At 48.7% G+C, this 71808-nt stretch overlaps 1 protein-coding gene across 2 annotated transcripts; it reads right to left on the bottom strand.

The window, feature by feature from the left end:
• Window positions 1–28633: 28633 nt before the first annotated feature.
• On the bottom strand, window positions 28634–60121 carry LOC307061105 (uncharacterized protein C1orf198 homolog; the record flags this gene model as incomplete). Of its 2 annotated transcripts, XM_079716090.1 has the most annotated exons (4): window positions 28634–29065; window positions 31796–32335; window positions 47397–47447; window positions 59789–60121. In XM_079716090.1, the coding sequence occupies 4 exons, from the start codon at window positions 60119–60121 to the stop codon at window positions 29009–29011; spliced, it is 981 nt and encodes a 326-aa protein (XP_079572216.1). In that variant the 3' UTR covers window positions 28634–29008. The 2 variants fall into 2 exon arrangements, with proteins under 2 accessions (XP_079572216.1, XP_079572217.1); XM_079716091.1 differs by lacking the exon at window positions 47397–47447 and having other exon boundaries at window positions 59789–59848.
• Window positions 60122–71808: the final 11687 nt, after the last annotated feature.

The raw sequence follows: 71808 nt of genomic DNA, 5'->3' as shown, positions 1-71808 counted from the left end.
ACATCCCGACCAGGACCACATGTGAATGGCTGCAGGAAGGAAGAAATGAACACATCCTGGCTGGAACCAAGACTTTAACCCCTCCCCTTTTAGTATAAAAAAAGCCTGAATTCTAACTTGGGGAAGACGGTTCTTTGGGACATGAGTCCCCCATCTTCTCGGTCTGCTGGCTTTCTGAATAAAGTCCCTAGTCCTTGTCCCAACAACTCGTCTCTCTATTTATTGACCTGTCATGCTTCAAGCAGTACGACCTTGGACACGGTAACAGTTGTAACAAATGTACCACCCTAACGCAAAACGTTGATAATAGAGAAAGGGGGCAGGAGGGGTATATGGGAGTTCTTGTACCTTCTGCTCAATTTTCCTGTAAGCCTGAAGTTGCTCTAAAAATTAAAGTCTATCTAAAAACTCAAAAGGTGAAAGAACACCTTAATCAGGCAGTTCAAGAGAATACTTGCTGCAGGGGGTGGAGAGAGTAGGGGAGTTGGGAGAAGGTGAAAAATATCTTTCTTGGGGAGATTTAGGGCCAATTTCTGAGGAACTGAGTCAAGGGGATTTGGTTAATTAATCATTTCTCTCATTTAAAAAATTTATTTATTTGGCTGCATCAGGTCTTAGTTGTGGCACGCGGGATTTTCACTGAGGCATGCGGCATCTTTGTTGTGGCGCTCGGGTTCCTCTCTAGTTGCGGTGTGTGGGTTTTCTCTCTCTAGTTGTGGCATGAGGGCTCCAGAGTGCGTGGTCTCTGTAGTTTGTGGCACGTGGACTCTCGCTTTGAGGCACCCGAGCTCAGTAGTTGTGGCACGCGGGCTTAGTTGCCCCATGGCACGTGGGATCTTACTTCCCTGACCAGGGATCGAACCCACGAACCCTGCATGGGAAGGCAGATTCTTTACCACTGGACCACCAGGGAATCCCCTCTCATGTTTATAAAAGTTTACTTGCCACTTATTTCCTATTGCTTTTAAAATTGAAATCAATTTCCTTAAAAATTGCCACCGCTCTTTTCTTATCATGGCATCTTGGTCAGGATTCTCCAAAAAGCTCTTGCTTTGTTTGTGAAGGCAAGCAGGCTCATCACTGGGTAGTTCCTGAGACTAGGGGGCCATCGGTCCACAGACTTCCTTTGCCCGAACTGGCTAGCTATTTGCACTTTAGCAAGAGCTTCACTTGATTTGCAAACCTTTAGGAATCAAGACCCAGGCGGAGTAGATTTGTTCCAGACACCACTGAGGTTGAATTTTTAGACTCCTTCCAAAATTTGTCACTGTTCTTCCCTGAATCCAGAATACTGAAATCCTCTCAGGATGTCTTAAGCCCTTGTCTCCGATTTTGGACCATGGTTCTGAAGGCTTTGAAAAACAACATTTTAAAAATGCTAACAGCAGAGCCACAGAGTCCAATTTCCATGTTGACAACCGTCTCTGCTTGACCAAACCCTAATCAGGCTCTTCGGAATCTTCTTCCCAACTAGGCCTCGGCTTTTGGACTCTGGTTCATCTCTGCAATGTCCAGTGTTAGCAAGAACCCACCAGAATGCCCCACCCTCAATAGCTGATCGGGTTCCTCTCCCCTTCAACAGCACAGGTGATGTCTGATGGTCCTGCTTCAGCAAGACTCCTCTTAGGTGGGCTTAGCCAGAATCCTCCCTTACCCCTGATGCTTCTTCCCAGTAATTTTCTATACACTCACCTCCCTGCCCTGTTCCTTGGCTATAAATTCCCACTTTCCCTGTTGTATTTCGGGTTGAGTCCAGTCCGGTCTCCCCTCCTCCTCAATGCAAAACACTATTGCAGTGATCCCTGCACCTACTGCGATGGACCTGAAGGAAGTCTGCCTTACCGTCTTTACCAAGTGGCACGAATCATTTTTCTTTAACACCATCTCCCACCTCAGCCCTTCCCCCCAACAACTCCATCTGGAAGGGGAGGCACAGCCTCATCTGATGCACAGCTTCCCCTCTCAGCCCCTGCTCCTAAGTCACAGGACATTTCCTCTCCACACTGAAAATCTTCCTAGAACAACCCAAAGCACAGGCACACATCACCCTGTGCGTTTGTATTGCCACAGTGCTGAAAGAAATATAGAAATGTATTGAGGCACATCTATGCACTGGAACAATACATAGAATCACTGTGTCTGAAATCACTTAGAAGGAAGCTGCAAGACGTTATGTGTTTATTGGGACTTCCCTGGTGGCGCAGTGGTTAAGAATCCACCTGCCAATGCAGGGGACACAGGTTCAAGCCCTGGTCCAGGAAGATCCCACGTGCTGCGGAGCAACTCAGCCCGTACACCACAACTACTGAGCCTGCGCTCTAGAGCTGCGAGCCACAACTACGGAAGCCCACGCGCCTAGAGTCCGTGCTGTGCAACAAGAGAAGCCACCGCAATGAGAAGCCCGTGCACAGCAACGAAGACCCAATGCAGCCAAAAATAAAATAAAATAAATTCATTTAAAAAAAGACATTATGTGTTTATTAAATAATGGAAAATGAAATGTGTACGTTAAAAATAAGCCTTTTGCCAAGATAAATGAGTTCATTTTCTTGGAAATAACTGGGCCAGGAGTGGAAGAGGGCCCGCCCTCCTTCACACATCTGAGAATGTTAAAAGGCAAGAGGCCAAGGCTTCTTAGGTACATTCACCAAGGGTGTGGGGTTAGTCCTACTTTTCGTTCTCAGGGAGGAAGAAAGAGCAGCACAGAGAATTTTGTTTCTCGGTCGCTCTCTCTCCCCCTTACATCTTGACCATCCGGGCACTGCCCACGCTTCTGCTGCTGCTGTGGCACAGACACAGAAAAACTGACCGGTGCTTCATTTCCTTGGATTCCCACAAACCCAAGAATGGCAATGTTGTCTTTGGAAGAGGGGGGGGAAGGTATGGAGACAGGCTTACTAGTACCTCCATGACCTTTTGGAGCAGAGTGCAGGCCAGTATGAAGCTTGATGGAAGAGAGAATAAGTCATCACAGGAAGGAGGAACCAGGTGGCTGATGTGAGACGGGCCTGCTAATGAAAACAGTAAATTAGGATGAGAAGCCTGCTTCCGTTTCATATTTGAGCTAATTATGGAATATCAATTGGAAAGGATCCTGACAGGAAATGGCAAGGTGGGAAGGTGAGATTTTAGAGCTGGTGATTGAACTTGGAAGGTACCACTCAGCTAAGCCATTGAAAAGTCAAGCTTCTCCAAAACATGAGTGTAGAAAGAGAAAACTGAAGGGACAAGGACCTTAAAGGAACCTGATGTTAGGACACAGAAGGAAGGAAGAGCTTTTCTAAGAAATGAGGAGATGGTCAGAGAGAAATGAGAAGTATCACGTGGCCCAGGGGTCTGTTGGTTGGAGGAGAGAAGGGAGTAAATCAGAAGCCTGTGTTTTTCCCACCACAACTTCCAGAACAAAAATGCAGCCCCACCATCCAAGCCCTCCCTCTTCTTGGGGTCCAAAGTGTCCTGGAAGTGCAGAAAACCTCTGGGTCTTCAGAACAGGAGAAGAGGAAGCTGGCCACTAGTTGAGGCTCAGAGGGAAGCAGACGAAGAAGCACATGCTCCCCTCCTGGGCCGAGAGTGTCACTGCTGAAAGGTGTTAGGTCAGGGCTCAACCTGGGTCTCTGAGGCTAAGGGCCAGGCTCTGTCCACGGTCCTGTGCTGCCAGGGGAGGACGTTTTGCAGAAGACTTTTGCATTTGTTACGAAAATCTGAGAGAGGGTTTGAGATGCTGATGAGTGGTTTGCATGTGGGAAAAGGTGACCGGGCATGGATGGTCAGGGCGTGGGGAAGAGAGGTTGTTCTAGACTGCACCATCAGTGACTGGACAGAAAGAGCCAGAGTGGGCAGCAGGGACAAGGGAAGGCATGTGAATCAAGATGAGAGAGAGCACTTCCTTGGTGGACCAGTGGTTAAGAATCCACCTTCCAATGCAGTGGATGCCGGTTTGATCCCTGGTCGGGGAGCTAAGATCCCACATGCCGCGGAGCAACTAAGCTCACACGCCACAACTACTGAGCCCACATGCTCTAAAGCCTGTGCCACAACTAAGACCAGACGCAGCCCCCCAAGAATTAATTAATTAACTTAAAAAAAAGATAAGGGAGGACGTGTGTTTAAAAGCAGAGCATAATGAGCTCTTTGAGACTGAGCTGGAGACAGGAGAACAGCTTCAATTCAATCAACCACCAACAAGGACCTTCTGTGGGCCAGCGCTGCACTAAGCATTGGAGAAACAAGGGCGAGTAAGATATAGTTCCCGCCCCTCCTGGAGCTGGAACCCGGGGCAGGTGGGGAAGGGCAGCTATAGCTGTGACGCAGATGAATGCTCTCCCGGCTGGGGTGGATGGGCCCCACTCCTCTCCCTCCTGACTCAGGTCCTGGACCCTGTCACTTTGGAGTGCCTCTTCTTGACTCTGGGATGAGCTATGGGACAGGCTTGGTGTTGGCCAAGGGGACACAAAGGGTGGCTTGAGAGTCCACACATTTTGGGCTTGTCTGTCACCAGAATGTTCGGGCTGGCCCAGGAGAGACAGGTGGCCCAGTCACCCTGATGTCCTGATGCCATCTGAGCAAGAAGCGTGGGTTGGCCTTGTGGGGATGAGGAGAGGCTGGTCCTCCGGAGGGATAAGCTTAAGAGAGTAAGTGGAGGACGGCCGTTGAACAGACAGCTCCGTCTCCCAAGGGGCCAGAACAAAGCAGCTCTTGTTCACAGAGTGACTACCGTGGGCCAGTCCCTTCCCACTGCTGACCGTTTAATCCTCACAGGAGCCCAGAGAGCGGCCCCTGTCCTCACCCCCGCTTTGCAGAAGAGGGAAGCCTGTCACACAAAGAGGGACACCTGTCACACAAAGAGGGACACCTTGCCCACACCATCCAGCTCGTGACAGAGAAAGAGGAGGACAGGGCCGAGGCCAGGCAGGGCCCTCATGTCCAGAAACGCAGTGGAAGGTCAGCGGAGGGAAGGCCGCGGGGGGCTTAGGAAGAGCCATGATGTGACCCGGCTGCGGTGGGAAGGAAGGGAGGGTGGGCATCCCTAAGAGGAGGAAAGAGGAGGGACAAGGCTGCTCCAGGTGTGCTCAGCAGCCCAGAAGTAGGAGTGAGGCTCTATGAGGAGATGCAGGGCCTGGGCTTTCGCAGGACCTCTTGCAGCCAAGGAATTTAAAGTGAAGGAGGGGCTTCCCTGGCGGTCCAGTGGTTAAGACTCTGCCCTTCCAAAGCGGGGGGCGAGGGTGGTCACGGGTTCCATCTGATAATGGAACGGAATATTTATAAATGGAATATTTTCTGCCATATCAATAAACAAAGGGTGTCACAGTCATCAACTATTGCAACCCTCCAAAGCGAGCCAGTGGGCCGGAGGAAACTCGGGGCTGAAAAGAATACCTGCCACCTAGCAGCCATCAGACTGCAGCCACTCCCTGCGGGGAGCCCTGAGGAAACTCAGGATGTGAAAATACAGGATACTGGCCCCAGAGAGCCGAGGTACATATCAAAGGAAAGATTTCAGTGAGCCCAGACTCTAGCATCTGCCCATACACAGAAAAGCGCTAAATTCCTTAGCTTGAGATATCTGGTTTTCTTTAATCAACAATAATCTTTTGACGTTCAGACTACCTGCCCTTTTGTTGCAAAACTCCTATATATCCTGCCTCCCCTCTCACCTCCTCCGAGCAGTTTCTCAGAGCCATCTGAAAGCTGCCTCCCAGGCTGCAGTCCTCATTTTGCCCCAAATAAAACTTAACTCGCCACTCTCACGTTGTGCATTTTTTTCAAGTCAACAGATCCCTGGTCCGGCAACTAAGATCCCACAGGCTGCGCAGTATGGCCGAAAAGTATATTAAATAAACAAACAAACAAACCAACAAACCAATTCTCAATTAAAAACAAATAAATACATAAGTAAATACATAAAACTAACGTGGGGCTTCCCTGGTGGCGCAGTGGTTGAGAGTCCGCCTACCGATGCAGGGGACACGGGTTCGTGCCCCGGTCTGGGAGGATCCCACATGCCGCGGAGCGGCTGGGCCCGTGAGCCATGGCCGCTGAGCCTGCGTGTCCGGAGCCTGTGCTCCGCAACGGGAGAGGCCACAACAGTGAGAGGCCCGCGTACCGCAAAATAAATAAATAAAATAAAATAAAATAAAATAAAGTGAAGGAAAAGATATCTATGGGAGTGGGGGGCAGGGAGAGAAACCTGGCAGAGGGCCAAGGACCTGGCAACCAGAGCTGAGCAGGTGTGGGCAAAGGGACGAGAGGATGTGGCTGGAGGCATCTGCACCAGAGGAGTTATACCCTCGCCCGCCATCCGCACTGTCAGGTCACAGGAGAAACGGTCCTGCAAACATGAAGCCCTCGACCAACATCAGGGCTGATCGTTCCCCCTGGGTCAGGGGACCCAGGCATCAGGACACCAGCATTGTCTCTTCAAGATCTTGACACAATCTTTCGAAAGGGAGTTGAGAACACCCACCCAGGGTCTGAGATGCCCACGTGGCGGGGAGAATCAATTTTCCACATCCTGCCCTGTGTGGCTCAGCCAGGCCAGGCCGTGCTGAGGGAGAGGTGCATCACTGAGGCAAGATGGCTCATGGCATGAGGCTCAGGAGGCTGACTTCACCAGAAGAGGCCTCCTGGCCCCTCTTGTCCAGGGAAACCCTGCCTTCCTTCCTCTGGGAGAGCCGGTGCCATCTGGCCGGGGAGGGGGCCCGGCACCCGGAGAGGATTAACCACGAGGCCCTCCGGTAGAAAATGGAACTCCCCACCTCTCCTGCCAAAAGGCTACTCAAACTGGCAGGCCTGTATTCAAAGGGTCTAGGAGCTGGATGGGATAAAGCGAAATGTGCATGAAAAACGAGCTGCCCAGTAGCGTGAATCCCAAGGAGAAACAGCAGGTCCAGGGGAGCACCAGCCGCAGCCAGGGGCTGAGGGCCGGTTTGGCTAGATTTCCAGAAACAGCCTGTGAGAAGCCGGCCAAGGAAAACCTTTTCTCCCCAAAGCCTGGGGAGCTCACACATCAAAGCATTTTCCCCTGGAGATTCAAGTATTACTGACCCAGTGTTGAGGCCTGGCCGGGGTCTTACCCTCAAAAGCGCTGGAGGTGTGGGACCGGGGGGTCCGAGAAGTAAAAGGGTAGCTCAGAGATGGTTGTGCACCTCATCCAGTTAGTGAGGCTGAATTCCCCGGACCCCAAACTGCCTCTGTTTATGAATTTCTACCCTGTTCTAAAGAAAATCAGTTTTGTAGAGAAAACTGACGGCACTATTTTGATGCATCTGGAAACTGGGGCAGCTGTGGGGGCTGTGAAGTACCACAGAAGGCATCTTCTTCCTCCAGCGATGGCCCTGGGGCCCAGGCGACAGCCACCCTCTGATGTGGTACAAAAGCCACACTAGATCACATCCAGCAAATAGGATGATGGAGATGGGGCTGGGCCAGCAGTCTGTCCCAGGAGACGCCCCGGAGAACCTGTGGATGAGGAACGAAAGGAAATGGTTCTAATAGGAACATCTGCATCTAATTGCTCGGGAAGAACACAGTACTTTGGAGAGCGCATTTTCTTCCTCAGTGCAGGGCAAAATATAAATGCGATCCAACAGCCTGTTCCACCCCAGCTTTCTCTCAGAGTCACAGCCCCTGGGTCAGATTCAGGCAATGTCTCTATCACTGTTGGAAACCTGTTGACAGGACTGAGAGGTCTATAATTTAGAAATCGAGAAGGTCTGAGATGGAAAGGACCCCAGAGATCACTCTGAAGAGTGGTGTTTTTTTTCTGGGTCGGAGACCTTTGAGAATCTGAAAAATGAGTTCCTGGCCCTTTCCTCTGGGAGGTGCACACACACTCAGAGGTGCGCACATCATTCTAGAGAGTTCTCCCACCCTCCGATGCCTCTCTATGTGCAGTAGGTTAGAGTCCCTGACCCCTGTTTCCCTGAAGTCGTAGATGGAGGGGGGAGGCCCGGCTGGTCATTTCCAGAGCAGGACTGCAGCCTGGGCAGTCTTTTCTTGCCCACACCACCGCCATCCGCCCAGCAGGTCTTCCTCGGAGACTGGAAGCTTCCCTGGCTCTTCCCAGGTGAGCTCAGCCTCATGCACCTCATCAGCCGGCCGACGGCTATGGGGAAGGAAGGACACCCCCTCAGACCCAGTGCTGGCCTGTATTAAACATCTAGCTGTGTTTTCGCTTTGTGTTTGCTGCACAAGATAAATATTGATACAGTGAAAGTGTGAGCAATAATCGAAGCTAGAGAAAATAGATGTCACAACATTTCAGGGTGAGTAAAAGCTTCAGGGAGCTGATTTCAGGTGGCTTTCACTAATAATGGTGGTGTTACATCATAATGGTGGAGTCCAATCTCGCTCTGCTTGCCACACTACAGGCCAGTAAATTGGGAGACGAGGCGTTGAGGCAGGGAATGCGACTTTGTTCGCAAAGCCAGTAGACTGATAGGATGGCGGACTAGTGTCTCCGATAAACCATCTTATCGGGGTCTGGATGCCAGTTTGTTTTATAGCACAGAGACAGGGAGGAGATAAAGAAGTAAAGTACAAAGGCCATAAATTTTGCTAATATCCCCTGGAATGGCCAGCCTCGGGGTGGGGGTGTGTTAATTTCTTCTTTTTTGCAGCCATGCACAGGTGGACAGGGTCCAGATATTTCCTTGAACAAAGGCACTTTGGTTTAACATTTAGGCAGAGGGGCAGGGTTCCCCGAAGCAGGTCACTATGTATAGACAGTATCCTTTTAGTGAACAAAAGCAGCAGAAAGCAAAGGTTAAAGTAAAAGAAACAGATCCAACATGGAGTCAGATTTTGTTCTTCCCTGTAAAATATTTGCTGTGGACAGGCCCTGCTGACTGTGCTTTACATTTTTACTTATTTCGTCCTCACAGAACTATTATTTTACCTGTAGTGCAGATGAGGAACCTGGAGAACAGAAAAGTTCAGTAACACGTCCTATGTGGTCTCCTCACAAGAAGGCACTTCGAAACAGTAACTCTCTGCTGTAGGTCATGGGAGCAAATCTGACTGTGGCCCTGGCAGGGGAGATAACGGAGGACACGAGAGGATTTTGGTGAGAGGTCTGGTTCTAGAAAGCGGGTCATTCCTGGAACAGCAGGGTCTCCTAAACAGCATTGCAGGGACTAGTGTCCCATGGGGCTTGGGGTGCTGGCAGTGAGGTTGAGAAGTAGCAGAGCCCTTCTACTCCCCCAACCCTGCCTCAGCACTGGCTAGGGTGAGGATACAGGCTGCTACAAGGTGAGCGATTCTAGAAGAAATGGCTGTTCAGCCTGCCACCCACAGTGTTCCAGAGCTGTGCCGTCTCCCTCAGTGCATGAGCACAGAAGCAGCCCCCACGTAGGAGGGGGGCCAGGGCCTGGGGAAGTAGAGCTGGTGTGAAGCCTGGAAGGCAGACAGAGTCCACGGAGGCCAATGCTGGGCACCCGCCAGGCCCACAGCTCAGGCTGCCGGGCTCCTCACCACTGTCCCTGTCACCCCCACCACCCCAGCCCTGGGCCCTGCTGGGCACAGAGCCTGGGGCAGGACTGGACAGGCCGGGGCTGGAGGGTGGGAGCTGGCACGTCTCGGGCACTTCGGTGCAGCCCAGAGCAGGCACCTGCCACCCCTCAGTGGAGGCACCTTTTGGAAGGTGGGAAGATGGCACTGCAGGGCCACCAGTCCCACCTCTGGAAGCCTGCCCGGCCAGCTGGCAGCAGGAGAAAGCAGAGGAAAGGCTCATTGGAGCTGCCTGCAAATGGGAACAAAGTCACAAAATGGCATCATGCCCTCTGAGGGGCTAGGCGTCACCTTGGAGGTGGTGGCCAGGAGAGGGGACAGGAAGACAGCTAGCTGTTTGGAAGGCATTTTAGTCACCAAGAGGGGAGCCTCCGCCTCCTCCTCTCCTTCCTTCACCGCCTTGCTGAGCCGTCCTGTGACTGCCGCTAGGCTGCTGCTGCCCTGGGAATGTTCACTACCCGCCAGGCATTACGTTAACCGTGCTTCTCGCCAACCCTCTCAGCAACCCCATGAGGTCCGTACAACCTCTTGAAAAAAGTCATGTAACCCCCCAGGGCATGCATCTGGGAAGGAATCTCAGTCTGCGTGACTCCAAAGTCCATTCTTAGCCCCTCTACCCGCCAGTGCATTCTGACCTGGGGCTCCCCAAACTGAGACCCGAGGTGGGGTCCAGCAGGGCCCCCCAGTAAGTGAAGGTCAGAGACACCAGTGGGGTCAATCTTGTGCTCCAGAAGAAAGGAAAGCTGAATGTGGAGTGGGTAAATCCTGTACCCAAGTTCGCTGGGGCTCAGGTCTCGGATTCAGGGCCCCCAAGCTGGTGAGTCCCCATGTATCTCCTCCACCCAACCCTGAGCCCTCAGGGATGCTTTTAGAAGCTGTATTTTAGAGGATGTGGCTGCTGCCTGGGTTGCTCCACCCTGCCGTCCAACAACAATCAAACCCACAGAATGCCCTGACAAGGCACAGGGGAGGGATTCTCCAGGCCCGACACTGGCACTCCCATCAGACGTGGGGCAAGGCTGGGGGCAGCACCAGGCCTGAAGGGGTCTCACCCAAAGAAAGGACCAGTGGCTCTCCAGCACAGACAATGTGTCCAGCCTCATTCATGGACCACGAGTGTCATGGCCACTCATCTGTGCGGCCGCCCTTGGCCAGCTGCTCCACTTCTCCTGCCACGTTCAGCCTCCTTACCTCACCTTCCTTGCTCTCCACGTCCCTGGACACTGCTTTTGCTCTGCCGTTGTCTGGTTGGGTGCCACTGAACAGAGCACTCAATCTCTCTTTTCCTCAATTTTTTCAACTGGAAAATGGGAAGAATGGTCACCCTCTTCCTGGAGGAGCAGGGGTGGGGTGAAGCAGTCATTAGAAAGAGTGGTCTGGTAAAGATTCAAAACCCACTCATGTGCAAGAAAAGCTGCTGCACAGAGAAGCTCCTTGACCCAGGACCCATTTTGTACAATTCTTTGAGGTCAGTTTTGTTTATTTTCCTGACTCCCCATCCCAAAATGTCAGGGTAAGCCAACAGGCAGACCTGCCCTTTGCAGGGTTCCTCTCCACTCAAATTAATCTGACAATGCATTGGTCCAGCAGGTTGGGAGGAAGTGTGTAGCCTTGAGGCTCATGGTGGACTCCCTGCAGGAGAGAGGAAAGGGAGCTTGCCCAGCAGGGACAGGTGTCACCTCCCGAGTGGAAAAGCCTTCTCATTCCCTTATGTGGTTGACGACACCTATGCTACACTGTCTGGTCTTGTACACTGTCTGGTCTGAGCTTTCCGAGAACCATGCGGGCCTGCCAGAGATCCCATTTTACAGAGAAGGAAACAGACTTGATTGAAGTCACAGGCATCATAAGCAGGATGAGACCTCAGCCTTCCGTCTACATGACTCATGAGAATCCAGTGCATACCTCAGTCCTACACAGAGCTGTTACACAAATCAAATGGAAGAGTGCATGGGAAGGCCCTCTGGAGGGGACGAAGTGCTGCACTATGCTGCCTACTAGGAATATAATGTGGGCCGCCATATCATTTTTTCTAAATTTTGTAACTGGAAGTTTGTACCTTTCGACCATACCCACCCATTTCTGCCCCTCCCCCAACCCTTGCTTCTGGCAACCACCAATCTGTTCTCTGTATCTATGAGTTCTGTTTTGTTTTTAGATTTCACATATAAGTGAAATCATACAGTGCTTGTCTTTCTCTTGTCTGACTTATTTCAGTAAGCACAATGCGCCCAAGGTTCATCCATGTTGTCACAAAAGGTAGATTTCCTTCATTTTATGACTTAGTTGTGTTCCATTGTATATATATCCATTCATCTGTTGATGGACACTTGTATTGCTTCCATATCTTGTCTATTGTAAATAATACTGCAATGAATGTAGGGGTGCATATGTCTTTTCAAGTTAGTGTTTTCATTTTCTTCAGATAAATAACCAGAAGTGAAATTGCTGGTCATATGGTACTTCTATTTTTTTTTTTTTTTACATCTTTATTGGAGTATAATTGCTTAACAATGGTGTGTTAGTTTCTGCTTTATAACAAAGTGAATCAGTTATACATATACATATGTTCCCATATCCCCTCCCTCTTGCGTCTCCCTCCCACCCTCCCTATCCCACCCCTCCAGGCGGTCACAAAGCATAAGGTTTTCTTTTTGATGTGGACCATTTTTTAAATCTTTTATTGAATTTGTTACAATATTTCTTCTGTTTTATGTTTTGGTTTTTTGGCCACAAGGCATGTGGGATCTTAGCTCCCCGACCGGGGATCAAACTCACACCCCCTGCATTGGAAGGCGAAGTTTTAACCACTGGACAGCCAGGGAAGTCCTTGGTAGTTCTATTCTTAATTTTTGGAGGAAACTTCATACTGTTTTCCATAGTGGCTACACCAATTTACACTCCCACCAACAGTGTAGAAGTGTTCCCTTTCCTCCACATCCTCACCAACACTTGTTATTTCTTATCTTTTTGATGAGAGCTAATCTGAGGTGTGAGGTGATATCTCCTGGTGGTTTTGATTTACATTTCCCTGATGATGAGTGACGCTGAGCACTTTTTCACGTGCCTGTTGGTTATTTGTAACTCTTAGGAAAATTTTAAATCTTCTGGTAACTACATCTAAAAATGTACAAAGAAAGGGATTTTTAATATATTTTATTTAACCCTGTATATCTAAAATATTATTTCAATCAATATAGCAAGATTATCAATGAAATATTTTACCTTCCTCTTTCATACTAAGTCTTTGAAATCCAGTGTTGTATCTTGCATTTCCAGCCCACACGTGCGTGGGCTCTAGTTGAGGCACACAAGCTCAGTAGTTTTGGCACGTGGGCTTAGTTGCCCCGTAGCATGTGGGTTCTTAGTTCCCCGACCAGAGATCGAACTCCCATCCCCTTCATTGTAAGGTGGACCACTGGACCACCAGGGAAGTTCCCTTAAAATATTATTCTAAAATGTCTCATATAGATAGATATAGTTTATGAGGGACATAATTTAAATGCATCTACAGCCTAACACTATGCTACGAAGGAGTGTGGATTCATCTAACATTTACTGAGTGACTATTTTGTGCCAGAAATTTCAAAAATGTTATACTATGCTGATGCTAATTTGGAGAGAAGGGTAATGAAGCTCAGAGAGGGGGAGTACCAGACAAAGTCTGAAAGCCAGGAAAAGAGACGGCCAGGCAAGCTACTCCTGCTGCTGTACTTTTTTTTTTTTTTTTTGGATGGGCTGGGTCTTAGTTGCGGCATGCGGGATCTTTAGTGGCGGCATGCATGTGGGATCTAGTTCCCTGACCAGAGATCGAACCCAGTGTCCCTGCAATGGGAGAGCGGAGTTTTACGCACTGGGCCACCAGGGAAGTCCCCTGCTGTACTTTTTATTTTTTCCAATAAATTTATTTATTTGGCTGCATTGGGTCTTCGTTGCTGTGAGCGGGCTTTCTCTAGTTGCGGTGAGCAGGGGCTACTCTTCATTGCGGTGCTCGGGCTTCTCACTGTGGTGCCTTCTCTTGTTGGGGAGTATGGGCTCTAGGCGCTAAGGCTTCAGTAATTGTGGCACATGGGCTCAGTAGTTGTGACTCGCGGGCTCTAGAGCGTGGGCTCTGTAGTTGTGACACATGGGCTTAGTTGCTCCACAGCCTGTGGGATCTTCCCGGACCAGGGCTCAAACCTGTGTCCCCTGCGTTGGCAGGCAGATTCTTAACCACTGCACCACCAGGAATTCCCCTGCTGTATGTTTTGAAGGTGACTTTTCCTCCTATGCTGGGCTGCTTGTCCCTGAGAGGAGATGCTGTTTCCCCTCCCAGAGATGGCACAGCTCCCCTCTCCCAGCGACAGGCAATGCCACAGCATATCTCCGTTATGGGCACTCGGAGATTCACCCCAAATGGGAATGGCAGCGCAAGACACCAAGGGCCACTGGAGGACAAGGGAACAACAGCTTTTATTACAAAAAAAAAAATCAAGAACATTATTCATGTAAAGCTGGGTGTTAAACTGACCAAACTAATTTTTCACTCTACGCCAAATAAGCATATGAAAAGAAGGACCAGTGTGTAGCTCAGGAAAATGGGCTCTTTGTAGCTTTTGTGCTCTAAGGAAAGAAAGGACACAAAGGTTTTGGGAATCACAGCTCAGTGAATTTGATGTTATATAAGAGGAAGCAAAAAGATGTTTCAGAGTAAATAGATTTCCCTTTCAGGAAACCACTGCTTTTTTGAGTTTGAAGGATAGTATGACCTCTGCAAAATAATCATGCATGTGCTTGGAGCTCAGGTGAGTGGGGGCTTGAATCCCAGTTTGGTCACTTACTAGCTGAGTCACCTCGGAGAAGTTACTTAGCACCTCAGTTTCATGGTCTGTAAAATGGCATTAATAATATTAACTTCATTTGTAGTATGGTAAGGATTAACTGACATAAAAATAAAACACCCAGTATACCAGTTGGCTGGCATATGTTAAGTGTTTAATAAATGATAACTTTTATTATATTAATTCAAACGTACCAGAGAGCTCTTGCTGTCTCGACCACAAATGAGGAGACCACCCCACTGCCACAGGGAAAATGACATATTGCCCCCTACAGCTGTTCCATCTGAGAGGAGGGCAGGTAAAAAGTAGCACAGAAGGTGAAATCCTGCTTCTTTCGTGGTGCCTTCCCCACCTGCTTGCCCCACACCCCTGCTCTCTGATCCGTTACTCTCCCTAAAGTCCTGGCAGTTGGTAAATTGCAGTGACTCTTTCAACTGTAGCTCACTCTAACTCCCCAGCGACACTTCTGGGAGCAGCAGTGACTCACGTCTTTATACTTCTTCGTGTCTCCCCCATGTCCCAGCTCTGGGGCAGTGCACACCCTCTGGACTTACTGTCTTGGCATGGAGGATGGACGCTGGGCATCATGGGAGGGCTATCTTTAGTTCCCACCCCCAGAGCTCTCGCCAGCCTCCAGTAACCCTGGCAGGAGGCTTTATCGTCATCCCAGGGTTCCTCGTTCCCCTACAGCCCAGGGGGCCACCATCAGTCATCTCAGTGATGGAGAGAGAATGAAGGCAAGTGCTCTACAGATGGCCAAGGATCTCCAAAGGTAGGGCAGCTGTGTGCCTATCTATCATCACTAAGTGAAGAACACAGTACAAATAGTCATTGGGTGCTACTCCACAAGGCATTATCTGCTGGATAAAGTTTCTTTGGGTTTGATTTTTTAAAATTTATTTTAATTTTTTAATTGAAATATAGTTGTACAATAGTATATAAGTTACAGGTGTACAATATAGTGATTCATAATTTTGAAAGGTTATATTCCATTTATAGTTATTATAAAATATTGGCTATATTCCCCGTGTTGTGCAATATAACCTTGTAGTTTATTTTATACATAAGAGTTTGTGTCTCTTAATCCCTGACCCCTATACTGCCCCTCCAAATCCCTCTTCCCACTGGTAACCACTAGTTTGTTCTCTAGATCTGTGAGTTGTTGCTTTTTTTGTTTTATTCACTATATGTATTATGTTATATTCACTTTTGCTGCTGACACTTTGGTATTAGCTCAATGAGACCTGTGCATTAGACTTCTAACCTACAAAGTGTAAGATAATGAATTTAAAGCACCAAGTTTGTAGTAATTTTTTATAGTATCAATGGAAAACCTATACATATCCTCAGCCAATTCACAAGCCTCACCCCATGCAGATGCCCACTCCAGGGGTGAGGATTGGGAATGCGATGAGAGATGGGCATGGTCCCTGAATGGGGTACTAATGAGGAACTGTGCATGTTCTTTATCAACAATAAACTGTGGTTTTCATTGTCATACATTTTGATGCAGCTATGTCCAAATAGCCACTTCAAAATAAGAGTCCCGCCATCAAATTGGCTATACAAGAAAGCTGGTTAAAATCAGCTCCTTCAGAATATCTGGCTTAATAAACCAGCCTATTCAACATTCAATTTAACTGAAATATAAGGAGGAAGGGTCTTGATAGGCCACCTCATCCGTCACCATGCCTTCAAGTGGATCCAAACCAGACCAGTTTGGTGCCTGGGGCCCACTTCTGCCTGACACTACCCCTTGAACTACCCAGACTTTTCTTTCAGTTTACAAGTTCCATTCAGCTGGGACCAGCTTTTGAGAAGTTACAAAAAATTCAGCTGTCATTATGGGCTCTAGAATCAGCTTCCTTTTTCATGTTCGCTTTTGGTCTCTTGGGGAAAATACTGGGGGCAGAGTCTGCATAAGGGCAAGCCCCGTGGAAGTCTCTAGGGAAGCATGATGGCAAGTGGATGTAAAGAAAATCACCCCCTGTGAGCTAAGTAAAATAACCCATCCCAACGAGCACTGCAGTTCAAGGTGAGTGAGGGGATTGGAAAACATTCAGGGAAGTGTTAAACTGCAAAGTACCTGTAATTGTTTCCTAAATGGCCTCCCGCTAAACATCTCCAGCCCTACAGCAGCCATTCTCCATACAGTTGCTGGAGTGATCTGTCCTCACCATCCTGCTGAAGGAACAGACCAACTGAGGAGCTGCAAGGACCAGAGTAATAGCCCCTGAGGTTATGAAACAGGGCATGTCTTTCTGTCCCCTGGCCATGTGGATTCAGGGGTGACTGTAGACAGCTGGCCAAAGCTGGATCGTTTTCTTTCTCTCTCCTCTCCTCTCTTCTCTCTCTCTCCCTAGAATTTGCTAACTGGAGCAGAGACACACCAGCTGGAAGGTGCTTGGAGCCCAGTCAGCTTTTGCCACCTCCTAGAGAATGACCACGTAGACCACTACAGCCTTAACCACAGGCTAAGACTTTTCTGACCCAACCTCCTCTGCTTCCCTCTTTCCTCTGCAGAGGTTGGAGCTGCACTACAGACCAATGGCTCTCCCAGCCTCCTCCACCAACTCCCCGTCATTTTTCCTCACAACTGTTTCCCCCAATACATCCCTTGCACGTCTCAGACGCCATGATCTTGGCATCTGCTTTTCCGAGGACGGAAACACACGCCTCTAGAATGCCCCACATTCTAGATTAGTCAGTTTGCTTTTTTGTGGACCCATCAGTCTTGTTTCTCTACCATCTCGTTTTTCCTGTTAATGGAGGATAACTGTAGAGGCTTGCCTGCATTCAGATTTAATCTTGTTTTCTTTCTAGCAACTACTTCCTAGGTGGTGCTGTGTACCTCCTCTCATATCCTAGAGGAGTCCTCATGGCAGAGGCCCACAGGGATCGCTGGCTCCACACTGTGCCCAGGCCAAATTGTTCAGCTCTCCCTATGATACAGTGGTGGGTTCTCCCAGAATCCTTCTAATACATCCAATTACTATTTTCTTCTAGATATTTTAAACTTTTAATTTTTGTTTCTGTTTATGATCCATTTGAAGTTAATTTTTGTATATGGTGTGAGGTAAGGGTCAAAATCATTTTTTTTCCCCAAATGGATATTCTTCCAGAACCATTTGTTGAAAAGTCTATTCTTTCCTCATTGAATTATTTTGGCATATTTGTCAAAAAAATTCAACTCTCTATGTCTGCGGCTGTTTGGGGATTTTCCATTCCATAATTGTCCTTATGTCAATACCACACTACCTTGATTACTCTGGCTTTATAATAAGTCTTCAAATCAGGCTAAGTCCTTCAAATTTGTTCTTCTTCTCAAAACTGTTTTGCCTATTTTAGGTCATTTGAATTTCCATATACATTTTAGAATCAACTTGTTGATGTCTACAAAAAAAAAAACTGTTAAGATTTTATTTGGTTGGCATTGAATCTATAGATCAATTTGGAAAGAATTAATATCTTAACAATACTGAGTCTTCCAAAGCATGAACATCATGTATTTAGCTGTTTTTAAATTTCAGCAATGTTTTATAGTTTTTAGAATATACATAGTACACATATTGTGTTATAATGTCATGGTTTTTGATAATCTTGTAAATGCCATTAAATTTTTTAATTTTCCATATTATTGTTAATATATAGAAATACAATTGATTTTTTTATATTAACCTTCTGCTCTGTAACACTTCTAAATTTGCATATTATTTCTATGGATTCTTTAGGCATCCACATGTATATCATATGCATAAAATCATGTCAACTGCAAATAAAGAGAGTTTTTTTTTTTAATTTTATGACATTAATTTCTATCTCTTGCTTTATTAAGCTGTCTAGGACTGCCAACTCAATGCTGAGTAGAAGTGGTGAGGGAGGAGATCCTTGCTTATCCCTAATCTGAAAGGAAAAGGATTCAGTCTTTTGCCATTAAATATGACATTAGATGTAGAGTTTTCAAAGATGCCCCTTATCAGTTTGAGGAAGTCCCTGCCTATTTCAAGCCTGCTGAGAATTTTTATCATGATTGGGTGCTGGATTTTGCCTAATACTTTTCCTGCATCTATTGAGACTATCAACTAGCTTTTCTCCTTAATTCTGTTAATATGGTAAATTACATTAACTGAATTTCAAATGCTAAACAAATTTTGTGTATCAGTCAGTGTTCTCCAGAGAAACAGAACCAATAGGAAACATATATATACGTGAATGACTTCTTTGAAGGACTTGGCTCACATGATTGTGGGGCCTGGCAAGTCCAAAATCTGAAGGGCAGACTCAGGCAGGACTTGAACTTCTTCTCTATGAAACCTCAGTTTTTGCTCTTAAGGCCTTTCAAGTGATTGGATGAGGCCCACAAATATTATCAAGGGAATCTCCTATAAAGTCAACTGATTGTAGATGTTAACCACATCTATAAAATACCTCACAGCATACTTAGTGTTTGATTATATCACTGGGTAGTATCTATAGCCTAGTCAAATTGACTACCATACCTTGAATTCCTGGCATAAACCCCACTTGGTCATGATACATTATTATTTTAAAATACTACCGGATTTGTTTTCCCAATATTTTGTTAGATATTTTTGCATCTGTGTTCATGACATGAATATTGATCTACAGGTTTTTCCTTTTTTTTCTTTATTGTTTTGTAATATCTTTGTCTGATTTTGGTGCCAGGGTAATGTTGACCTCATAACATGAGATGGGTAGAATTCTTCCTTTCTCTATTTTAAAAAGTTTATGGAAGATTGGTATTATTACATATTTTAGTAGAATTCACCAGTGAAATCATCTGAACCTAGAGATTTTGGGGAGTAAGGTTTCAAATAAAGATAAATTTCTTTGTAGGGAAATTCAGGGTTTCTATTTCCTTTGAATCACTTTTAATAGGTTGTAACTTTCAGTGAAGTGGTCCATTCCATCTAACTTATACTATTTGGAATAAAATTGTTTATAATAATCTTTTATTATCATTTTAACATCTGAAGTATCTGTAGTTATGTCCCTATTTCATTCCTGATATTAGTAATTTGTCTCTTTGTGTGTGTGCATGTAAATGATATATCTTTGTTTTTCATTAGCCTAGCTAGCAATTTATCAATTTTATTGATCTTTTCAAAGTTCTAACTTAAAAAAAATCATCTATTTTACTATTTTTGGCCCATTTTCTGTTTAATTGATTTCCACTCTTTATTATTTCCTTCCTTCTGCTTAAATTGTTCTTCTAGTTTCTTATGGTGGAAGTTTAGATAATTGGTTTTTCAGACCAATTTTCTTCTTTTCTAATATAAGCATTTAAAGCTGTAAATTTTGCTCTAAACACTGCTTTAGTTGCCTATCACTAATTTTGATATGTTGTAATTTCAGTTCAAAATATTTTCTAATTTTTTTTTTTTTTTTTCTTTTTTGCGGTATGCTGGCCTCTCACTGTTGTGGCCTCTCTCGTTGCGGAGCACAGTCTCCAGACGCGCAGGCTCAGCGGCCATGGCTCACGGGCACAGCCGCTCCACGGCATATGGGATCCTCCCGGACCGGGGCACGAACCCGTGTCCCCTGCATCGGCAGGTGGACTCTCAACCACTGTGCCACGAGGGAAGCCTTTCTAATTTTTTTTGTGATTACTTTTTTTTTTTTTTTTTTTTTGCGGCACATGGGCCTCTCACTGTTGTGGCCTCTCCCGTTGCAGAGCACAGGCTCCGGACGCTCAGGCTCAGCGGCCATGGCTCACGGGCCAGCCGCTCCGCAGCATGTGGGGTCTTCCCGGACCAGGGCACGAACCCGTGTCCCCTGCATCGGCAGGCGGACTCTCAACCACTGCGCCACCAGGGAAGCTTGTGATTACTTTTTTGACCAGTGGGTTATTTTCAAATGTAATATTTAATATTTAAATACATTAGGATCTTCCATGTATCTTCCAGTTATTAATCTCTGATTTAATTACTTTACAATCAGAGGTCATAGTCTGGAAGGCAGCTGTCCTCACCACTATACCACCAATGCTGGTATGAGAGATCATACTCTGGATGATTTCAATTCTTCTCATCTTACTGGGACTCATTGTATGGCCCAACACATATTGTATCTTAGTGAATTTTTCACGTACACTTGAAAAAATTGTGTATTCTGTGGTTGTTATATATGTGTCTCTGTGTGTATATGTTTTAATTTTGCTTTGGTTAGGAAGGATTTTTGTCATTGTTGTATATTAACTTCTAGCTTGATAGTCCTATTTTTCTTTTTAGCACTTTAAAAGATGTGGTTCCATTTACTTCAAGCTTGCATATTTTGGGATGATAATTCTGTAGTAATTCTTTCTATTCCCCTGTTTGTACTTAATATGTCTTTTTCTCTGACTGTTTTGTAGTTTTTCTCTTTATTACTGATTTTCAGCCATTTGCAGCATGGTTTGGGGTGTCTCTGTATGTTTGCTTGTCCTACTTGGGATTCATTAAATTCTTGTATCTCTGCCTCTATAGTTTTTATTGAATTGGGGGAAATTTGGCCATTATTTCTTCAAATATTTTTTCCATCCTTCCCTCTCTCTTTGCCCTTTGGGATTTTGATTACTGGATCAGTTAATATTTTCCCACATGACACTGAGGCTCTGTTCATTTATTTCCCTAATGTTTTTGCTTCACTTTGGATAGATTCTAGTGCTACCTTCACATTCACTTATCTCTGCAGTGTGTCATTTAATTTTAATCTACTTTGATGAACTTTTCACTTAAGATATTGTTTTATCTCTGTAAGTTCCCTTTCTCTCTTCTTCACATTTTACTTTACATCCTTGAGCATATGGACCATATTTATAATAGCTGTTTTAAAATTCCTATCTGCCAATTCTATCTATTCTGTCATATCTAGGTTGGTCTATTTTCTCCTGTTTAAGTCACATATCTCTGCTCATTTGTATGTCTAGCAATTTTTGATTCGTTGCTGAACATTGTGACTTTTATGTTTAATTCTGGACTTTGTAGTATTCCTGTAAAGCATGTTGGACATATTCTGGCAGGCAGCAAAGTTATTTGTGAATTGGTTTGATCTTTTCATGTCTTGTTTTAAAACTATTTTAGGGCAGACCTAGAGTACCTTTTGTTTTTAGACTAATTTAACCCCATTTCTAGTGCATGGCCCTTCTATAATCTCTGATGAGAGGCCACATATTCAACATGGTCTGCACCCTTACTGGAGAGAACTTGAATGATTCCTGGCCTTGTGTGAACTTTAAGCATTGCTTATCTTACAGCTCCCTGATAACTGGAGGTTATTCTTCCTTGGCAGTTGTTCTTGCCCAGCACATTAAGAGTTCACCCAACACATGTACAGATTTGTTTTGGGCCAAAGACTTAAGGAGTTCCTATGCAGAGTTCCTTTCTGGAACTCTGACCTTTTAATTCTAGTCCCCTTTGCCTCCCCAACTCCAAATTCATTCTCTTCACCTCAGGAAGACTGCCAGGCTCTGTTTGGATTGTCCCCTCCCTGTGCTGCAGTCTAGAAATTGTCTCCAACATACTCAAGGGGAATCCTAGGCACTTATCTGGAGCTCTTTATCTACACAATCCCCCCCTGCAAATTCCAGCTATCTTTTTCATCCCCGAACTCATTCTCCTCAGCTCAGTGAGACTCCTTGCCACACAGTCTAAAAAATGCCTCAAGTCAGAAAACCAAGATTATAAGACTTTTACTTCACTTGTTTCCCTTCTCTCAAGATCAGAGTCTTGCAATGACTGTTGTCCAAAGGCTACACAAGTTGCTGTTACATGTATCTTCTCCAGTTTTCTAGTTGTTTATGACAAGAGGGTTGAGTCTAGTCCTGATTACTCTATCATTGCCAGAGGCAGAAATCTTGTTTACTTTTAACAATTTCCAACTATGAAATTGTGTGGTCATATGCATAGTCCACCTCCTCTACTAGAATGTAAGCTGTGTGAGGGTAGCAACTCTGTCTGTATTATACACTATGAAATTCCCAGTGACTAGCACCGGGCTGCAACACAGTAAGAACTATGAAGAAAAAAATATATTATTGCAATCCTGGAGCTAGATGTTGACATGAATCCGTGGAGGGAGACAAGACGAGGGGATGGAGGGAGAGCAATGGAGCACACGGCACAAAGAGAATGACCAGGGCCCATGTGGTTGCCAGACTTGCATTTGGACCTCATTTCCAGTCTGGGCTGTCCCTGTGACACATGCTTTCCATGCTTGGACTTGGACACTTTCACAATAAAAGACTGGCAGTAAATGCTTCAAGATGCCAGTATTGTGTTAAAGCAGTAGACTATGTTTTCTACACTCTCTGTAGTGTAGTTAGAACATTTAGAATAATTTTTAAAGATCCTTGCACATATTACTGTGTATAATTATACTGCAGATTCTTAGTTGGGGTAAACTTCAGGTTGCTGTGGTAAAGGCACTGGCCAACTGATGAAATCACCTTCTCCCCCTCAGAGGGCCCTGCCCAGTCTCACACAGCCTGTGTCATCTCTGCTCCCTAAGGCACAGGACATCAGGTGTCACTAATTCCCACCCCCACTCTCCTCCCAATCTGCTTAGTTGCCCCACCAGCTATTAGAGAAGTGCCTGGATTGATTCAGGGTTTAGAGATGTTGGCTGATGTGCAACTGCAGAGTCACATAAATTAAAAGCAAACAGAGCCAAGCCACAAAAGATCTAACCAGTTCTGGCCAAGGGCCACCTCCGACCTAACACACCAGTTAAACAAAAGAGTGTCTCACATCCTGTCTGACGTGAGAGATCAGTAACAGACCTAGATGACAAAAGATGGCAAACTTGTTTGCCAAAAGGCGTCTACTGAAACATGACCACCGCCGGTCCACTCTAGAGCTCTCTGTTATATTTCTTCCCTGCTACCCTTATTTCCACCTCTGTTCCTCCCACAGGCAATCATTCCACTGTTAAATGTCTTATTTTGTGTGCATGTTTCTAATTTATGCAAAAGGGATTATTCTGTATCCCATTGTTCTTGCTTTTTCTCAGTAGTCTAGTTGTTCAGGTCCTCCCACGTTGCCATGTGCCCATCCAATTTGCTGCTTTTAGTAATGATCCATGGTATGGGTCCATCATAGTTCATCAAACCATCTTCCCAATGATAGCAGCTACCTAGCCTCCAACTCCCACAAACAGTGCTGCAGTGAACAGCCCTGTACATAGTCCCTTAAGTACCTGTGTGAGAATTTCCATAAGACATGTCCTGGAGGGGGACTGCAGGGTCCCAGGACATACGAACACTTAGTTTAGCAAAATAGCACCAGATTACTCCTGACACATGGCTGTACAGCTCCTCTATCCCAGGGTTTCTCAACCTTAGCACTAATGACATTTTGGACCAGATTATCCTTTGTTCTGGGGCTGTCCTGTGCACTGTAGGGTGTTTGGGAGGATCTCTGGCTTCCACCCCCTAGATGAAATGGCATACTCTCCCTCAGTTGCGGTGACAAAAAACAAAAATGTCTCCCAACACTACCAGAGGTCCCCAAGAGGGGCAAAATCACCCCCAGTTGAAAACCACTGCTCTATCCCCTTTCTGCAACACTTGGCATTATCCAGCTAATTTTTTCTCTGATTACCAATTATTTTAAGCACCTTCTCATATGCTTGACAGTCTTTAAGAATTTTCTGTAATGTTAATTCTGTTAAGGTTGCTGGCCTCTTTTTTGTTGATTTGCAGGAGTGCCCTCTGTATTCTTGGTATTTGTCCTTTATTGGAGTTGACATAGCAAGTATCTTCTCCCATCCTTTGCACTAATTAACTCTATCCACAGTGCACTTCACTGACAGAAATCCTAAATTTTCATCTATGAGAGTCGTATTTTGCTGTACAGTTTGTCCTTTGGAACTTTTATTAAAGAAGTCCTTCCTGGCCCTAGGTCACAAGATATTTCCCTCTATTAGCTTTACACATTTACCTTTTATAATTTGGTCTTGAATCCATATGGAGCCCAACCTTCTATGTGGAACTGTGTAGGAAACCACTTTTATATCTCCTACAGTGAATCCACCTTTCCCCTGCCAATTTGTGATGCCACTTTGATTGTAAACTAAGTCTCCTTATATGTGTGGGTTTGTCCCCAAGCTCTGCACTGATCTAATAATCTAGTTCTGCACCAATACGCATAAACGTGTTTTCATAACTGACAGGCAAGGCCCCCCTCATTCTTCAGTGAACTATTATTTTCCACCTAAAATTTAGTGTAAATTTATCAAATTTACCAATATATCCAACTGTCATTTTTGTTGAGGTTGCACTAACTTTATAAAATGATTTGAGGAAAATGAACGTTTTTATAATATTAAGTTATCCCACCTAGGATTATTCAGCTTTTCTTCTACATCTTCTATTTACTTTTTTTATAGTTTTCATTAAAGACGTCTTCGTATACTTGTTGAAGTTGATTCCTGGGTACTTTATACTTTTGACTGCCATTATGAGTTGATTTCTTTTTATTTATGTTTCTAGCTGGTGTTGCTGCTCTTGGTTTTTGTTATGTTAATCTTACATTCAGAATTGCTCACTTGCTTTCTGCCTGAGTTTGGGTGGGGTTCAGAATCACTGATTCCCTCCTGGGGTGCCCCTCTCTTTGGGATCAAGGCACCCAGAAGGCTGATAAGTTCATTAGAAGATTGCATAGAAGCAGAGGATCAGACCAAAGAAATTTCTAGAAAAGCCCCACGAATACCCCCAACCCACGACAGAGAGCATTCTCGTCCCCCAGATTCAACATCTTCCCTCCGGGTTGCAAAGTGTTGAATACACCCAGATATATCTTGTGTCTATGCTGATAGGTCCCTCTTACATAGAAACACTTGTTTTCCTTTGGTAGCTATGTTGGTACCACATACTGAGCTGCCATAAAAGTTACCAAACCTATGGGCTTGGGAGCTACTTTGTCAAGTAACTCCCAAGGAGCTACTTTCCTCTCATAACATGTGCACACAGTGACTCAGTGCTTGCTGGCCCACAGACTTCATCAGATCACCCTAGCCCAAAGAGGCAGCAAGTACAATCACTTGCTCACCCAGAAATCTGTGGTCCCCAAGGCAGCAAGGCCCCACTGTGCACGATAACTCAGGAGAAGTCTGACAGCCTGAATCCCCATTTTCTTGAGGGGATATTAGTTTTAAAAATTGACATCTAAAAATTCTCATCAATCTACAGCTGGGGGCTTCCCTGGTGGCGCAGTGGTTGAGAGTCCGCCTGCCGATGCAGGGGGGGCGGGTTCGTGCCCCGGTCCGGGAGGATCCCGCGTGCCGCGGAGCGGCTGGGCCCGTGAGCCATGGCCGCTGAGTCTGCGCGTCCGGAGCCTGTGCTCCGCGGCGGGAGAGGCCACAGCAGTGAGAGGCCCACATACCGCAAAAAAAAAAAGAAAAAAAAAAAAAATTAAAAAATCTACAGCTGGTAACTTACCACCGGCACCTTAATGAACAGAATAGATTGACGGGCCATGCTTAAATTTGCATGTCTTCCAAGAAAAATCAGGTTCAACAACATTGGAGGGGAAAGCATTCGGGGAGATTGCACGTGCTCTTCTGAGTCAGTCACCTGATGCAATCAGCTGGCCCTGGAAAGACAAGCCGTGCTTTCCATGTCACCGGAAGGTGGTATGAGAGCTCTCCGGGGTAAAGCCCACCTCTTCTGCTAGGGGCCTGTACACCTCGGCTACTGCTTCCCACCAGAGTGCAGGGGGTCGAAGGCAGGACTGTGCAAAGTGGGCTTGCTGAAGGGGTTTCAAGCTGGTTTTCACTAGTACGAGTCCTTTTCTCCTCCTCTGTGTTCAACAGCAATCATCCTAGCAGGCTTCCTGACCTCAGCAGAGGTCCCAAATAGACACGTCGAGCAAATTTTAAATGGCTTTATTAAAGGCTGTTAATATAAAATACAACCAAGTTATGAGTAGTCAGTAAGAATTTTTCATTTTTGAAAACATATATCAAAGAAAGGGAGGCTGCTGTGACACCCACGGGGCGGGTGCGGCTGGGTGCCACACCCTGCTGTTCCCAGAGCGGGTGGCACTCCCAAACCCAAAGGGCAGGGGCAGCGGGTGGGGATCGGGGGGTGGGGCGGGGGAGGGGTCCCAGGTGAAAGAACTGAGACTGGTCTCTAGCCTCCTGGTGGAGATTTTCCAATGACAGTCACCCAAAGCAAGACACTGAATCCTTGAGCTGAACCCCAGGGGCAGACAACAGGGTGGCCAGAGGGAGGGGATGCAAAACCACATTAGGCTTCAACTGAAAAGCATGTGTGTTTAAAATCGTAACTATAAACTTCTGGTTTTAGAAACGCCCTCTTGATACATGGCAAAAAAGGGGGCAAAACGTGTAAGAGTTTAATTTTTCCTTTACTTGGACACACTAAACATAGATTCCCAGGAGGACAGTGAAAGGAATCATCTTTGCATAGGCTGCCCGGGGTTAAGAGGAGAATCTGCAGGGTCAGGCAGGATGGAGACCCATGAGCACGTGTCCTCCAGGCCTTCACCTCTCCGTCTCACACTTCTGTACTTCCGAAAGCAAAGCAAAGCAACACAACTTTAGAACTCCCTCTAGGACTTCCCAAGTTGTGGTTTTACATTTAATCTCAGGAGGCTGTACCTCTATGAAACTTTAAACACTGTTACGGATAACTGAATACTATTGGGTACTGGACCCCAGATGGTGTTAAAGAAGGTAGAAGCTCTCAATAGCCCCCGTGCCCCTCAGCTCCCAGGGGAACCTGAAGGGAATACTGGGTCTTATGAGAAAGTGGAAAAGAAATCAGAGTCATCTCCCGAAAGAACAGACAGATCACCTTGGGCTAACTGTCCCGGGATGCAGATCTTTCTTCCCTGCTACACCAACACCAAGGAATGCAAACTCCCTTCTAGACATCTTTTTCTCTTACGGGGAACCTGCTGGCAAGCATGGGTTCTAAGGTCACTGCCCTCAAAGCTGGAAGTGAGGGCAGGTGTCGAGCCCGGCTCCGAGGCTCAGCAGCTGACCTGCAGGGCTGGCACCCGGCCGTGCATTTCCAGCTGGGATTTCGTTTTCCCCTCATCGCCGTGCTAGGCATCTTTTCTTCTCTTGAATGTTTCAACTATACTTAAACCGTACAGAAGGGACATGTATTCACCACAGTACCGTCAGTCACCAAAGGAGGAAGGTCAGATGCAAGACCCCAAGGGGCCAAATGGGGTTTAGGGACAGAATGCAATTGGCAGAAACCAAACCAAAAGTTGGCTAGGCCACAGCTTTGGCAGAAACTTTCCTGGAAAAAACAAGTCGCCATGTGCTTTACCTTGGAGCCAGATAAAATATTCTAAAAATCATTTCAGAAGGTCCTATGAAACAGAAAGGCATCTTAAAAAGACACACTTTGATACTGAAACTAGGTGCTTACTTGCAGGCCTCGCAGGGATTAAGGCGTCAGGTGAGGAGAACACAGTGAGAGGCAACGTGGAGACCACGCTCGGGCACGTCCTGCAGGCTCGCACCACCCGGGGCCACGGGGTAGTGGCTCCCTGCCCGCCCTACCCCGTCCTGTCCTCCTGGGCAGCCTCGGAGCTGCCCTAACGCCCCTCCCCAGCAGCAGGGACCACAGGTCAAGCGGGCAGCCGAGTCCACCTCCAGGAGATGCTGTTGCCATGACCACAAAGGTCTCCAGGGGGCGCCGCTCGGGCCATGAAGAAACTCGACTCCGCTTCTGCTGGCGGTCAGGGTTGAGGGAGGCTCCACCGTGACGCAGCTTGACCAGTCCTTGGGATGAAAGGCATCCAGTGCCCCTGCGAGCTTCACGCTGGAAGGTTCTAACACAACTAATCAGAAGAGTCTGGTCTGCCAGCAACGCCCGCAGGTGCCCAGGACAGGAAACACCCAACAGGCCCCAGAAGTAGCAAAGAACTTCCAAAGGGAAACTGGTACAAACCCAAGAAAAGTGGCAGCCCTACAACTGCTACATCAGGTATAAAACAATGTAAAGTTAATACAAAACTTTTAAGCATGCAACTCGTTAATAAACAATGATGAATAGTTTGAATAAGTACCACGGCAGCTTAAAGACGACCTCCATCACGTGCCAACCTGTTTCCTGGAAATGACGTGAGAAGAAAGGGTGGCACATGATGCTGAAGTGTGGCTTCAGCAAGGGAAGCCTGGACAGCTGGCGCGTGGGGTTGAGGACTCCCGCCCCGTGGGGCAGCTCTCCCCATGGGCACAGCCAGCACCCAGTACCATTATTGCTGAGGACAGCCACCCAATGAAAGGAGCCCCGTGCATTTCTAAAAGGGAGGGGATACAGGAGAGGAGATGGAAATCACTTTATGATTTTTGTGACAGGGTTGAGAAAAATCTTTCTCTGAGGAGGGGGAAAAATTGGGTGGAGCTAGAACAGAACTTTTATTTACAAGGTTTACTGAATTCCTAAGAGTTTTTAAAAATTCCAAATGTAAAACTTCTGTTCATCAGATCGTTGAAAATAGCACAGGTATCTGGTCTTACCAAAAAGGGAAAAATCTGGAAAGCTGGACAAGGCCATATTTACCAGTTTCCAAACGGTTAAGAAGAGAGTGTACAGAAACTAGCAAAAGACACAGGGGAACGCCGTCCTCCTTCTTCTCCTTCGCCACACCACTTTGGAAAACATTTTGGGATTATTGGTTTGTTTTGTCTAACACATTTTACCAATTGTCCAGAAAATCAAATCCTGTCTTCAAGATGACATTACTTGAGCTGACCTGTAGAAGGGACAAAAACACCAAAATAAGGCATGAGACTAAGTTAGCATAATCTAAAAACAGCATCTCATTTAAAATGACCCAAATGAAATAGTCTGCTTCTGTCTCAGAGGCTCCCTGACCTCAATTTGCCTCAGTGCTGGGAACCAGAAAATTAAATAAAGCTCAATGCAAGCCACACTCCGCCAGGATCCAACACGTACCCCACTCCGTCCCCAGGCATGTCTGAGGGCAGCCTGTGGAACCTACCCAGAGAGAAAAGGAGAAAAACGTAGCTTTTCTATTTTTGAATGATGGGCATGTTTAAATGCAGTCACTGTGGAGTGTGAGAACAAGTTACAAGTTTCATATGAGACTAGTGTGAAACACACACACACACTGACAGACGAAACAAAATAAAATAAATTACCAAGTGGAGGGAGTGAAAAATATGGAGAAAGGATGTATAGTTTATTCTTTTCAGATGATGCGGAAGGTTCTGGAGTGATCTTCCCTAACCCAGGGCCATTCTTTAGGTCACAGACTGCCCACTTACAAGACACGGGGTTGGTTTAAAGGGCCATCTGCGAGCACAGGCCACTGATTCAGACACATTTGCACAGGCTTCCGCCAGCCGCCTGAGTTGAGAGGCCCGTCTCCCGGGTTTAACACGAGTGCGTGTTTCCCTGGTGGCCACAGTCTTCCCGAGCGAGGGAGCCTTGACCCTGTGCTCTCCACACAGGGGCAAACAGAAGATGCTGACGCGGAGGCCACGGAGCTGAGCGGCTCCCTCTGAAGCACGTCCCAGGCCCAGTTTTGCCGCCTCTCAGATTGAGCCAGAGCTCGAAAAGCCAAAGGCGTTCAGACACGTTCCTTTTTCTGGTTTCCTACCAGTGTCTTAGGTGCGGCAGCACTTCACGCTGTGCTGTGCACTCAGAAATCTGTTCTTTCAAAGGGTTTCAGGTGCTCTGTCCTACTCACAGCCCCCAACCCCACACACACGCTTTCCTGCGTCTAGTTACAATGAAGACCCTCACGTAGCTTATATAGATGCTTCCTTCGGAGGAAGACCCCACTGCGGAGTGTCGGAGAGAGAGCACCAGGCAGGAAGGGCGGATTAGGGCGGAGATGGAGCCAGGCACCAGAGCTGCAAGGGAGGGGCCCAAAGTGCCGGCCTAAGACGGTGGGAGACCCTGAAAGGCGGGACAGGCTGGAAAGTTGATGTAGAGACGACGGTAGGCAGAGGGCCTCCCATCCCAGGGCTCCCCTTCTTCAGGAGGACAACTGACTAGGTCATCTGCCTAGAGAGGTGTGGACATGCCTGGAACCCCAATCCAGGAAACACCCAGAGGACGACCACAGCTGAAAAACAAAACCCACAGCCAGGGGCTGCCCTGCTGGCGCAGTGGTTAAGAATCCGCCTGCCACTGCAGGGGACACGGGTTTGATCCCTGGTCCGGGAGGATCCCACATGCCATGGAGCAGCTAAGCCCGTGCAGCACAACTACTGAGCCTGCGCTCTAGAGCCCACGAGCCACAACTACTGAGCCTGCGCTCTAGAGCCCACGAGCCACAACTACTGAGCCCGCGTGCTGCAACTACTGAAGCCTGCGCACCTAGAGCCCGTGCTCCGCAACAAGAGAAGCCACCGCAATGAGATGCCCGTGCGCCACAACTACTGAGCCTGCCCTCTAGAGCCCGTGAGCCACAACTACTGAAGCCCTCAAGCCTAGAGCCCGTGCTCCACAACAAGAGAAGCCACCGCAATGAGAAGCCCGCGCACCGCAACGAAGAGTAGCTCCCGCTCGCCGCAACTAGAGAAAGCCTGCGTGCAGCAATGAAGACCCAACGCAGCCCAAAATAAATAAATTTATTAAAAAAACAAAAACCAAAAAAACACAGCCTCCCTCTGAAATACACCTACCTATTTATTTATTTATTTTGGTTTTGGGTGATCCTTAACCAAACATTTTCTCTTCTCTTTGCTGAGTTTTCTCAAGCAATGCAGAACAGCTGGTAAAGACAACAGTTGGTGCTCCACCAAACTTGTAAAACATGGAGAAGCCACCCACGCTGCCTACTCTCTTGTAGGGCCCTTTCTTCACAACACACGGCACCGCAGCCCATGAGCCTCTCACATCTCTCTCTTCCTTTCCCTCCGTTCTCAGAAAGAAGTCCTTTCTTTAGGACTCCTCCCTGGGCACCTAACCCTGTTTTGTGTGGAAACGAGAAGCGGCCCATCATTCCTGAATTAAGTCTCCTGTGGTCCCCAAACAAGCACGGCTGCTCTCCTGGCAGAGGCCTGGGGTCCCAGCCACTTCCCCCATGTCCCTCAGGACATCTGCGGGTCCCTTCCTCACCGACACCGCGGCCCAGCCTCCCAGGTCCCTGCGTGGAGCCGGCGTCCAAATCCCACCCACACCGCCGCCTTCCCCCTCGAGTCCTCTGCTCACTGCCCCCTGCGTCCCTTCCGTACCTGCCCTCACACAACCGGGGAAGGGCAGTGGGCATCTGGGACACAACCACGGAACAGGCAAACAGGTCACAGCACCAGACGGCTTCACAGAACACGTCTCCTGCCCGTGTGTTTGTCACCAAGCTGAGTGACAACCCAGCAGACCTGAACCCAGAAGTCCTCCGAGGGATGGCAGAGGAAGGAGAAAATGGGGGCATCTGTGGTCCGCCCACCCACGTGAGGTGGCCCTGGTCACTCGGGAGGAAGGAGCCCCTGGCCTGAAGCAAGGCACCCACCTGTACAGGCACGGGTTCCAAGAACAGAGCACCCTCCGTGTCCTCCACGGCCTCGGGAGAGGGCGGCTTCCCCATGGGCTCGGAGGCGGCGGCTTCGCTCAGCGGGCTGGTGCAGGTCTGGGTGGGCTGGGGTCTCTCTCGCTCCACTCTGATGCTGGGCAGGACCCACTGCTCCTGGCGGAGGCTGCTGGCCTTTTCCACCTTGGCCTCTCTGGCCTTCGGGGTGGGCTCCTGCCGGTAACAGACAGGCAAGACCTTTTCCCCTTTCTCCATAGACTTGATCTGGCTGGGGGTCAGCGACTGGAACTCGGCCTCAGGGCCCTCCCCCCGGGACCGCTCTGCATTGATCTTCCAGAAGGACGCTTCCTCTTCCTTCCGGGCGGCAGGACCCAGAGCATCCAGACTGGAGGACTTGCTGCCCTGGGAGGGTCGGAGGGCCTGCGAGCCCTGAGGACCTTTGGACAGCGGCCTGGGCTCGGTGGCAGCGCTGCAGCTCGGCTCTTGGATGGATAAGGAGGACACGCTGAACTCCATCTGACTCTAGTGGGATACGGGGAGGGAGGGAAAGAAGAGAGCAACACATTCGGTCAACGGGACAGGTGTGCCAGCCCACACGTCCCCCCAGTAGCAACAGCACTGCCTGCTGTCCATTTGCTGGCACTGTCTGTCCTCAGTGGCTATTTTCAGGACCGCCATCACATCCCTGAAACACGGCACAAGCTTTGAGAGCCGTCACATCCTGTCACACTGGAGGCTACGAACAGCTCGGACACCTGAATCTGACTGATGACTAAGGCCGCTGCTTGGTGAGCAGATCACCCACCCGCCTCTTCAGGAGGGATTCACGCCCCTTCCTGAGGAGGGCGACTGCCCCCCTGGGGGTGACAAGGAAGGGTGCACAGTCAGCATGACAGCACTGCAGTGAGGGTCAAAACCCAGAACCAAGTCCCCACCTCACGGGCCTCTGCCTTCCTGACCGATGGCAGCCAGCAAGGGTGAAAGAAAAACCAACAGCCAGACCCTGCTTCCCTGGACTAAACCAAGAAAGTCAAGGGCAGGCCTGTGTGCGGCTGCAAAGATGTGATCCCCCTCCCACGCCTCCATCCCACACTCCGCCTGCACGCCCGCTATACACTGCATGTTTGTGTGCCCCAAATTCACATGCTGAAGGCCTAACTCCCGAAGTTAGTATTTGGAGGCAGGGCCTTTAGGAGGTTTAGGTGAGGTCATGAGGGTGGAGCCCCCAGGACAGGATTAGTGCCCTGAGAGATGCTCTCTTTCTCCACCATGTAAGGACACAGTGAGAAGGCGGCTGTCTGCAAATCAGGAAGAGGGTCTCCCCAGGACCAACCCTGCTGGCACCGGGATCTCGGACTCCCAGCCCCAGAACTGTGAGAAGCAGACGTCTGTTACTGGATGCCCCCAGTCTGCAGTATCTGTCACAGCTGCCCGAGCTGACAAGACAGTCTTCCTCTCCCATGATCTCCTCGGTGCTACCCTGTTGCTCTCAGCTGGTCCTGGCCCTGTTAAGTGGGGAACCCCTGAGGGCAGGGCAGGGTCCACACCCCACATCCAAGTGCCCCAGAAACACTTTCCTTGATCTGATGTTGCTAACCACTGTGACCTCTAAAAGTGGTAGGGCTGAGCTGTTCTGACCAACAAACCATGAGTGGAAACCTGACGCCTCTTTACAGTGGAGCACCCTGGAGGGTGGCGCCCCCAAGCCCTGCAGAGCGAGCAATCTGCTGCCTCAGGCATTTCTCAAATTAAACTGGAACATTCTTCTCTTCCTCTCCACTTCCACTCCCTCATACATTCCCTTCCTCTTACTCTTTTTAAAATAAAAGTATTAAAACTGCATACTAAAATTTGGGGAATTAGAAAAAAATCATTCATAACCTTTCCCTCTTCCCATAATCTCTATTAGTTTGTGTAGTTTCATGTAATCTTTCTCAGGTATGTATTTTATGACGTTGCAGTTCTGTTATGCATATAATTTTGGGTATTGTTTCTTCACTTAACCAGAAGCATCATCAATGGTGTTATGTTGTCTTTGTAATCATTAGTTTTAATGGGCACAAGATATCTCATTGAGTGGCTGTCCCACCATCTACTTTCCCATTTTCTTTTTATCAGTTTGCTGCTTTTAATTTCTGTTGTTATAATTAAGGCTGTCAGAACATCTTCATGTATACAGCTCTCCCCCATTTGGAGTTAATTTCTTCAGACAGATTTCCAGAAGCAAAGTACCAAACTACAACAGGTTTAAACCTTTCTTTTATTATGGTTTTGGGTGCATATCAAATTTGTTTGCCAGTGACTGCCCTGATTTCTAATGCTGCCAGCTATATATCTGAGTAGCAATTGCAGCCACTGCTTCCGTGTTGTCACTGAGTATAATTTAAAACTGTGCTAACATGGTTCTCTATTACTTTAATGCATATGCCTTCACTTCTCTCTGGCTGAGACGTTTCCTAAAAGCCCAGATTCTGATGGCCACAGGTCTCTCCTCAAGATGATGAGGCCACAAGGAACTCCAGCTCCAAACACAAGCACAGGCTGCCTTGAAGCTCAGGGTTATAAGAAATAGAACCCAAGAAAAAACATCAAAGCCCATTCAGAACCTCAGAGCATAGCGCAGCAACAGGTGTGCAGAGGGCAAAGCGGAGAGAGAGACCTGCACAGAGTGTCTGTGCAGACTGGCACTCCCCAGCCTGAGGCGCTTGTCTGCTGGACCACTGGAGCGGATGGGGGCTGGGTGCTGAGGCTCAGGCTTCGGGGGTCAGACCCTGGGGAGAGGACTGGGCCTTCATCAGAAAACAAGAAAATTCTCAAGTAAACAACCTAACCTATCACCTAAAATGATTAGAAAAAGAACAAAAACCTAAAGTCAGCAGAAGGAAGGAAATAATAAATATCAGGGAGGAAATAAATAAAACAGAGGTTAAAAAAACCATAGAAAAAATCAACAAAACCAAGAGCTGGTTCTTTGAAAGGGTAAACAAAATTGACAAACTTCTAGCCAGGCTCACCAAGAAGAAAAGAGAAGGAACCCAAATAAAATAAGAAATGAAAAAGGAGAAATCTCAACTGATACTGCAGAAATACAAAAAACCATAAGAGAATACTATGAACAATTACATGCCAACAAATCTGACAACCTAGAAGAAACGGACAACTTTCTAGAAACTTACAGACCACCAAAATTGAATCAAGAAGAAATAGATAATTTGAACAGACTGATCACTAGAAGTGAAGTAGAATCTGTAATAAAAAGATTCCTACAAACAAAAGTCCAGGACCAGATGGCTTCACAGGTGAATTCTACCAAACATACAAAGAAGAATTTATACTGATTCTTCTCAAACTCTTCCAAAAGTTTGAAGAGGAGGGAACACTCCCAAAGACATTCTACGAAGCCACCATCACTCTGATACCAAAACCAGACAAAGACACCACTAAAAAAGAAAATGACAGGACAATATATTTCATGAATATAGATGCAAAAATTCTCAACAAAATATTAGCAAACCGAATCCAACAACACATAAAAGAGATTACACACCACAACCGAGTGGGATTCATCCCAGGTTCACAAGGATGGTTCAACATACACAAATCAATCAATGCACACCACATTAACAAAAGAAAAGTCCAAAACCACATGATCATCTCAATAGATGCAGAAAAAGCATTTGACAAAATTCAACATCCATTCATGATTAAAAACTCTTACCAAAGTGGGAATAGAGGGAACATATCTCAACATAATAAAAGCTATTTATGACAAACCCACAGCCAATACAATACTCAATGGTGAAAAGCTGAAAGCCTTCCCACTAAAATCTGGAACAAGACAAGGATGTCCACTCTCTCCACTTCTCTTTAACATAGTATTGGAAGTCCTAGCAATCAGACAAGAAAAAGAAATAAAAGGTATCCAAGTTGAAAGGGAAGAAGTAAAATTGTTACTATAAGCAGATGACATGACACTATATATAGAAAACCCTAAGGACTCCACACAAAAACTACTAGATCTAATAAATGAATGCAGCAAAGTAGCAGGATACAAGATTAACATTCAGAAATCAGTTGCATTCCTTTACACTAACAGTGAAATGTCAGAAAGGGAATGTAAAAAAAAAAAAAAAAAAAAACTTTTAAAATTACACCAAAAAAAAAAAAAAAAAAACCTAGGAATAAACCCGACCAAGGAGGTGATTTATACACTGAGAACTATAAAACATTAATAAAGGAAATAAAAGAGGATTCAAAGAAATGGAAATATATCCCATGCTCTTGGATTGGAAGAATGAACATTGCTAAAATGGCAATACTACCCAAAGCAATTTACAGATTTAATGTGATCCCTATCAAATTACCCATGACATTTTTCACAGAACTAGAACAAATAACCCAAAAATGTGTACGGAACCATAAAAGACCCAGAATTGCTAGAGCAATCCTGAGGGAAAAAAAAAAAAAAAGCAGGAGGCATAACTCTCCTAGACTTCAGACAATACTACAAAGCTACAGTAATCAAAACCATGTGGTATCGCTACAAAAACAGGCATACAGATCAATGGAACAGAATAAAGAACCCAGAAATAAACCCACACACCTACGGTCAATTAATCTTCAACAAAGGAGGCAAGAATATAAAATGGGAAAAAGACAGTCTCTTCAGCAAGTGATGTTGGGAAAGTTGAACAGCCACATGTAAATCAATGACATTCGAACACACCCTCACACCATACACAAAAATAAACTCAAAATGGCTTAAAGACTTAAACATAAGATAAGACACCATAAAACTCCTAGAAGAGAACACAGGCAAAACATTCTCTGACATAAATTGTACCAATGTTTCCTTAGGTCGGTCTCTCAAGGCAATAGAAATAAAAACAAAAGTAAACAAATGGGACCTAATCAAACTTACAAGCTTTTGTGCAGCAAAGAAAACCATTTAAAAAAACCGAAAAGGCAACCTACAGAATGGGAGAAAATATTTGCAAATGATGCGACCGACAAGGGCTTAATCTCCAAAATATACAAACAACTCAACAACAAAAAAACAAATAACCCAATCCAAAAATGAGCAGAAGACCTTAACAAACATTTCTCCAAAGAAGACATATAGGTGGCCAGTAGCACATGAAAAGATGCTCAACATCACTAATTATTAGAGAAATGCAAATCAGAACTACAATGCAGTACCACCTCGCACTAGTCAGAATGGCCATCACTAAAAAGTCTACAAATAACAAATGCTGTAGACGATGTGGAGAAAAGGGAACCCTCCTACACTGTTGGTGAGAATGTAAGTTGGTCCAGCCACTATGGAAAACTGTATGAAGGTTCCTCAGAAAACTAAAAATAGAATTGCCATATGACCCAGCAATCCCACTCTTGGGAATATACCTGGACAAAACTATAATTCAAAAAGAAACATGCACCCCTATGTGCACAGCAGCACTGTTCACAATAGCCAAAACATGGAAACATGTTTAGGAAACAACCTAAATGTCCATTGACAGATGAATGGATAAAGATGTGGTACATATAAACAATGGAATACTACTCAGCCATAAAAAAAGAATGAAAAAATGCCATTTGCAGCAACATGGATGCAACTAGGGATTATTACACTAATTGAAGTAAGTCAGAAAAAGAAAGACAAATATCATATGATATCACTTATATGTGGAATCTAAAATGTGGCACAGATGAACCTATCTACAAAACAGAAACAGACTCACAGACATAGAGAACAGACTTGTGGTTGCCAGTGGGGAGGGAGAGGGATAGACTGGGAGTTTGGGGTTAGCAGATGTAAACTATTACATACAGGATGGATAAACAACAAGATCCTACTGTATAGCACAGGGAACTATATTGAATATCTTGTGATAAGCCATAATAGAAAAGAATATAAAAAAAGAATGTAGGTATGTGTATAACTGAGTCACTGCTGTACAGCAGGGAGGGGCACAACATTGTAAATCAACTATACTTCAATAAAAAAATTTTTTTTTAATCTAGACATTAAAAAAAAAAAACATCAAAGCTCAGGTGCTGGGGCTCAGAACAAATGCAGATTCTGAGCGCATCCAGTGCACCGGGCACAGTTTTCTTTTTTGTTGGGCTTTTCTCCTAAAAAGTTTTTATCCTACAACGGAGAAAATGGAGGTCTGGAGCAAATGAGTGAATTGTCCTAGGTCACTAGTCCATTAAGAGCAGGTGGGATTTCAGTCTGGAGCAAGTGATTCCGAGGCCTGCAGCTGTGCTGGGCATCACACCACATCTAAAAAGCCAGTGGCCGCCAGGGACGATGTCCGTGTGAACACCAGCGATCCCCATACGTGGCAGGGTTTCTGTATGTCAATGACCTAATCTGATTTTTAAAGGGCTGTTTCTGAGTGAGTCATTCTCAATACTCTGCATATTTCCAAACTCCACAATAAAATACAGGGAGAATGTGGGTACAGAGATGATGAGTTCTTTAAATAAGCAAAGTGCTAGAAATAGCTTGGAAGTGGGGACTGAGCCTGAGAGAACAGAGTTGAGATTGATCTGCAAATTGCGGGGTAAAGAAAACACTTTGAGCGGTTCGTCAAACACTAGGCTCTTTTAGGATCAGCCATCTCTCCAGTGGGGAGAAGCTCCCGGAAAGCTGGGCTGAACATAAGTCTGGGCACAGGACAGCACTGGGCCGAGCCAAGGATGCTGGGGAGAGAAGTCAGCCACAGTGGTTCCAGGACTGCTTCCGGCCCTCGATCAGGGCACCGAGCAGCACTTAGCTGGCTGGAGTGACAACCTGCAAGAGAACCACGGAGGCTTTCAGGGCTCCTTGGGCTACTGGAGCCCTCGTGAGAGCCCCTCGGGGAGGGTGACGTCTTGGTAGAAGAGAGGGCCAGGCTGACAGGGGTGGCTACTTTGTTTGGGGCGCCCCAGGGTGAAAATGAGGAAAACAAGAACTTACAGAAGAAAAAACCTTCTAGTGTATCAGCTTCTAAGCCTTTTTGCCCAGGCATTTGTTGTTTTCCATTCTGCAAATAAAATATGACTACAACCCCCTTTTAAGAAACGGTCCTCCTTGATCAGCTACACTGGTGAGGGTCTCTTTCTTTCCCACTCCTCGCCCCAAAGGGCAAAGGTTTGTGGTTTGTGTTTAAAACACATGCCTGTTGGGAAGGGGCGGGCAAAGAAAGAAGAAGAGGGGCAAAGCGTCCTTTTTCCTGACCAGAGTTCATCTTACTTGGCTCCAAGACCCCAGAACGCCAGCAAAACTGGACCAGGACATGGTGAAGAGGGGCTCCTGGTCACTTTGAAAGACGCGCTGTTGTCCAGGTCACACAGAAGTGGCACCTGCACTGCAGCTCCCTCTGTGCTTTAGGAGAGGTTTCATTGCTTTGTGCTCGGTGACTCCACCCTCCCTGGGCCGCCCCCTTCCCTCCCAGACCAGGCTGAGGCCTGGTGTCTCTCCTCCCTCCCGGGAGGGCCCCTAAGCCCCAGGTCCCCTTCAGAGGCGCCTCCTGCTCACCGGCCCAAAGCCACAGCTACCTTCTTCCCTGAACCAGCTCCTCTCAGTAAAGGGCAAACCCACCAACGACCCAGCCTGAACCTGGACTCTTTTCTTCTCTAGTAAAAATGGAGTATTCTTACTCCCTGGGCTGTTGCTTTAGAACAAGGCCCGGCACATAGTAAGTGCTCAGTAAACGCAGGCTACTGGGCTCTGGTCCTGTTCTGCTTGGTCAGAGGCATCTAAGCTCCCCAGGGGGTCAGCAGCATTCCCACTGGATCCCCTTCGGGTGCTGGCCCCTCCCCGCCTTCCTCTGGTCACCAGAGACGTGGTGCCCATGGCTGGGACACGCGGGCCGTGTCTGTGTCCAGAAGTGAGCGTGACTCTGAAGCCCCATCCCGGCCCAGTGTCTGGCGTGGAATCTGAGCTGAGACACTCCCCACAGGGATGTACTGCAGCCACTGTGCTGTCCCTGGACCCCCCCAGAGCCTGTGCTTCTGGAGGGGTCTCTGACCTCACCTTCCCCCGTGGCCCCGAGGCTATGCAAGGGGGCCCTCTGACACTGGAGCAGATCAGTGAGCAGGAGAAGACAGCCCTGGCTCCCGACCTGACAGGCCAGCGGGGGGACTGCGTCTGGAGCCTGTGATGAACGCTAGCGAGTCAGGAAGTTCCCATGCAATCTTCTGATTTCTGGAAAAAGTCCGTTTTTCCAGGTGTGGACAAAGAGCTCTCGGGAACCCGGTCCCCTGCGCCGAGCTGGGCCCAGCAACAGGATGCTGCTCCACGTGAAGAGCAGCCCCCAGCTCGGACAGCAAGTCGGAGGGGGATTCAAGCCCGTGGCCTTATAGGAGATGGCTGAGACGGAAGAGTGAGGGGTACTCAGGAAGCCCCCTCCCCTCCTCACAGCGATGCTGACGGCGCTACCCTCTACGGCCCAGGCGCCCCGGTTGGAGCCCCAGGGCTATGCACTGAGCCAGGCCTGGGTGTCAGCCTCCCCATGTGGGGAACTAACTGGGTCTTAGCTGGCCACGTCCGTTCTAAAAACAGAAAGCCCACAACTGAGCCCAGTGCCTATTTTTACGTCCCACTCACTGGAGAGGAATGTGTAATATTTCAGTAAAGGAGGGTGCAGGCGGCCAAAACTAACTGTTTGGCTTGGCGGCCTCTGGCAGATCTAAACTGTTGAGATGAAGGCTGCAGAAACATTGTCAGAAAATATAATAGCTTACTGGAGCAAATCCTAATAAATTCACAAACCATTTAACATTTATCCTCCTCCACCTCCCCCGCCAAAGGGGGAAAAGGAAGAAGAAGAGGGGAAGATACGAAAAACTTTTAGAATCTCAAAATTAGTAGGATGACAATCTGGTGGGGAAGAGACAGCACGGCCTAGCCACTGAGACTAGGGTTGTCAGACCATCCAGGACAGCGGGGCACAGGGGACAGGGTCTGGGGACCACCCGCCCCTAACCCCGAGGACCCAGGGGCTAGAGAACACTCCTGTATTTTCACCAGGGAGCCGGGCGGACAATGGACAGGGCCCAGCTGTTGGGCCCCACGGCAACGAGCCTGGGGAAAAGCCAACAGACACCCAACAGACGGTGGGTGTGAAGGAGCCTGCGGTTATAAGGGCCAAGGGAAGGACAGGAGCCTCTGCCCTCCAGGTGCTTGTCGTCTCACAGGGACAAGATGCACCAACAAAGAACACCACCGGTGACATTAACGTGTGTCCGTCTAGCGCAGAGCTTCTCAGGGGGGACACAGAAGGGGGACAGTTGCAGATGCTGTGGCAAGGGGTGAAGCACACGGCGCTGGGCTGGGACATCTAGCTCACACCCCTCACTCTGGGCCTCTGATTCCTCATCTGTCAAAGCGTGCATTGTGGGGATTAGCTGAGGAAATGCCCCCAAGGTGCTCAGCACAGATCAGGGGCCTGTGGGAGCTGCCCGGCTGTCACAATAACTGGGAGAACCACAGGAACAGAATCTGCTCCAGATGTGGGGGCAGGTGGGACCTGCACGGGTGGCTGGGGGCCAGGGGGCTGGGCAAGGCACCGAGGCAGGCGAGATCGGTGCCATGGGGCAGGGCTGCGGGGCTGGAGAAGAGACCGGCGGTAAGGACCCTTGGGGCCAGAGCAGCAGGCTGGGCCCCGGGCTGAGGAGCTGACAGGTCACTGCACCTACAAAAGCCAGGAAAGGTCCCGAGCAGGGGGCCACAGGCCTGCTCTGGATCTCAGGAAGGTGAGCTAGAGACAGCACGGGGGAGGGGCAGGGGGAGGGGAGGGAGACTTCACTGCTGGGCAGAGCCGGGGGTCTCCGTGAGGGCCCCCAAGCAGGAGCGATGCTGTGATGGGAGCATGGCGTGGCTCCACGGCCCTGCATTTCTCAGAAACTTTTGGCTGGCGGTGAGGGGGTACAGCCAGACAGAGCCATACCTGGGAACCCAGGGAACGCTCCACGTACGGACATCCCAATGGAACACCCTGCTGTCCTGCGTGGGCGAGAGATGCCTGTTAGCCACAGACAGACCCAAGCTCCAATCCCTCTTCATCGATTCAACCCGCCTGCCCGTTACCGCCGCCCCTGAGCACCGGCATCCAGCCCGCAGCGGGGGCAGCGACGCTGACCTCCTGGGTGAGAGAATTTGACGCGCTGCAGATCCCTATGGTGTGGACCTCAGCCCGCGGAGACGCTCTGGCTCCCAGGCTTACTTGTCCTCCTGAGGAGCAGCTGAGAGGCCTCCCTACTCCAGGAGTGGTCTGCGTTGACCCTCGGAGATCAAGGAGCTGATCCCCACCCAGCTGACTTACGATCCCCAAATAGGCAGCCGAACCTCAGGTGAAGGACTCGGGTAGACAGGGAAAATCCAGACCGCCTGCGGGGGGAGGCGAGCACGGTGGGCGCGGCGTCCCCAGAGTCCAGCCACTCGTCACTAGGGCCTGACCTGCCTCTGCAGGAGTCTCCTGTAAACCCCCCGGCCCAGAGGGGCGGCAGTGCAAAGCATCCTCTCCTCCCGACTCCCCTCTCTGGAGCATTCCAAGTGCTGAGGGTTTTCCTTGTGGAACCTCAGGACAGGAGAAGGGAATCCGCCGTGGGGCCCTGCAGGCGCCCTTGCCCCTAGCACACCTGCCAAGCTGACGGATGAGGGGAAAGATGATGACCAAGCGCCCGGCCGGGACGGGCACTTCTGCCTCGGAGCCTCCCTTCCGTGGGGAAGGGGTCGGAGCGACAGAGGCATCAGGCCTGGCGCGGCCTCGGCAGGAGGCGACCCAGGAGGGGAGGGCAGGCTGGACGACTGAGCAGGATCCGAGGAAACGGGCAGTGCTTGCCCGGCATCGAGGCCTCTCCTGGTCAGAGCTGCCTTTCAGGGACGGACAGCACCAGCTCGTCCACGCTCTGCAGGTCTCTGCAGGGGTCCTCGGCCACGGGCTGGCCCAAAAGAAGGAGCCCAGACAGAGGTGCAAAAATTGGGAAGAAATCCCAAATCCCTGAGATTCTCAGCTCTGTGCCCAACAATCATCACCTTGGGTCAGGCTGACCCTGGCCTCAGCTGATCGACTGGTGGCTGAGAAGTCAGAGCTGAGAAAGAGCTAGGCACTTAGTTGGCTATCATTAAATGTCTGCAGAAGTGGGGACCTCCCTGCTGGTCCAGTGGTTAAGACTCCACGCTTCCAGTGCAGGGGTCGCGGGTTCGATCTCTGGTCAGGGAACTAAGATCCCACATGCCGTGCAGCACGGCCAAAAAAAAAGGAAAAAAAAAAAAAGTCTGAAGTGAATAGCTGCAGAAGGCACGAGACCGTATCTACCAACGTGTATGTAAATATGTGTTATGTGAATGAAGGAAAATGACTGGAGGGATGATCGTGTGGCTAAAGCGGTCCTCCTGTGTGAGTTCTGCCCCCAGGCGCGGTCACCCCCACACTGGGATCTTGGCCGAGAGCAAGTGTTTACTCACCTCTGAGCCTTAAGCATAATGTCTGTCCCAGAGTGGAAGGATAATCAACGTCCGCCAGATTTTTGAAAAAAATCAGTGAATGATGTCATAGAGACAGGAAGTAGAAGGGTGGCTGCCAGGGGCTGGGGGAGGGGGAAAGGGGGTTTTCGGCTTAAAAGGAACAGAGTTGCAGTTTGGGAAGATGACACAGTCCTGGAGATGATGGTGGCGACAGCTGCACAGCAGTGGGAATGCACTTAAGGCCACCGAACTGCACATTTACAAATGGCTAAGATGGTACATTTTATGGGATGTGTATTTTACCACAATTTAAAATTCAAAAAAAACCATCAGTGGATGATAGACGATCAAATGAAACGACCCGCTGTCAGGGTTGTCAGAGCGTGGAGTCTTTGATTCGAAATGGCACACATTCTCTGCAACGGTCCGTCAGCAGCTGCAATCCATGTCCTCACACCCCAAATCTGGGCTGGACTGTGCCTCGATTTGACCAGCAGAACAAAGCAGAGGGGATACTTTGGTGCCCAAGCCTCAGCCTCGGAAGACCCTGTCAGCTTCCGCTCTCACCCGAGGGAACTCTTCCACCAACACGTAGCTCCACTGGACACACGTGGCCCCAACCGGACACGGAAGAGAGGGTACCCTAGAGCAACCAGCTCCCATCGGCCGTCAGATGACACGTGAGGGGTGCCTGGTGAGGCCCACAGAAGAACAGCCCGGCTGAGCCCTACCCAGACCACTGGCCCCCAGAATCAGGAGAAAAGAAATGGCTGCTTCAAGCTGCAAAGGAGTGAGGTGCCAGCCATGCATCAAAGACGTCAAATGACAAAGAGTCTCCAGCCTTGCAGTTGGAGGTCAGGGCCACCCTGCCCTGGCTAACCCACCTCCTGCATGCAGCTCTCCAAAGAAGTTCTCATCCGTCTTTCAGTCCTAAGGAAGAGCGTGACAATGCAGAGAGGTGGGCACTCGCGCTTCAGCTGGGGAGAGGCGAGTGGGGGAACTCCGACTCTTGATGACAGAGCAGGGGTGAGGCCCTTTGCTCTCTGGAACGCTCTCTATTTTGCCTCTACAAAGTTCTGACTTCAAATCACGTAAGTGTGATTTTGAGAGCTCAAATCGAAAGGTGAGGACACAGCCCACCTGTTCATGAAATAAGCTGGTTCTCTCATTGAAAGGGAACGTGAAATGAATTGGGAGATTAGGTTTGACATAAATACACCACCATGTGTAAAACAGATGGCTAGTGGGAACCTGCTGTATAGCACGGGAAGCTCAGCTCATGCTCTGTGATGACCTAGATGGGTGGGATGGGGGGAGGGGCGTGGTGGGAGGGAGGTCCAAGAGGGAGGGGATACAGGTATACATATAGCTGGTTCACTTCACTGTACAGCAGAAACTAACACAACATTGTAAAGTAACTATACTCCAACGGAAAAAAAAATGAAACTGAGAACTCTCAGCCACAAGACTATACCTTTCACTAAAAAAAAAAAAACCAAGTTAATTAAAATGTGAGCAACACATATTGACTTAAGTTTATCAAGCCTTCTCAATTTATGCAGGTTCCTAAGAGACCTGGATAGTATCTGTGGAAAATTAACACCAGCACGAGTGTGACCCGTGCTGGACTGTGTCAGCACACCTTGTTCTAGAGACCTTTTCCCAGCACCTGTTCCCACACTGAGCCTCATTCTCAGCAGCCGCCCCAGGTGCTGCCCCATCCTTGCCCCAGAATGTCATCTGCATCAAGGTAATAACAGATGAAACATCCCATCCCACAAACGGCTGACTCAGGAACATTTAACAAGGTAAATTCTTATGAGAGTAGATATCCTCGTGGGGGGCATGATGGACTTAGGGCTCGGGGCATTTTAACTAATTTGACTTCTCTGTCTTCATCACTGAGACATCATCAAACACAGGGCCCAGTCCAGTAACATCTGTGCTGCCTTCTGGGCCACTGTCCCCGAGGCTGTCCACTCCCCCCTGCAGACTACCCATCTGCCTAGGATTACAGTAAGGCCCCTACATACGAATGAGTTGTATGTAGGTACCCAACTAGCACAATGGGCTATCTAGTACTGTACTATAACAGGTTTAAAATACCTTTCACACAAATAACACATAAAAAACAAACAAAAAATAAAACATTTTTTATCTTACAGTACAGTCCCTTGAAAAGGACAGTAGTCCAGGACAACAGCTGGCATCCAGGGGCTGGCATCGAGTGAACAGGCAAGAAGAGTTACTGGCTGGAGGGGGGGAGAGGAGGTGGGAGACGGTAGAGCTGAAGGATCGTCAGCAGTAAGAGATGGAGGGCAAGCTGCAATTTCATGCACGCCTGACATTGGTAGAACGCACGTTCCCATCTTTGAAACTTTGTAACTTGAAGGTTCGTATGTAGGGGACTTAACTGTAGTGCTTGTCAGTTACCCGTCTGGGGAACCCATATAAAAGGAATATTGATGGCCCTGGCTGAACGTCAACGTGGCGAGGTCCTTTCTACCCACCTCCAACTCCCTTTGCCCTGTCACTGCACAAGGGATTTATGGGTGGGTCTTGGAGCTTGGAAGCTGCAATCCTAGGCTGCCCCTCACCCTCCCTGGCTGCCTCCCAGCCACCCTCACTGGTTCAGCCACCCCTTAACCAGTGTCCAGATCCTGAAGGAGACTCCAATTCCAGGCACAACGTCGTCACTCACCCTGACCTCTGCGCAGACCTAGGTTATTAATCTGCCACGGAAAAAAAAAAAAAAAATCACGCACGCAGGATGCAGGTATTTGCATCTTTATTTTAGGATGTTTAGGACCTGACGTTCTGGACCCCCAAAGGCAGGAGTCTGTGCTTGCGGGAGGAGCATGGTTATCTGCATTAATGCCACGTATTCGCAAAAGCCACCTCTCAACTCTCACGTAAGGGTCCCCTCAACTTTCACAGGCTTCCTCATCCTAGGGCAGCTCACGTCACTTGGGGCAATCAATCAGCTAACCAACCGCGCCGCCTGTGGGCAACACCATGGCTGTCCTGATCCATCTGAGCCCTCATCATATCCTTCATTTTAAGACACAGACCCCCACCTGAGGGCCTCTCAGGTGGCTTGCAGACCCCCCCACCACTGCCACATCCCGCTCTAACCCACCCTCCCTACAGCCCCCTGGATGTCGTTTCTACCGGGATGAGCAACTGTAGGGACAAGTGAAAAACCAAGAAACAAGCCCCTCCAAGTGTCAGGGCTTGAAAGCCCTGATCCAACCTCAAGCCTAAGCCCTACTGCAGGTACACAGCCGTCCTGGTCACCCCCAATAGGGAAAGGACGCTCCAACACACAGCAGAGAATATTCTAGAATTCAGAGAATCCTGGTCTTTTCCCTTCTTTTCCTTGGGTTTGAGACACCTGCCTTTTGGTCATTTTGCGCTACTTATTAATGCACTTGTACTGGGACAACTAGGGAGAATGGGGCAACGGATAAACCCCGTTAAGCTTGATACTCTTAAGCAACTTTGGCAACAATGACACTAACAGCAATAAACGAATGACTGGGGACCAGCATCAGGGACCCAGGCTGGGTTGCACATCTGTATCCACTGGCTATTCCAGCTTCAAAGGGTACAAAGGGCACTCTTCCCCTCCTCCCTTCCTCCCTCAGGACTCTGCCTTTGAGGTGACTCTTGCAGGCAGTTCTGATGCATCTGCTGCCTTGTCTCCACATCCACCCACCTTCCTATCTCGGCTGCCCTTCAGATTTCACTTTAATAAAAGCAGCTCTTAACCACCCCGCCCCCCGCCAAGAAAAGCTTCCCTCAAAGCTTTGCCTTATGGAGCCCCCAACAAGGCACCGAGCGCTGGTGGGCAGAAGTGTGAGCCGAGAAAGCCCCCCGAGGGGCTGCCCCTGCTTTCCCAGGACAGGGGCGCCGACCGTGCCCAGAGCGCCAACCGCCACGCTTCCATCCATCACCAAGCCCAACGCGGTGTAGGCCCCGCCCCTCCGCCTCTCCTCTCCCACCGGCAGGGGGCGCATCACCCGCAGCCCGCGGCCTTCTGAGCCCACCAAGGCTGAACGGAAAATACCTAAGGCCGCCACGCTTTTTAAGAACACAAACAAATCTAAATTTAACCCAACTTACCCTCGTTTCCCAGGAGAAAGGGGCAGAGTGCTCATCTTGCCAAGTTATGTCCTGAAATAAAAATTCAAGAATAAATCTGAAATCCAAACCCAAAGGGACCCCGCGCAGACAACCACCCAAGGCCATGGGGTAACCAAACTTCAGCAAGAAGAATCCCAAGTCCTGGCTCAAAACAAGCCTGAAGTTGTCGCGCTCTGCAGAGAATGTGCTGACCTTCTTGGTCTGGCTCCCCCCTCACCTTGCTGGCCGCGGCTGCCAGGCACGCCCGTCCCCTGCCAAACAGACATTCGATGAATGCCTGGGAGCCCCAGGACGGACTCGATGACAGGGAGGCCGAGGAGAAAGGAAACAGGGCTTCCGGGCTCAGGTCTCGGCCCTGCCAGCGACTAGCCACACGGCCAGGGGAAGATGACTTAGCCTTTTGAGCCTCAGTTTCCTCATTTGTAAAAGGAGAACTGCGCTTCCCCTGCGGGGTTGTTGTGAGGATAAAATGAGGTAACAGAGGAAAAGGAGGTCGGGAGATTATCTGCCAGTCAACACCTGTACTGTCTGAGCATCCTCCCCCCATCCTCCTAAGTGCCTGCCAGAGATCTGAAAGGCAGTAATCGGCCTATCAATGAAGAAAATGCCAACTGAATGCAACTGCCTAATTATAGTGAAAACTCTGAAATCCTTCTGACCCTCACAAGCGGAATAGGAGAGAAGGAGCCCTTCAAAACAGTCACTGAGAATCTGACCTTGGATCCACTGACCTGAACAAAGGTTTGTAAGATCGCCTTTCCTAGTCCACCCCTCCAACCCTCCAGCTGTATTCCTATACTAGCAAATGTCTCATGTGTGCCCAGCTTCTGCTAGGGAATCATATTTTCTGAACCAAAAACTGGGACATCCTGGGTGATACAGACTGAAAATGGGATAAAATATTTTGAATTGAGACTGTCCTTGCATAAAGCACCGCAGGTACGTGATGTCTTCGCGCCCAGAGTCACTCCCTAGCCCCAGAGCTAGGTTACCTGGCTCCCCTCCCCCTCCTACAGGAGGGGGACCAGTTTTGCAGAGGGTCCACTTCCTTCAGTACCGACTCCATCCCCAGCCTTGGCCTCTAAGCTATGTCTCCTATCACTCCTGGCTGTCAGGCAAAACTTTAAAAATGAGAGGGAACGTGGGCCACTACGCGCCCATTGGGAATCTCAGTTAAGTCCAAGTGTACTCCTCAACTTACAAACTGTGCCCCTCCAAAAGTAGAAATGTGAGTTAACAAGTCTCGGCTGAGGGGGCTCCTGCATCCAGGTCTCTGTGTGTGTGGTCAGGGCGTGGGAGAAGAGCGCAGTTGAGCTCCATGACCTAAAAGTCCTTAAAATTCTGTGATCTCAGGACCCTCTAAGTTCCTCTTAGAAGCAATAAAACAAGAAGGACTTTGTTTTCACATGGGAAAAATAAAGGAGGCTGATGGAATGTATGTTCCCTTTGTTCTAGATTTGGACCTGTGGAAAAGGGCAAAGGGAAACCAACTGGTAAATGTGCTCCCTCTATGGGGAGGTGGCGGCGGGGGACAAGCCCAGTGGCCACCTCAGGGGACAGAGGAGGCGTGTGGAGGTTCAGTGGGCAGGCAGAGGCAGAGAAGGGAGCAGAACCACTGGCCAAAAGCAGGACACACCAGAGCTGGACACCTCTTCTCATGTGATATGATCGATCCTCTGAATGTTAATTATGCTGCTTGAGTCCCTTTGAAATCTGCAAAGAACACAGTAAGAAGGTTTTTGGCTTTGGAAGATGAATGAGTGCAAGACTGGGGAACAAAGATGTAGCCTGGAGCCTGGTGAGCCAGCAGGCTCCAGTGGCTGCAGCCCAGACAGGCTGAAATTCCGAGGGGGCTGCAGACAGAGGGGTGCACTGTGATTTCTCCCCAACTTGGTGTCAAGTCAATAATCTTTTGTTTGCTCCAGCAAGAAACGGAGTCAAGGGGCAAATTCCTTAGATTTCTGCAGTTCTGAGCTCATAAAAAAAAAAAATAATAAAGCACTTAACAAAAATAAACATGCCAAACAAAAATGTGATTGAAGCTCTGATGTCAGCCACTGGCTGCACACTCCAGCCACAAAGAGCATTGGGGGCAAGCACAGGCTTTCCAGGCAGTTGTATGCAAAACGGCATCAGGATTGCAAAGTTCTAGAAATGGATAGTGGTGATGGCTGTACAACACTGTGAATGTACTAACTGTACACCTAAAAATGGTTAGCACGGTCAATTTTATGTTATGAATATTGTACCACAATAAAAAAAAATCTGAAAAGGCTATATATATTATATGATTCCAACTACATGACATCGTGGAACAGGTAAAACTATGGAGGCAATAAAAAGATCAGTGGTTACGAGGGTTGAACAGAAGAAGGGCTGACTAGGCAGAGCACAGAGGATTTTCAGGACAGTGAAATACTCTGTACCACACGGTAATGATGGATGCTTTTCTCAAAACCCATAGAATGTACCACGGCAAGAGTAAACCCCAGTGGAAACTATGGATGTTGGGCAACAATGCTGTGTAGGTTCATCCATTGTAACAAATCTTGCACTCTGGTGGGCGTGTTGGTAGTAGCAGAGGGTGCACGCGTGTGACAGTAGGCAGTAGGTCAGAAATCTGTACTTTCTACTCACTTTTGCTGGGAACCTAAGACTGCTCCAAAAATTAAAATCTATTCTTCAAAAAAGTGTCCCCTCCCCCCCCAAAAAAAACCTGACAAAGGTAACAAATGCTGGAAACATCATTTCCTAATTACTTTAGTCCCTTTTGCTATTATCTGTGCTCTTGAGGTTACTTACATCTGTTGCCCCTGCAAGATGGAAAGTGCCTCTATAACACCACACAACGGGGTCACTGCACCTCCCTGACCAGCTCTGATGCAGTGAGCTACCTGGGGGCTTGGACAGCCCCTGGGGGAGCATCTCCATGGCAACCAGCAGGTGCTCCACATCAGGGCTGCTCCCCTCACTGCCCTGGAGCCAGATGTTAAACATTTCCGAACACACCACAAGCTGCAACCAATATCAAACACACTGAAATTCACTACATTCTACACTAAATGTAACGGCTACTCTTAAATTTTTTAAGGATTTTGGTAATTTTGCTTTGGAAATTATTTGGTGACAAGTAACTCCTCTATAATTGGTTGATTCCTCTGTAAAAGTCAGGACTGTTCCAAAATTATTCTAAAATGAAAAATTCTGGACTTAGAATTCATTTCAAACGTGAAATGTTATAAATATTAGCCTCTCCTCTTCATGAAGTTGGAGACTAATGGGCCATTTATTCTTTTATAACCTTCTTTTCCAATTTTGGGGCCGGTGAATTTCATCGTGTCTCAAGCGTGTGAAGTGGACAGCACCTGTAAGTGGCGCTGTCCACAGCGGGTGTCCCATAGTGCGGCCATAGGTCAGCCTGAGCAAGTGGGGCAAGGAGCACGGGCGTCACAGAGCAGCTCTGAGCTCCCCCTACACAAAGCCAGGCCGCTAGCAGCCCGCAGACGGGGAGCGGCACCTTTCCTGCAACAGTCAAAAGAACTGCTTCTGAGACCCCTGCAGCGCTCTGAAAGTCTCGCTTCCACTCTGGGCCCCTCTGAGGGACAGGCTGGGGACCATTCTGCAAACTGAACAAACTGCACCTTCCTGCACATGCCCTCTCTCTGGCATACCTGTCCCAGGTAGCCAGAGGGGATGACCACCTCCTGGGTCCTTACTGGTCTTGGGTCCACACTGGCGCCCTTCACAGGCACCAGACTCAATACTCTCTGGAGAGCACCCCTAGCCTAGAGGTTCTAGGTCTGGCTGTAAATCAGAATCACCTAGGGACTTCCCGGGTGGCGCAGTGGTTAAGAAGTCGCCTGACAATGCAGGGGACGCGGGTTCGAGCCCTGGTCCGGGAAGATCCCACATGCTGCGGAGCAACTAAGCCCGTGCGCCACAACTACTCAGCCTGCGCTCTAGAGCCCGCGAGCCACAACTACTGAGTCCGTGTGCCACAACTACTGAGGCCCGCATGCCTAGAGCCCGTGCTCCGCAACAAGAGGAAACCACCACAGGGAGAAGCCCGTGCACCGCAACGAAGAGTAGCCCCCGCTCACTGCAACCAGAGAAAGCCTGTGCGCAGCAAAGAAGACCCAACGCAGCCAAAAATAAATAAATTAATTAAAAAAAAAAGATTCCACCAAATGAATTAACAAGTTCATTTAGAAGGACAAGACTCCCACATTTAAAAAAAAAAAAAAAGAATCATCTAGAGTGCTGTTTTAATAGGCAGAATCTGTGGGTCCCACCTGACTTAGTTTTAGAAAACCAACAACTCCCTAGGTAATTCTAATGCAGCCGTTCCCCTTGGGCAGCTTACCTACTTCAGTCCTCCACAGGACACCTGACTGCCTCTTCACACTGGGGACACTTGGCCACACGGGCTGCACTTGCTGACCTCCCAGGCTCAGGGACCCACCTCTGTCTTCCCAGGCCACCCCACCTGCCAAGGTGGCCTCAATGAATACTGGCTAGGTGACTCTCATCATCCCCAAATAAGGACTTCTACTAAACCAACCTGGGTTCAGGCTTCCGTCACAAGGAGCCCAAGGTTTTCTGGGCTGGCTCTCACCCACCCAACTTTGGAGCAGGCAGAATCACGTCTGCGCATCAGTATAATCAACCAAGGCACACAAACGGTCTCCTAATACACAGCAAGGGCCCAGCAAATCACGTTTAAAGGCCGTTTTCATTTCATTCTTCCCAGAGTTCAAAGATTACATAAAACTACTGCAACAGCATTTCTAATCATGCCCTTAGTATGTAACCATAAACAATAAACACTCTTAGGTGGTAGTCAGAATATGGTGCACTGTTTGTTAAATTTCTCCTGCCACCTAGAGGGCTGAGTCTCTAAAAAGTTAGAATCCCAACCATTAAGCTCCCAGAAATATATCTGATTTTTCTTGAGTGATTCAGAAACAGTGCTCACTGGAACCATATATTGTCACTGTCCTCCTGAAGTCCATAAATGAGGGGAGTTTCTGGGTGATAGACAGTGGCATCTTGGCTTAAAAGTAAGAAATGTACTGGGCATATACCCAGAGAAAGCCATAACTCAAAAAGACACATGCACCCCAAGGTTCATTGCAGCACTATTTACAATAGCCAGGTCATGGAAGCAACCTAAATGTCCATCGACAGACGAATGGATAAAGAAGATGTGGTACATATATACAATGGAATATTACTCAGCCATAAAAAGGAACGAAATTGGGTCCTTTGTAGAGACATGGATGGACCTAGGGACTGTCATACAGAGTGAAGTAAGTCAGAAAGAGAAAAACAAATATCGTATATTAACGCATATATGTGGAATCTAGAAAAATGGTATAGATGAACCGGTTTGCAAGGCAGAAATAGACACAGATGTAGAGGACAAACGTATGGACACGAAGCATGAAAAGGAGGGGGGGTGGGCGGGGTAGGGGGAGGATGAACTGGGAGATGGGGATTGACATGTATACACTAATTTGTATAAAACAGATAACTAATAAGAACCTGCTGTGTAAAAAATAAAATAAAATAAAATTCAAAAAAAGAAAGTAAGAAATGTAAACTCTGAAATACTCTAAGCTAGAGAAATGAAGCTCAGACGGCAGGGCCTGTGGGAGCAGGACAGACGCTACCCTGTGTTGCTGACTGTCTCATCGCTCCAGTGATGTCGGCTGGCCGGGGCCTCCTGGCACATCCTGCATGGAGCCCCTTCTTCCTGGTGATCTGGTTAGTGTCGGTCCGTACCTCAAATTCACAGGAGCATATAAAAAACAGAAGGGAGGCAATCATGCGCCTTGGTAGTTTGCCAAATGAGTTGAAAACTCAGGTCCACACAAAAACCTACACATGGATGCTTACAGCACCTTCAGTCATAAATGCTGAAACTTAGAAGCAACCAAGATGTCCTTCGGTAGGCGAATGGCTATGAATGGCTAAGTAAACTGTGGTCCATCCAGGCAGTGGAATACTATTCAACACTAGGAAGAATGAGCTGTCGAGCCATGAAAAGACACTGAGGAACCTTCAGTGCATATTGCTAAGTGACAGAAGCCAATCTGAAAAGGCTCCATGATTCAACTATATGACGTATGGAAAAGGCAAAACTGTGGAGACAGTAAAAAGATAAGTAGTTGTAGGGGCTGGAGGGGAGAGAGGGATGAACAGGAGGTGTGCAGAGGATTTTTAGGACAGTGAAAGTACTCCGCACAGTACTGTAACGACAGAATTGTGTCCTCAGATGTTTGTCCAAACCACTGAATGTCCAACATCAAGAGTGAAGTGTAGGGGTTTCCCTGGTGGCGCAGTGGTTGAGAGTCCACCTGCCGATGCAGGGGACACAGGTTCGTGCCCCGGTCTGGGAAGATTCCACATGCCGCGGAGTGGCTGGGCCCGTGAACCATGGCCGCTGAGCCTGCGCATCCGGAGCCTGTGCTCCGCAACGGGAGAGGCCACAACAGTGAGAGGCCCGCGTACCGCAAAACTAAGTAACTAACTAACTAACTAAATAAATAAATAAATAAAGCCTACTTAAAAAAAGGGAGAAGTGAGGAAGAAGAATATGCTCTTTTTTTTTTTTTTACCAAGTGGTTATTCTTAGGGACTATTGTTTATATGTTTATGGAATCGATGTTATCCCCTTTGACTTGTAGTATATTTAATTCTACTGAGATCAGAGGGTTGCCATCACCGGAAGTACAAAAGGGCAGTTCCAACAACAGAAAAGCAGTTATGATTTAACTCCTGGGCAGGTTCCACCATGAATACAAATACAGAAACTCAGGCCTCCTCAGACCTCAGCAGAAACATGCCAAGGTAGTGATGGGAGGATGGATGGGGCAGAGGTCTAAGGAAATGAAGAGGAGAACGAGGCAGAAGTTTAACAGACAGGTCTGGCCTTGATTTCTTTTTCTGAGAAATGGGTACTTTCTCTGGTACTAAGGAAATCTCTCATTTTAGAGCGTAAAAGTAACTCCCGTCAATTATAAGATGACTCCAGACTGGCCAACAGGCTTCCCAGCTCTGCCCGCTCCCTCCCTGCAAGACAAGGAGCGAGTCGTTTCTTTGCAAAACCTGTTCCTTGGTAGCCACTGGGCCACACCCACAGGGGCCAGGGGGAGCCTGTGTTGCTGCCTCAGCTCCCAAGGCCACCTGTTCAATACACCTCCCCCACCCGAGGAGCCCCAGCTATGCAGAGTCCCAGGCAGGGACACGAAAAGCCAGGTCCACCCTGTCACCTTTTCTAAAAAATGCATGCATCTGCCAGACAGAAGGTGGGAATCATAATTACACATTCTGCCTTCCTTAAAAAACAAGTCCAAATGCTGAGAAAGGAACTCTCAAATTTCTCATTTTTTGTGCCAAAGGCTGAAAAATAGAAGCCAAGCTGCTGAAGTGAACGGGGAAGAGGTGACCTCACATGTCACAGGTCCTGCATCAGGAAGACACATATCCAACCAAACTCAAATCTAATGAAGACTGAATAAGTGAGAAAAGTTCTGGAAGGGCACTACCAATTTCTGCTGCATAATGCTGCTTCTTTCTGCATTGCTTGAAACTTTTAACAGTAACAAACAGGGTCGTTATTTTAGAAATTGTATACCCATTTAATTAGTTTACTTTCAAACACAAACAGCTGACCAGCCTGGACCCTAAGAGGCGAGGGCAAGGTGGCCCTTGGCAGGCAGCCCCAAGGGCATGGACTGGATGACAGCGGCTCAGCGAGGTCTGCTGCACTGGGGGATTCCATACTGACCCCCAGCCTCCTGAGCACTGCAGGGAAAGGTGCTTCGTCAGCCAGCTGGGAGCAGAAGCCGGATGGGCAATGGGCATGGGAAAAGCCACGGGGCCTTCAGAGGCCTGCAGAAGGTATCCAGGGGTCAGGGAGGCCAAGACTCAGCCCCAGAAAAGGAGGTGAAGGCCAGGTGGAGTAAAAGAGCAGGGAGCAAGCCTCCAGGTTCCTGCAGGAGGAGGAGGGATGCAGGTGCTAGAGAACACCTCCTTCTGAGAGCAGCGGGCCATGCTAAGCTGCGGAACAGGGGGCAGAAGTGCCTCGCTCCAGGGCTTAAAACCGGTGTTCTACAGCACGCGAAATCCAGATGAGGGTCCCCGGGGCTGGCATATGGAAACACCCTTCCTGCCCAGCCCCACCTACTTTACAGAGAAGTGAAACAGGCAAGCAGGCCCCTGAGAAGCCAATACGCCGGGCTGCCCAAACTTCTGAGTTCACTTGCTTATGGCCTTTTGGGAGCCAAGAATGTGGCACAGAGCTCGGAACCCTGTGACTCTCACTGACGTGCTCAGATCAGTGGAAGAGTCTGGGAGTGGGGGCAAAGGGCAGAGAGCGACGCGTGCCTGCAAAGTCAGGGTTTTCGTTTTTCGGGTTTTTTTGTTTCTTCGTTTTTGGTGTGGTTTTTTTGCTATTTGATAACAGGAAGCGGCAGAAACAGACTGGGGTGATGGCTAAATCCCTCTAAAATGAAAACTTTTCATCTCCCAAAGCAAGCCATTCCCAAAACTTTTACTGCTGGAAGAAGAACGCCGTAACTGAGAAGCACAGGGAAAGTCAGACTGCTCAGAGCATCCATTCTCAGACATGCTTCAATGTTCAGGCCAAGTACTTGACCCAAAGGGCAAGCCTCAATGTCCATGTCTGTTCTAAGCAAGGCCTATGAACCCAAGAGAAGTCCAGGGAGCTGCTCCCTGGTGGAGGGAGAACCCCACCCTAAGAGGGCAGCCAGGCTATGGCAGGACCAGAACCAGGTATGGGGACGCCAGGTGCTCCTCTTCTGTTGCTGAGAGATAAGTGTTCCACCGGCAGCAGCTCTAGATTCTCTGCACAGGAGGGGCTTGCGGAGATGACCAGGGGGCAGGAGGGGCTGGAGGCCCTGCACTGAAGCTGTACTGAGATCATATGTTCACGTGGACGGATTTCTAGAAAAGCTGGTGAAGATCAGGGGAAGACTAAGCGTCCCTAAAGCATGATGGCTCTAGTGTCTAATACACTGGGCTTTGGGAAATAGGCACTCAATTGACTGCCAAGGTGGTAAGAACCAAGAAACCGACAGGACCCTTCACGGCCTCAACGTGCAAAGGCAGCCAGCCTCCCTCTCCTCGGCAGGCACGTCCTCCAAGCAAGGGTGGATCTGGGCCTGGACGCTGGTCTCCTCACTTTACAGAGAGCGAAGGTAAAAACGAACATGCGGATGGCACGCTGCCACACCTGTCCTACACAGAGCGGCCCCGGCTGGGCAACTTGGACGTGTGAGCTGAGCCCTGAGCCCAGCCCTGAGCCCAAGCAAGCTTCCACTTGTTTGTTCCCTCAACGCCTAACAATGACTGGATGGCAGTCCCATTTGAAGGCCATATGGGCATGATGTGACGTCAAATGCTGCTGTGTGGGACCCAGAAACGTTACTGGCGATGAGGGAGAGTACTCCAAGAAACAGGCGACGTCCTGGTCCTTCGGGGTAGCCGAGGGGGGGCCCAGTCTGAGGCGGGTGTGACTGCTGATCAGGAAACAGGGCACATCACGGCCACACTGTGGACAGAGCAAGCCCAGCTTTCAGTATGTACCCCGAGGCCCATCCCTAGAGCTCAGCAGGGCAGAGCTCCTTCTCACGTGGGACTCTATGTGGCCAGCTCCAGGCTTAGCAACAGGAGGAATTTATTGATTTCACGACAGTGATTTTCAAAAGTGGACATGGAGAGACAAGAGCTAACAACCTTCATATTCTCACCAGCAGCAACCATGTTTTAATCCCACAGGCCTTTCCTAGACGCTGTCTCTACTATCATCTTGTTAATGTTCTTCCCGTTGTAGGAGCTCAGAGAGGTTAGGGGTTCACCAGTCAAAAGGTTAGTAGATGGAAGCCAAAACAAACCCAAGACTCACAACCAAGCCCAGGCGCTTTCTATTACAGCCTTAGGAAAGGCCCTCAGAACCCAGTATCCCAGGTGGTCTTTCCCAAGTATCTACGGGGCCCACCCTGCTTATCATCCAAGGTCAGATGCTGGCTAAAGCAAGAGCTGGGGTGCACCTGAGCACCCGTCCTTCAGTGGGCCCACGGTGGACGCTGGCAGTGGCAGAGCTAGGAGGAGGATTCTCTGTTGCCAGATTGGCCGTGGAGGCCCCACGGACTACATCTGAGGACACATCAAACAGGAAGGGACAGAGTGCCTGACTCAGTCTGGTTCGGGGCCCTTCTGGACAAACCTGGGGCCACCTATTCAGGCCACTCTGTCCAGCAGCCTACCGAGGGGTCACCCGCCACCCTGTCCTTATCATCGCCCCTTGTGCGCAGGAGCCAACCCTCCTCCGAGTACAACCCTCCTCTTGGGCACGAAACCACCAACTCCACTTTGGTGCCAACCTCTTGCCAAGTCCAGGTAACACATTTTAAACTCCCCAGCGGGATGAAATCACACAGCCGCTGCAGGAGGGCAGGGGGAGACAACAACAACAACAAAAGCTCTGGGCAAGGTACCTCTGTACCTGTCCTCAAACTCACTGTCTCTCCGCCATCCGTGCTGAGAGGTTGGTCGGAGGCATTCCAGGACATACTCACAACCCGTTTGGCAAAGCTGAGTTCAATTCTGAAAATCAGGGCTCCTGTGCTCCTGGAAGGACATGCAGGTCCCACAGCAAAAAGTTCTGTTGGCCGTTAAATCACTTTGCGTTTACAAATTTGCAAGCAGCTCAGTCTGGCACCCAGTTAAGGAATTGGAGCACAAAATTCACTTGGCCACATCTTTCCTTATCAGCCACACCGGACCCTTATATGGCACGGGCTTTTGGATGGTGAACGGGCATGTGGATATTCTTAGCCGGACAGCAAGCTAAGGGAAAATGACAGGGACCCTGCAACATCTGTAAGTACCTGCAGGTTTATTTCTTCTCACAGTTTATTTATTCGTGACTTTTCCAAAGAGGGGCTGCCTGCTTTTCCATCACCCAAATCTGAGCCCCAGCCCTGCGAATGTCTTTAGAGAGATGCATATGTTCACACTAAAAATGCTTCAGCTCTGGGCTTACATTTTAAACCTATATTCTCATCTCTTCCGTTACCACACCCTCGTTTTTTCCTGGCGAAGCCTTCAGAGTTTAAAATCCATGGAAGACTCTTCTTTTAATTCTGTCAGTATAAGGCAATGTTGGAAGCATAGTTCTGCTCTCTCACACTTCCCCCACGAGAAAGCGGGTTTATGACCACAAACATTTTGTATTAATAAATGCCTCAGCACACCCACGCCGGAAAATCAGATTAAAACCTCATCCTCAACTAGAATTCCTTCCACAGTCTACGACTCCCTTGGAAAACCTTTCCAAGCCCAGCCCCTCCTGCCTGCAGCCTCAGAGCTCTCAGGGCTCTCAGGGCTGCGGATTTCCCTGTATACTGCAGGCTCCTTTGGACTTTGACCCTCACCACAAAAGTTGAGTCTGAAAGGCCAAAGAGCCGCAGATTTGGCACCAAACAGGTTTTAGTTAAACACATTTCCAGGAAAAGGCCGACTTTCGGAGAAGCACAGAACACTCAGGCCTTTGTGACTTAGTATGGGTCACCCCTGAGTTTTTTCTAGTTTCAGTGTTTCTTCCTCCACAATGTCCGGCCCTCTAGAAGGCCCAGCGGAGTGTCTAGGTCAGAGGCCCAGGCATGCCCTTATATGTACCAGCTCATTTGAACGTATCCCTCGTTTTTCACTGGAAAAAGGAGGCCACCGTACTCATTCCCAAAACTAAGCAACACATCGGGCTCACTCGGAAACATCTTAGGACTTCGGGTTTTGCCTCCTAATCTTGGAAGGCACCTCTTCCTTCTTGTTACCTTGCTGGACAATTTTACTCTCCGCACACAGCTCATCACAAATATTAATATTATTACATATAAAAGGCTGACTGCCTTCCCTGGCAGGCCTGGGGTGGATATTATTATTCCCGGGGGAAACTGAGGCTCTAAAAGGTTAGGTCACCCACGGCCAGAGAGCTAAATGGCAGAATGGATCAGAACCCAGGCCTGCCTGGCTTAAAATCCCTTGCTGTTGGCACTTTGGTCTGACAAGTCTCGGGTCCCCTGCGGCCCGGCGGGGCAGCTCCAGATGGAGGGTCTGGAATGACCTCCTTCCTTCTCTCGGCGGTCCTCCACGAACTGCCCCGGGGAGCCCCCCAGCCCCGGACCTCCGGCTCCGGGCCGCCCGTCCCACCCACCTCGGTTCCTGCGCCTTCTCCTCTCCAGCCCCTGCCCGCGCGCCTGGCGGGGGCGGCTGCTAGCGGGCAAGGGTCCGCCCGGCCGGGGGCGCCTCGGGGGACGGGGGAGCCCGGCCCGCTCCGCACCTACCTCGTCCCCGAAGCGCACCACCTTCTGGCCCGTGGGCCCGCGCAGGCCGGGAAAGCGCGCCAGCTCCTCGGGGTCCCCGGGGTCCCGGGGCACCGGGGCGCTCGGCGCCACCAGGCACCGGTCGATGATCTCGTCCTGCTGCGCGGGCGGCAGCCGCGCCCACTCGGGCCCGTACTTCTCCCGGATCTTCTCCTTGTCCTGCATGATCTTCCTGGCCATGGGGCTCAGCGACGAGAAGTAGGTGAAGCGCTTCCGCTCCCTGTCGTCCAGAGGCCGGTTCCCGCTCATGACGGCCGAGCGCGAGGCCGCGATCGCCGCCGCCATGGACGCCATGCCCGGCCTGTCCGCCGCTCCCCGCCCCGCCCCGCCCCGCGAACGGCGCCCTTCCGCGGCCCAGAGCCCAGCGCCCAAGGCCCCAGCGACCCCGCCTCCCGCCCAGTCCCTGAAGCCGCGCCCCCCGCGCCCGCCCAACGCCGGGGACCCCGCCCTCCGCGCCACCGCCCCCGAGGGTCCCGCCCCCTGTGCCCCGCTGCTTCCGGGAACCTTACGCTCCTCGCCCCTCTCCCCCCGGGAGCCCCGCCCTCAGCGCAGCTCCCCGAGCCACCGTGTCGCGCCTCCTTGCGTCCTCCGGATCCGCGCTCTCACGGCTTACTGCGGGGCCCCCGCTTTTCGGGGCTCCCCTCGGCCAGCGCCGGAGGTGGCTGGCGCGTCCCCAGGTCCGCGCCTGGCAGCCTGACGGGACTGCTGGGGATGACCGCCATAGCGCCACGTGGTCACTTGTTTGACAAAGGAAACTTTTTTCTCCTTCCGAAGTGCGGCATTTCTGGTCCGAGCCACCGGCCGCCCTATGCCTATTGTATTCCCTTTCCCTGCCGAGCAATCTTTTTCGCTTTCTTTGAGCTGTCCCAAACCTGGGTCAGGGTCCTGGCGCGGTGAGCTGATGGAAGGGGGTTGGGGGTTCGGGGCAGCGAGGGCGCCGAAGGTACGAGCTGGGGAGACTGGACTGGTGTCGGGAATGGCGAAAGAAAATCGGTTTCTGTGCCTCCTAAAGAGAGGAGTAAAATGAAGTGCCGGGTAGCTCACAGCGCCTTTCCCTAAAAGGGAACTGCCGGCAGGCATCTGGGGCCGGCGGGCTGGTGCGCCTGCACTTCGTTTTGCTTTTGCAGGTGAAGACGTTTTCCCCGAGCCGGCCGCGGGGCCTTTGCTCTCTCTTGGAATCTCAGAAATCACGAGAACTCTAGGCGGCTTGATGTTTGCAAACCAACTGAAGAGCGGCAGAAAGTGTTCATAGGCAGGTCAGCCGGGCCATTTTGAAGTGTGTCCCAGAGCACAACGATTAAAATTATGCAGAGCCCTCATCTGCTTTACTTTCTGGCTGATTTGACTGTAACAGGTCTCAGGTGAGAATTAAATGTCCACATTTAAAACAAAAAACTGCATTTCAGCTGTTACTTAGGGTCATTGCCTCTGAAGTAACACTGGGCTAATTCTGAAACTTATATAGTGTTATAAAACAGTGTTACCTCAAATAATAACAATAAAGCACTTGGATAATTCTGAACACAGTCATAGAAATAACTTGCAGGGTTCTGTTTTAAATGTGAGACGGCCTTATCTTCTGGCCCAGAATTCCTTAGAAAATATTTTTAGACTGCCATGAATGTGACAAGCTCTGCAATAAAACATATTGCTCTCAACAGTGTTATCAGCGTACCATATTGAAAAGCAGTGGGAAAAGCCACCAAGTAATAGCCTGGATTGCACAGTATTTGAAGGTCTATTTATGAGGCCAGGAGGTTGAGTTTTTTGGTACTATTCTATCTCTAGATAAGTCTATTTTATATAAGCTCAATACACCAACCTGAATCCTACTTTCTCACCTCTAAGACTTGTTTAATAAGGTGGGTGATGTTTAAAGAGGTATTCTTGAAATTTAACCTCTTCAAGGTTGCTTTGAAAGTCACATAGAAAGGGTTCTGTGCTGTTAGAAACTTGGCTGCATGTGGTTTTCACAGCAATTGCAAAAATAAATGTTGATTGCAGAAAAGCACAACCCAATTAAGTGTTTCAGATCAAATATAATTTATTACCAGAGAAGCCATAATATAAATATAGTATGAAATAAATCAGGGACATCAGCCAAAGTATGTAAAATCCATGATCTCGGTGATAAGGGGTCACTAAAAGAAAATTTCTTCCAGATTAAAAGAAGACACTCAGGGGAATTAAATGGCTCTGACAGATGACTTTGCTGAAATTAGGAGATAAATGGGCAGATAGATAGATAGATAGATATTCACTCCAGAGAAGAAATAAAGATAGCCCAACTCCAAATATGTAGTAAGGTGAAATAATGGGATGATTCTAATGCTAAGCATCTTCTTAGGCAAGAGTTTGGATAGAAGCAGGCTGCCTTGTCCTTTGTGGATTTGGTTTAGCCAGTGGGCTCTTCACAAAATGAAGAGAAAAGCACGTGGTCACTGACCCTCTGAAATGCTTTAAAACCTTGCACTGTTCCAAAGAGCATTCCTTTATTCATCAACATTTTATTGAGGCATTTGGTGTTTGTTCCTAGAAGGCTTTTCTTAGGAACTAGGGAGACATAGCAAAGAGTGCTTTAACTAAGGTTTAAACTGTCTCGGTGTCTTGAACTGTGGAACTCTTTCTTGGCCAGTGTCATTTCAGCTATTTTTCTCAGAAGAGTTCTTGAGTCCCCACCAGAATGTAAACTCCACAGTAGGGAGATCCCTATCTGTCTTGTTTACTCTTGGGAACAAGCATGTGCCTGATTCAGAGTTAAGGGTTCAGTGACTCTTTGCTGAATGAATTATGAATGACGAAATGAATGAATGTTGCATAGTTTACATTATTATCCCCTCTTTACAGATAAAGATACTGAGCCATCAAAGGAAAAAAATGCACCTGAGATCATCCTCCATCGCCCCTCATGTGATGGAACGGAGAGTCACAAAACAGAGGTTCCTTTGCCTTTTGTTAAATCTCTAACATTAGATTAATGTGTCTAAGGTTAATTACTGGATTTTTTTTTTTTTTTTTTTTTTTTTTGCGGTACGCGGGCCTCTCACTGTTGTGGCCTCTCCCGTTGCGGAGCACAAGCTCCGGACGCGCAGGCTCAGCGGCCATGGCTCACGGGCCCAGCCGCTCCACGGCATGTGGGATCTTCCCGGACTGGGGCATGAACCCGTGTCCCCTGCATCGGCAGGTGGACTCTCAACCACTGCGCCACCAGGGAAGCCCAATTACTGGATTATTAATAATAAACTGGGTTTATGGCTACAGTTTATTAAAGCTTCCAAATTACTCATTAGTAAAAGACAGTACTAATTTTTTCAGTATAATAACTGAATACCCAAGACGATCACCAACATTTCCATTATACATCAGACATCTCAGCTAACAGTTGCCGGCCTGGAACTCCTCTCCCCAGGTCAGCACCTTTCTTAAACCTATTGACAGAGATGCAAACAGCAAGGCCATCCCCCAGGGTTGGAGGCTGCCCTGCAGGCACCTCTGGGAGACCCGGGGGCTGCCAAGATTCAGTGGCTTTGGGGAAAAGCCCAGAGGCAATGAAGTCGGGTGCACCTGAAGTGGGGCGCCGTGGTCAGGCACCTGGCCACCAGAGAGGTGCTCAAAACCTGTTGAAGCCTCAATCCCTTCATTTTTGATACAGGGACAACTATACCAGCCTTCAAGGGTAGCATGTCAAATGAGAGGGGTGGGTGACACGTGCGAAAGACCCTCCCTCAACCAGTTAGTACAAATGTCTGTTGAATGAATTTGTTGTCCCAAACAAATCATTTGTGAGCCCACTCCCCCCATGAAGACACTGCCAGCTCATGGAAAACCATAGGGCACGCATTCTAGCCCTGCTTCTAAGAGCCAAGTGACCAGCTGTGACATTTTACAAGCCGGTTATTGAAGCTCATGTTGAAATTCCAGGCACTGTGGCAAACAGATGACAGTTTTGGGAAGGGACTCTGTTGGTGACATAGCAGGCAGTCGGCTGGTAGATTAAGCCAGCCTTCCTTACTGACGCTTTCAGCTTGGATGCAGGCAGGCTCCCTGAGGACGATGATTCATTCCTGCATCTGGTACTGGTTATTCCAGATGCTGCCCTGAAAGAGAACTGTTCTCTGTTCTTCACTCCCACACCCAGAAAGAACAGGAGATGGAAGAGAGTTGGCCTGGTGTATTTAGAAGACCGACTTCCCTGTATGATTGGAGGGCAGTGTTCTTGACCAAGACAAAAAAGAGATGCAGCAAGAAAGAAAATACAAGGAGATGAATTTACAAATCTACTATGGGCAGGAAATGTGCTTTGAATATTTTGAAGGGTTGGGTTATTTTTGCAATTGTAGGGAGAGTTTTCACTGACACAACCATGGTCTGTCACCACGTCCGGGCAGTTGTGAGACACTCTCTGAGCCTACAGGAGCAGAATCACGTTCTCTGGGTAAGGCCGCATGATCCACGTGAGGTTCAAAACTGGGTCCTTCCCTGTCAACACCATACTTTACATAGCAAAGACAACCGGCTTAACTGCTCTGTGAAAAATGCTGAAAGACCTCTTGAAAACAACAAGACCCTACCTGTCCAAAATTTTCCATTTAGAAAAGCCTCTGCAATTTTTAGTCCTTCGTAAGAATAGAAGTAAGTTCAGAAGCAATTGTTCACTTTTTCCCCTTCACCTGAAATTCCCACCCCACTGTCGCCAACTATAGAAATTCCATCCTTAAGACCTAGCCCAAATGAGGACCTCATGACCACCCACACCGAAAAGAAGGTAGGTAGGCACAAAAGAGACAGTTTGTCTCCTTTATAGTTTGATCTCAGGTAGGCCTTTTTATTTTAATATTTATTTACTTATTTTTGGCTACGTCAGGTCTTAGTTGTGACGCGAGGGCTTCTCTCTAGTTGCGGTGTGCGGGCTCCAGAGCACACGGGCTCAGTAGTTGCGGCACGTGGACTTAGTTTCCCCTTAGTATGTGGGATCTTAGTTCCCCAACCAGAGATCAAACCCACGTCCCCCGCATTGGAAGGCGGATTCTTAACCACTGGACCACCAGGGAAGTTCCCCTCAGATAGTCTTTTGTGTCCTGGGAAGAACAATGCCAACATTTTTGGCATTGTACATGTGTGTTATGGACTGTAGGTCAAATTCACATGTTGAAGCCCTAATTCCCAATGGAATGGTATTTGGAGGTGGGGTCTTTGGGGGCTGATTAGGTCCTGAGGATGGAGCCCTCGTGATGGGATAGTACCCTGATGAGAGGATACAAGAGAGCTTGCTTCTCTCACAGTTCCCCACCGTGTGAGGACACCATGAGGTCATCTGCAAACCAGGAAGCAGGCAGACACTGGATCTGCTGGTACCTAGACCTTGGACTTCCCAGTTTCCAGAACTGTGAGAAATATTTGTTGTTTGTATCCTTATAGCGGCCTGAACTCAGACAATGTGGAAATGGCTTCAAATTCATATAAAATCTTTGGCTTACTGAGAGTGTATAGATGTAGTTAGAGGATGAAGGAGATAAAAAATGGCTGAGGGAGAGAAGAGATAAAAGTATGTGGCAATGGGGACTTCCCTGGCAGTCCGTGGGTAAGACTTCACGCTCCCAGTGCAGGGGTCCCGGGTTTGATCCCTGGTCGGGGCACTAGATCTCGCATGCATGCCACAACTAAGAGTCTGCATGCCGCAACTAAGAGTCTGCATGCTGCAACTAAGAAGTCCACATGCCGCAACTAAGAAGTCCACATGCCGCAACTAAGACCCAGTGCAGCCAAAATAAATAAATAAATAAATAAATATATACACATATTTTTTTAAAGTATGTGGCAATGATTTATTGATTGAGAAGTAAAGGGAATTCCTCTCTCTCTGTTCCTCTAAACAATCTGCTCTCAACTTATACACACTCCCAGATGTGGAATGTGTTTTTCTTCCTTCTGTTCTCTTCATGCCAGCTGCCCTGACATTTGTCACATGGGCTCCTGGCTCTTGGCTTGTGGATGTCACCACTTGGAGGTCTGTAGCTGGTTGTCCAGGCTCCCTGGGGGAGTTCAGTAGAAGCCCCTGGAGCTCTCTGCTCCACGGGAGACACTAGCCAGCTTTCTCCTGACCTGTTTCATCGTTGGCCAGAGCTCAGGCACTTGGTTAAAACTTTATGAAGTTAAAAAGACTGACTTTCGGGGACCATAGTATTTTCACTCTGTGGTCCCTGTTTGGATTTGATCTATGTCCTTGAATCTTTTTAACTTGAAATATTATCAAAATACCAAGATGCTATAGAGAATGAAAATGACTATGGAAAAATGAAAACGGTTGTCTGTTAAGTTTCTGTGATTGTATTTTACTTTTTAATTTTTGTGAAGATGTTGTTTAAACATTTGATACATTAAAATTGTCGAGTACTGTGAGTCACTCACATTTCCAAACAAAGAGTGAGATGCTACTGAACCCTGAAAATATGAAATATGTGTGCTGACCCCATCTAACCTGCAAGACAGGAAGTAAAGGAGAGCAGCTCCCGCCTTTGAGTAAATGACAGTCACTGGCCAGTGGCCAAGGGGAGCCCTTAATAAATACTTGTCAAACGGATGAGAGGCGGGTGGAGGAGGGAATCTCACCAACAACTTGGCCCCCATCATGTTGTGATACAGCTCACAACTTCATCCTAGAGGTCGACTCAAAAAACAAGTTGTATCACATTCGTAATGGTCTTCGAAGTATCTCTTCATCCTTTTCCCGATGTCCCCACCATACTCCAGGTCCCATCGTCCGTCCTGGCGTGGCCGGCCTTCCCAACTCCAAGCCACTCCCTCCAAGTTGCCTCTGCCAGCCTCCTCCTTCACAGCTCCTCCAGTTGGGTGTCTCCCATTATTTTTATTGTGATATAGTTGCTTTACACTGTTATGTTAGTTTCTGCTGGACAGCGAAGTGAATCAGCTGTACGGATGCATACATCCCCTCCTTCTTATACCTCCTCCCCCACCCCCCCACCCCACCCATCTGGGTCACAGAGCACCGAGCTGAGTTCCCTGTGCTATGTGTACAGCAGCTTCCCACTAGCTATCTGTTTTACACATGGTAGTGTATATAAGTCAAACCTAATCTCCTGATTCATCCCACCCACCCCTTCCCCCCAACCCTGTGTCTGTACGTCCCTTCTCTATGTCTGCATCTCTATTCCTGCCCTGTAAATCTCTACCATTTTTCTAGATTCCGCATAAATACGTTAATTTACGGTATTTGTTTTTCTCTTTCTGACTTAGTTCACTGTGTATGACGGACTCTAGGTCCATCCACGTCTCTACAGATGACCCAATTTCATTCTTTTTGCTACCACTTTAGGCCCAAACTCTCTCTGGCAATCACCTTCATCCTCGTTCCTAGCTCTGTGCCCAGCCGTCTATTTGGTTAGGAAGTCTTTCTTCCTCATGATCACCTGTCCAAATTCTACCTATTCTTGAAAGTCTGGTTTAAATGCCATGTCACTGACCCTTACTGCATCCCCTCTCGCTGTAGTGTGGTGACCGTAGCATCCATGCCCACCAGCACACCGTGGGCATTGACCTGAGTGGCTCCGCGGAACCCATCGTGGTTACACAGGTTGCTGCATGCCCGCCTACGGGCGAGCCATCCGCTGGGAGCTTCCCTGCCCGCCTCCACACAGCCACCCCCAGCCCCGCCCCTCTCCCTGCTGGTCCAGCGCCTATAGGCTGTCACCCTTCAGCGACCTCCCTCGGTCCCTAGAAGAAGTGTTAGGCTAAAACCCCAGAAATATGGAGAGTTCTGATTAAGCTGTTTTGAAAACATCATACAACAGAGGCCAGAGAGAGGTCGAGAAAACTACATTGCAGAAATATTAGTTATGTTTTTATGTTTTTATATCAATAACCAAGAGCTAGATGGAACCAACTATTGCACAATCTCTGCATTCTCCTCTGAACCAGAGTCAGAAACACAAAAGCCAAGCTTGCTGTGCATCATATATTTGGGGGCAAAGTCAAGGAATTTTCTGAAGCTTAGCTCATCTGTTTAATAGAAACTTTCATCTAAGAAGCTCTGCGTGCTGTAAGCACGTTAGCACCTAGGTCCTGATAACACCCCTATTAAGAAAAAGACAAACAAAAGAAAACATACCAAGCTCATAAATATACAGAACAGCTTGGTGGCTGCCAGAGGCGGGGGTGAGGTGAGGGCAAAGAGGGTGAGGAGGGTCAAAAGGTACAAACTTCCAGTTACAAGAGAAACAAGTCCTGGGCATGCCATGTGCAGCCCAGCGACTCTACTTAATAATACTACATTGCATATTTCAAAGTTGCTAAGAGATTAAATCTTAAAAGTCCCCATCACAAGAAAAAAGTTTTTATAACTATATAATGGCGACAGATGGTAACTAGCCTTATCATGGTGATCATTTTGCAATGTATAGAGAGATTGAATCATTATATTGTACACCTGGAACTAATATGTCAATTATACCTTCATACAAAAATTTTTAATAAAAAATTTTAAACAGAGGGAAGTTACATTGCCTTCCCCCAATGGTGGGGAAACTAGTAAAGACAGAGAAAAGTGATTTACTTGCACTCAGGGAACACAGTGGCGGAGACGGTGTCTCACGCTGGCGTGCCTCACGGCCTGTTCCTTGATGTTCATTTATTCTTTCATCCACTGTGAGCCTGACACAGGGCTAGTCACTGGGAAGCAAGCGTGAGCAAGGGCCTGCCCTCAGCCAGCTTATCATCTAATAGGTGTGGACAAAGTAACCAGGGTGGGTCTAAGGGAGCGGTCTCCACTGAGTCCTCACCATGTCTGGCATTCCTCCTCACAGCACCTCGTGAAGGAAAGATTTACCAGCCAGGACACGGAAGCTCAGAGGCTGCCCACCGGCACGTGCAGAGCAGGAACCCGACATGCTGCTGTTTCCCCCGTGCCCATTCACCCTGCAGCCAATGTCCCCCCACTCACAGGACCCGCCTCCCATGGGCAGTCCAGCCCTGGCCTGGGCCACAGTGCCTGCTTTTTCTCAAGTGTCCTTTGGATGCCACTTGAGTCTCTCCTTGCTTGTTCATCCAGGAGAACAGGCGAATGGTCCCGGAGACATGAAGACAGACTTCACGGTCTTGGAGGAGACCACAGGACGGTCTCCAAACTCCCACCCAAAGAATAAGCCAGCTTTGCAGGGTCACACAGCACCAGGGGGCTCTTCAACATCCCCTGCAGGTCCACTAGTCTCCACCCTGGCCCGCTCGCACTGGGAGTCCACTGCATCACTGTCCTCCCCCGGCCGTGCCAGCCTGCCACCTCCATCACAGTGCTGTCGACCCCTCTCATCCTTGTAGCCTGAGCTCCATACGTGAAGTGTTTGCCTCCTGACATTCAAAGCTAAGCTTCTGAAACTCAGAAAAACAAAAATCCCGCTTTCTCCTACATACACATGGAGCCTGGCACATATAAGTCAGAAACATCTTGGATGTCAACTTTCCTGCTTTTTCTGTGTTGAGAAAGACGATTGGCCCTTCATTCTGCTGGGTGCTTTTGCATCTTCTCCTCCATGGGGGCCAATGTTCCCCAGCTGGAAGACTGTGTCTCCCCCAGTGGAGGAGGCCATGGCCTGCGAAGAGAAAGCATGTCTCATAGAGGCAGAGGGTGTGAGATGTGGAAAAAGACAGCCCGCATCCCGGTACTGTCACCACTGTCGGTGCAGTGTGACGTGGACAAATTTCCACATATATAAAGTACTTCAAAGAGTGCCTGGCACAGATTAAGCTCTCAAAGCTATTAGGATCTCAGAATTAAATTCCATCACCAGAGCAGAGTGGGATATGGCTGGATGGCACGCGTTCATAAGGAACGTTGTGTGCAGAGACCTCCACTCTTGAGGACCAGAGAGGAAGTTCTGGGAGCTGCCAGATTTCAGAGAAGATATGAATGGGCTGTGAAGGGTAGAGGAAGAAGCAGGAAGAGATTGGGATCACGGGGGGAAGGGTGGGAGGGAAGGGAGGGTGATTGTGGGAGGGTGGAAACCAGGTCAAGGAGGAGGGCTGCCACTGTGGGAGGGAGTGGAGAGCAGAGCCTCGGTGCCTGGAGGAGCTAGATTTGGGAAGGAAACATGGAGTGCAGAAGCCTCAGCGGTCCAAGGGGGACCCCGGCTTGCCCCAGAAAAGCCACTACTGCCAGGATTCCCATGGTCTCAGAACCATAGGCATGGGAGATGGCACCCAGATGGGTTTTTAGATAGTGCGGCCTCTTACCCTGGAGCCTCTCCTGTCTTCACCCAGACCAGGAACATCCTTACTTAGCCGAGGAGGCTGAGAAACGAGGAGGCCCTCTGTGGCTTAGCTGGCAGCACCTCTGAAGGCCAGGGAGCTGGGCCCAGGGAGACAGATGAGAGCGATGGCCGTGGTAGCCTGATGTGGAGAGGGGTGTGGGGTGCACAGGGTTATTCTAGGATGGCTGGGTGTTTGCACCTTGCGAGGGGCCAAAGCTGCCCCCCCATCTCCAGGGATAAAGATTCTTTGTTGGCCAAACTTTAGTCAGACTCCTGAACCTTCTCCTAGGCCCATCTGCAGACCTCTCTGTAAGATCCAGTTTCAGCAAGAACCTTGCTAAGTCAGTTCTACCCGAACCTCACCCTCCATATCTGATAGGGTTCCTCACCACTCCCTCCCCACATCCCCCAGAGGACCTTTGGCCATAATAATAATTTTCCATGCATGGATAATTGTCCATCCACTGGTCCCCACTCTGGTCCTTGGCTATCAACTCCCATTTGCCCACGTTGTATTCGGAATTGAGCCCTGTTCTATACTGAGGTGTCTTTTGCCCTATTGCAATAGTCCCGAATGAAATCTGTTTTTATACCTTTAACTGGTGTCCAGCTTTCTTTTTTCTTTGACACTGGCTGGGTTCTCACCCTCTGCCCAAGATCCTTCTCTGCTTCCCCCAAAGCACTGGGGCTGCTGTGCTGTCACCGTGGTCCCTTCATCATTCAGATGTGTGTGGGACATTTCCTAGCTGTTTTGTCTCTTAAAAGTAGCACTTGGGCTTCCCTGGTGGCGCAGTGGTTGAGAGTCTGCCTGCCGATGCAGGGGACGTGGGTTCGTGCCCCGGTCTGGGAAGATCCCACATGCCGCGGAGCAGCTGGGCCCGTGAGCCATGGCCGCTGAGCCTGCGCTTCCGGAGCCTGTGCTCCGCAACGGAGGAGGCCACAACAGTGAGAGGCCGGAGTACCGCAAAAAAAAAGAAAAAAAGTAGACTGAATTCCTCTCTATTTCCTTATTTATTTCATTCTTCTTTCTCACCACTTTCAGATTCTTATCATCTTCCCCTGCCCTCTGGCCCTATAAGACAAACCCCTCTGAATACACCTGGCTGTTGTACCCTGTCCCCTAATTGCCAAGCCTCAGGGTCCCCCCTGCTGAACGAGACAGCCAGGCCTGGTTGCTCTGGGACCTGGTGGGAAACTCTTTTCTCTCAGGCTTCCACTGCTATGATGCCGTCCTGGATTTGTTTCTGCTTTTCTCACCGTTCCTTCTCTGTTTTCCTGTTCTTCTCACCGTTCCTTCTCTGTTTTCCTGTTCTTCTCCAAGGCCCAAGCCCTGGCCTTCTGTTCTCTCATCATCTTCCCTGCCTGAGGATTACCTATAACACTGACTGCCTCTCCTCCAAATGCGTGTCTTAGGATTCCAAGGAATAGTGAGTGAATGCTACCCCTCAGCAGCTGAAACTCTGCATTTCCACCCTGCTTCCAGGGCTGAGGCTGAGGACCTGTGGACCACATTTTGAGTAGCAAAGGTCTAAAAAGCAAAATCCCATGCAGAAATTTAAATTCCCTACCTAATGACATAATGAGCATTAGGGTTTCCTTGCATCATAAGAGGATCTAGAAGAGGGGGGATGGAGGAGCCGGGAAGGTATGAGGAAGAGATGGTGAGAACAGCCACACAGCATCCCAACCATGACTGGAAGACATTTGTGCTGTGCGGTTGAG

This window comes from Hyperoodon ampullatus (genome assembly GCF_949752795.1).
Source record: "Hyperoodon ampullatus genome assembly, chromosome: 1".
NCBI classification, from domain to species: domain Eukaryota; kingdom Metazoa; phylum Chordata; class Mammalia; order Artiodactyla; family Ziphiidae; genus Hyperoodon; species Hyperoodon ampullatus.
This window is presented reverse-complemented; position numbering and strand designations above follow the sequence as displayed.